General features: G+C 37.3%; 1 protein-coding gene across 1 annotated transcript; it reads right to left on the bottom strand.

Annotated features, from left to right (window-relative positions):
* Positions 1–553: 553 nt before the first annotated feature.
* Positions 554–38,443, bottom strand: CDX1 (caudal type homeobox 1). The gene is made up of 3 exons (XM_026685354.2): positions 38,017–38,443; positions 1,394–1,539; positions 554–971 (listed from the first exon to the last, which is right to left on the bottom strand). The coding sequence occupies exons 1-3, from the start codon at positions 38,441–38,443 to the stop codon at positions 768–770; spliced, it is 777 nt and encodes a 258-aa protein (XP_026541139.2). The 3' UTR covers positions 554–767.
* Between the last annotated feature and the right edge of the window lie 28,288 nt (positions 38,444–66,731).

Raw genomic sequence — 66,731 nt, forward strand, 5'->3', positions numbered from 1 at the left:
TGGGAGGAACTAAGAAAAACTTGAGTCTATAAGTGTCTGACACCAAGTCAGATGCCTTTGATGTGGAATATATGCATGAATAAAATTTCCAAGAAAACAATGTTGGACTTTTGGCATTCTAAGAGAATCTGTTTTGTGGAAGCCAATAACAGACTTCCTTCCCTCTCTTGAGGATTTTGGCTAGTTTTTCACCAACTTGACTGTCATGTTCCTTCCTACCTGTTTCTCTTGCCTACTTAGCCTTTAATATGACTTTAGTTCCTAATGGTATACATACTGTATAGTATGTAAAACTGGGGCTCAGTTTCTATCATCTGACCTAACCTATGATTTGGCTAGGACTGGGCTTGGAATAAGTCACTTGGCTCCTGACTTTTTGACCCACATAACAAGGCCTGAGTAATGATAAAACATAATTTAATAATTAATTAAACTTGTGAATCACCTGACTCTATAAATTCTGATCCAGATCAGATGAAGATTCAGATTTTTTTCCCCCCTAAGTACACCACTTCCTTGTTTCTTTCTTCCCAAACACCCATGCTTCCTCCCCTGTCTGAGACAACAGCAAGTCTTTCTCTAATAGCAACAGAGGCCTATTTGGTTTTTAACTCCTAGGAATGAGTTGATTACATTTGTCCACTAGAGTAGCATATAGAAAAAGCCACTAGCTTCCAGTGTTGAGAGTCTGACAACTAGTTTGACTCTCGGGGAAATCCGTATCATTCTGGGTACGTTAGTCTGGAGATATAATGGAAAGGCTGAGTTCAAGGCATAAATTCTTCCTTGATAGTCATTGGTGAGGTGGAAACTAGATTGGTGGTGCTGCTGCAGATGCCGCCTATAGGGCCGGGAGTGCCGACCGCTGGTGGGGTAGGTGTGGTTGTACTGGCCGGCTGCGTTTGCTGCTGCATCTTCTTCTTGTTCACTTTCCTCTCCTTTGCTCGCCGGTTCTGGAACCATATTTTCACCTGCAGAGACAAATGAAGGCCATAAAATTAAGAAAGGGCTTAGGGAAACAGTTCCTCCTAATCTATCATAGTTTACCATTAATATGAAGGATTGAGTGGTGAACTGTTACTTATTTTCACAAAGGAACAGAATGGATTTGTAGATAAATATTGCAGAGGAAATGCTTTGCAAATTTCAGAAAAGTGTGCATACTGAAATATGAGTGCATTTTTATTCATATAACGGTTCAGGGAGCAATTAAAATGAAACAAATTCTTCATGCTTATATAAAAGTCCATCCATTTATTTCCAAATGAATATTAATTTGTGTATATATAAATGATAGTAAATATCCGGAACATTGGCCACTCTGCTTAATTAGCCTGTGTAATTTAAAAACAGGGTGATGGTTTGCAACTGGAGGGATTTCTGAAGCACTCACCTGCCGCTCAGTGAGTCCAAGGGCTGCTGCCAGCTCTGCTTTCCGCCGGATGGTGATGTAGCGACTGTAGTGGAATTCCTTCTCCAATTCCAGCCGCTGGTGGTCTGTATATACAACGCGGTACTTGTCTTTTGTTCTGGTCTTGCCTAACAAAAACAAACAGTTGTACATGGTGTTAAATATCTAGATATAAAATATGTGAGGCAATTGATGGCCATAATAATAAGGAAGGATGCAAGATTGTGAAATAGGAGGAGGTGGGGGAAATCACTGAGAGGTGGAAGAGGTGATGGGAGAGGAGAGGAAATACTGCCACAATATGTTGTTTTGGTAGTGGATACTCACTTTCTGAAAATTAAGGGCCGTGCATTTTGTTTTCATATGTATATCCCTTTCAAACTATGATTCAGTTAAATCAAAATTAAGCAATTCTGTTTTATAAAAATTCTTATCAATGAGATTTAAAACTGTTGCATTGCTAAACCTTCATTATTAATAGTGAGGAATTTGAATTCATCCCAGGCTGGTCACTTGCCTGTGACATGTTTTATTTTGTTAGTCCTTTATTTGTATCCCACCTTTATTATTTTTATGAATAATTCAAGGCAATGAACATAAACAACACACCTCCTCCTCACTGGTGGGATTCAATTTTTTTTACTACTGGTTCTGTGGACATGGTTTGGTGGCTGTGGCTTGATGGGTGTGGCAGGAGAAAGATATTGTAAAATCCCCATTCCCTCCCCACTCCAGGTGGAAGGTTAGTGCAAAATCCCATTCACCCCACTAACCTGCTTTCCAGTTCTGTTCTCCTGTGCAGGGCAACAAAAGAACACCCAGCTGATCAGCTGGGACTTGGGAGGTAGAGAATAAATGGGGCATGGCCAGTCAGAGGTGGTATTTGCTGGTTCTCCGAACTACTCGAAATTTCTGCTACCGGTTCTCCAGAACTGATCAGAACCTGCTGAATACCACCTCTGCTCCTCCTCCTGTTTCCCCACTGTTACAACTCTAGGGGACCAGTTGGACTGAGAGACAATGACTGGTCTAAGACACCCAACTGGCTTTTATAGTTAAGAAGGGACTTGAACTCACAGTGTCCTGCTTTCTACTCTGGTGCCTTAACCACCAGACCAGCGTTCCCCAACCTTTCCAGGTCGGTGGTCCGGCCGAGGGGAGAAGAAGAGGGGATGTTTTGTGTGAGGGGCAGGCACACCCCACACAGCTAGTGCAAGTGGGGCTGTGAGCGCCAGCGCCTGAAGTTCACACATGCTCCCACACTGTTCATGCGGTCCAGTTCTGAATGTGGTAGTGGGCCACAGCCCAGGGGTTGGAGACTGTTGCACTACACCAAAGATTAAAAGAGGTTACTGTTTTTCTGTTACTATTACTTATTTTCTCTCTGAAAATTACATTTTTATACTAGAAAACAAAACAGATCTGAACATGATTAATCAATGTTTATTTAACTTTTTTTCTTCCCTTCCTCCTCCATTTAGATCTAATTTGACAGGATCCAAATATTTTCTGTAGCACCAATGCAGCAAACATTATATGAAGGTCTTCTATCCCTTTTGTCACAATGTTTTACAGTTTTAAAACAACCAGTACACAATCCAGCAATCTACTAGTAGACTAATTCAGTAAGATTTTTTCCTCTCATCTACAGAACCCTGCAGACTTTCAAAATCTGCTCTTAAAAGTTTGAATTTTCCTGAGCACATTTTGAGAATGCTGTAGGCTACAGGAGGAAATGTTTCCTCACAAATCAGTGAACTTCTTTCTACTGACCAAAAAAAATAAAAAATTAGTGGATTCTACCAAATCCACTACAAAAAAATCTGGGTGGATGAACTGCATGTCATATTCCACTCGCCTCGGTTTTTATTCTTTAAAAAAAAAAAGTTCAAATTCTTATTCAAGATGTGCAGGAAGTGTGTCCAAGGGACTGCTTGCATCTTGCCAGAATTTTTTTCTGTTCCACCTCCAAGTTTGGGGAATAGTTTTCTTAGAACTTGTATATTTCCACTCTCGTAGAATACAGATTGCTCTCATGATAGTGCAGATAATATAAAGAAATGTATATATAAAATGAAACTCTATGACTGGCTGCTACATAATGTGGTGAGTCTTTCTAGAAGTCATCCAGATGCTAATTCTCACGTGCTATTTTCCAATGCTATGATTCTGGCATTCTCTCTAGCTGCGCCTTATTAATTTTACTTCAATTTTTCTCAAATTAAAAACAAACAAACAAAAGTAATGGACTTTGAAGATGCAGATAAGATGACTATTGACACTTCCAATTTTGGGTTTGGAGAAGACTCCTGACCTTGTGGACAACTAAGGGAATAAACAAATGGACCATGATACAAATCAACTCAAAGCTCTCACTCAAGGTACAAATGACCAGACTCAATTCATCCAACTCTGGAGATAATATGTAAAGACTTAGCTCTCTGGACAAGGCTCTAATGCTGGGAAGGCTGGAAGGAAAGAGGAGCAATTTGGTTTCATTGTATATATAAAAATACAATTTGGTCAGGTGTAATTTATATGAAAAATTCTAGTGTAATTATTTATATCAGTAGCGAATATTGTATGTATGTATGTATGTATGTATGTATGTGTAATGTATGTAAGTAATGTATGTATGTATGTAATGTATGTATGTATGTATGTATGTATGTATGCATGCATGCATGCATGCATAATATGATTTAGAGGTGTGTGTTTTTCCTTTTAAAAAACCCCAGGAGCCTCTTGAAACTACTACTTTTCTTTTTTATTGTTAGAAATGCTGTTGCGGTTACATAACAACTGGCACATGGAGAACTGAGAATTTTCATTATTATTTATTATGCATACTGATAACAAAACAGAAGGCTTTCATCTCTTTAAATATTGTGTCCCAGAAGCTCTTTTGGATATGTTAGCATTTAAAACTACTTCAGATTAAATTTTTCACAAATGTACTGAACCACGTGGAATCCTATATTCCATTAATTCTCCAGTTTGAGTCTGTGAAGCCTTATTACAAGTAATGTGCAATAAAAATACTCTGTATATCCTCATGAAAGATAAGCATATAAAAGAAGCACAGTACAGGTAGTCTCAAATATCATGTCCGGGAAGAAGAGCTAACCGATTCGCCCCTTGGCCTCCCTATACAGTACAGAGGTCATGTGGCACCATGCCAAAGCAGGCACCATTTTAGAGCAGGTGTAATGAATTGTGGCTGCTCCCAAAATGGGCCCACTTCTGGGACATCATGCCACGCAGCCTACATGTAGGAAGGCCAGGACAGCTCCATGTAGCTTCCGTTTAGAAAGACTACTTAAGCAGACCAGCTGCTTGCCAAAGGAGATATATGAAAAAATAAGATGGACAGAATTGCAATGGGTGGGGGGTGGGGGGTAGGGAGGTGAGGGTGGGGAGGTGGGGATGGGACCCAGTGGGGTGGGAAGCAGGCCCAAAGCCTGGTATGCTGATCAACTGATAGAGAGATAATGGGTGACTGAGTGGCTTTACTAACATTGACAACTTCTTTATGTAGTTCCCATAACTTCAGGGGATGCAAGCATTTCATAAAGTGTCCTTGCATGCCATCATATTTCCCCAGTGTAATTTTCACAGCAAGGCAAATAACCTCACACAAAAGCTGTAAAATTTAAGTGAGACAGGAAAAGTAAAGTCATTGAAACAGATTTTGAGTAGGAAGGAGATTTCAAGCATGAGGAATAAAAGATGCCCAGAAAAGAAATGAAAAATATTAAATGCTTATAATGTCATTCAGCAATATTTCTACTAAAGCAGCTTGTAAATATATATATTTATATATAATCTTCACACATTCTAATTCAAGAATCAGTTATTTTTAAAACAATACATATTTTTTAAAGATTAAAATGTTCAGGAAAATTAAGAGATATTTGTCTGGCTATAAAAAGAAAATATCATTGGTCTTTGATGATCAATGAAGGAGAATTCTACAAATGGGTGCAACAATCATTAATGTTTTGCTTGTTTCCAAGGAGATGTTCCCACTATTGAAAGAGTTCCAATATGTTCAAAGCATTGGCTCCAATGAATCCTAGCTTCTAGAAATCTTAAAACTGCATTACTCCTTACTAATAAATGAAATGGTTATCCCTTTCCAAGACAGTCATAATTTCTACTGTAAGACAAGGTCAGAGAAGATGTTCCATATCACTGAGTGAACATGAATGTTTTTGCATGTACAGTATGTTAAAGCTAAATCTAAGAGCAAACCCAATCAAAAGCCTTATCCATCAAGATGAATTAAGCCCCTGTAGAAAAGCACTGAAGAGATGCCCCTGAACCACCTACTCAAAACAAAGAAAACTGATAAAATAGATAAATACACTCATCAATATACTTTGTAAATGAAAGTATATGTTATGATATTAATGTAGTTACTTACCAAGCACATCTAAATTATATTAAAGTAACCAAAATATCTTTACAATCCCCAAGGCATGTCACAAGTTTTGAGCACCCCTAATGTTTGGAAATTGAAAGTTGAAAAATTTGACACGCCCTAATGTAGTAGGTCTCAGAATCAATCATTAACATTTTTATCCAGAACCAACAGCCTGTGGGTAATGGGAAAGACGCTTGATTGGGACCATTGATTTAATATATTTTCCATTTAGTAAAGGGATACAAAAGTAGGACAGGATAATTTACTTTGCCCTAACAGGGAACCTGTGTACTGCCTTGAGCAGTGCTGTCTTGACAGCTTTAATATGGGACCAAGCAAAGAAAAGCCCGGTTGGTTGGTTGGCTGGTCGGCTGGCTGGCTGGACCAACAAATAGGTGCATATGCACATACACACATACAAACCATATATATATATATATATATATATGTAACTGTTGGATTTTCTGCCATTAGGAGAAGAATTCATTAATTGCTCTCCCTGTTATATGACTGGAAAGGAAACAAGTTTTGACTAATAGCTAGACCATGATAGCTAGACCATTTACTGGAACCTGATCCTTGGGGTGGATGGGGGTTTTCTGATTCTCCTGCTTCCCAACTGCCACTCATATTGTGGAATTAATACTGTAGCTAATTTTGAAGGAGTGTGTGAGTGAGGAAGGCTATCTGTTTACCCAAAGGCTGTTCTCATCTACTTTACTGGGAAGTCCTCACCTATCTTTTAGATTAGATCCCTCTCACATTCTTTTTATCCTTTTATGATCTCTCTTATGTCCAGTATATTTCTTTCTTTTTCCCTCTCATTAGTCTATCTCAGCCCCTTGTTCATTACCCCCCCTTTCTTTCTCCCAAGCTTTTTCTCTGCTTTCTCTTATGTCTTGTCCTCATTCATCATTCTGTTTTTCTCATAATTTTGCTCTGTTTCTCACTGTCTTTTTTGCCCTGTCCAAATCAACCATAAGGATAGTTGGCAGATGCTGGATTCCTGCTTCACACAGGAATGCTCTCAATTGAGTTATTATTATTTTTTCCATGTGCATCTTGCAATCCTGTATTAAAACTGACTTGAATAATAAGAACCCTGAATAATGCCTGACTAATGCTGTGAAAAATCATTGCCCAATGATTGATCAATCTTTCTCCCAAAAGAAAAGGGATACTTTGCAGAAGTCAAAAGTTGCAGGACAAATCCTAGCCCCTACCACACCATCACCATGGTCTCCAATAGAGCATTGTAACTACACACATTTAATAGCAATAGCACTTAGACTTATATACCACTTCACAGTGTTTTACAGCCCTGTCTAAGTAGTTTAGAGTTGGCATATTGCCCCCAACAATCTAGGTCCTCATTTTATTGATCTCAGAAAGATGAATTGCTGAGTCAACAGCAGTTGACTGGTGAGACTGGTGAGACTTGAACTGCCAAATTGCAGCCAGGCAGCAGGCAGCAGAACTAGCCTGCAGTACTGCATTCTAACCACTGCGCCATCACGGCTCTTAATAGTTGTGTTGGGAGGCAAATGGAAAATCCCTTTAACATTAGATCAGATAAATATGGAGTTAGAAAATTTCCTATGGGCGGGGGATGAGACAAAGGTTGTATCTTGATGGCAAACAGCATCTTTAAAGAATGGCTAGTAAATGATCTTCCAGCCAGTGTTAAGAGGACATAACAAGCCTAAAGACTTCACTAGTCACTGCAAGCAATCAGGGACTGGAATATTAAGCACTAGTGCTTTGGAGAAGAATGCAACATAGATAAGAAAGGCAAAAAAGGGACTTAAATGGCTGCTACTGTTCAGCCTAGTTTAACATCTGTTACGATATTAATATAGACTGGGAAAATTTAGCATTAGTTTATAACATGCCATTTCATTCAAGCTATTTTGTATTTATTTAGCATATAGCATGTCATACATGGATTTGCAATATATATATAAACATTTCCCCAAGATTAAAAACACAATAAAATATGAATGCTAAAAAGATCTATATTCTGATACCAATGACTAGGCAGTCTAACCATTTTTATGGGGGGGAAATCAGATACTGAATTAGTATGTACCCTCAGCTAACAGCTGGCCACGGTATGATCTACAGTTTGATCTGGGACCCCACTGGTGGACTGAGGGGAAGATACTATGCCTCACTTATAGACTGAGTCCGGGTAGACACCATGTGAGGTATGAATCCTATTGTCCTTTGCTGGCATGATAGTTCAAAGCCTGGCACCTTTTTCATGAGGTCATTTATATGTCCTCCTGTATCTGGACGTTCAGCAACCCATTTGGCTTTTCCTTGGGAATCGATGTTACAGTTGTTGAACAGATATTGTGCAAGTGCCAATGGGGGCTTCCTAGATTTGAACCTTCCAGATGATACATGAGGAAGGTCAGCATGCATGGGAAGTAGTGAGCTGTTCATAATTTTTCTACATTCTCTCACTTGCCTTTGTAAAATGGGGTGGGTGGTTGATATATGATTCAGAATAGGAAGCCAGAAATTCAAGAGTGGTTTTAATACATCGTCTTATAATCTTCATCTGTTGTTGAGTCTGGAGTTGAACTTACTTGTATGACAGATGTTAGGCCATACAGGGGCACAGGATTCTGCTGCTGAATAGACTAGCCCAGGGGTAGGGAAACTTGGCTTTTTTTATCACTTATGGACTTCAACTCCCAGAATTCCTGAGTGAGCCATAAAAGGTTCCCCATCCCTGGCCTACTGGTTTTTCAGTTGTGAGGGAAATCAATTTTTGACTTGAATGGGACTGTTTAATATACAAATGTAGGACATATTCTTTATATGTCCTACATTTGTATATTAAGCAGTCCCATTATTCTTTATATATCCTACATTTGTATGTTAAACAGTCCCATCGAGTCAAAAATTGTTTTCCCTCACAACTGAAAAACCAGTAGGCCAGGGATGGGGAACCTTTTATGGCTCACTCAGGAATTCTGGGAGTTGAAGTCCATAAGTGATAAAAAAAGCCAAGTTTCCCTACCCTTGGACTAGCCCTAATGCTGATGACCTGAGGGTGGCAGTTGAAGCTCCCTATTTAGTTCCTCATCATTTCTGCAGTATTTTGTGCAGTATATAAACAGAGCTATAGTGTCAAATAATCCACTTTTTATTATTAGATTCAGCTGCAAAAGTACTATGATATTGCAAAAAAAAATATCTGATGATGGATAAGTCCCCCCACCCCCCGCAGTGCATGAGAATTTGTCACCAAGTTAGATGATCAATGTTTTCATGAATGTGGCTCCATTAGTGATGTTTTTTAAAGACTCAAGTGTAAGTGCATGACAACCTGTACTGGGATGGGACATCTTGGCCAGTGGTGGGATCCAAATTTTTTTACTACCGGTTCTGTGGGCGTGGCTTGGTGGACATGGCAGGGGAAGGATACTATAAAATCTCCAATCAGAGGTGGTATTTGCCGGTTCTCTGAACTACTCAAAATTTCTGCTACCAGTTCTCCAGAACTGGTCAGAACCTGCTGAATACCATCTCTGTTCTTGGCCCACAGAGGAGAAAAGCCTAATATTTCAATACTACACGAACTTTCATGTAGTAGAAAAATTAAAATGAGATGATAGAAATGACCTATCTCTTTATTGTTACCGAATTGGCACAAGACATTTGAGAAACTGAAAGAATACTGTCAGAAGGAGAAATGGTGCCCAGTTACGTGATTTATGACCAATTAGCTATTAGTAATAAAATCGTAGCAGCAGGTGGCAAGTGATCAGCCCAGGGGAAATATGTTACTTTCTAGTCAAACAACCAAGCCCAAGCTAATCAGTTCCTTTTTTTTCCTCCTTGCATCAAAGAAACAATGTGCATTTATAGAATATGCATAAATACATGCTTTTATTTGTGTATTTATTTAAATTAGTAAATAAAAACATACACATAAAGCTGTGTAACTACTCAGTCAAATAGTGCGCACATTTAAAAGCAACAAATGTCAATCATGAAACATTATATGTGACAACCAACACCTTGCATTACACCTGGGAAGCCTCTGGCAACCAGTACAATTTATAAAGTAGCAGTGTTGCAGATGCATTTTGAAGGACTCTCATAATTACTTTGTAGCCATAACTATTTGCACCACTGTTTTCTGGAGCAACTGTAGTTTCTAGAAAGTCTTCAGGAGCATCCCAAGGCAGAGCACATTGCTGTCATCAAAATGCAGTGACCAAGGCATGAGTGACCATAAGTAGGGCCTCCCAATTGAGAAATTGGTGCATATGGTAGATTTGTGCAAAGGTCCTCCAAGTCACTGTTCCTTCTATTTTTCAAGTAGGAGCTGAGAAATGGCCCCCAAAATGTGAAACTGGTCTCCATGGGGCAACCCCATGCCCAACTAGAGGTGAACAATCTCCAAATCCAGATGGTCCCAAAATCCACTTGATCTTCTAAGGTTGAGCCTGTTTTTGATCTTCTAAGGTAGGGCCTGACTGAGCCTGCTTTTCTTCATCTCAAACCCAAAGGCATCTTATTCACATGGACTAGAACTGAGCCTGGGCCAATAAACTGAAACTGAATCTGAACTGGAGCCAGAGTGACATAGTTGTCCCTGTAGTTATTAAGCAGATACCCTTAGGATCAATGCAGTCATGTGAAACCTCCAACATGGGCTTTTTTCAATAGGTCAGTACTAGGCATTTTTCCTTATTGTACTAATATGATGGGAGTATCGTGTATGTATAGAAGATAAGACTCAGTAGCCCCTCATCAGTCTTGCATGTATTCACTGTCTTCAGGGCACTCTGTCCTATTTATATTTGAAAATATCAAGCTGCTGATGCCATATATGAACTTTTGCCAGGATCACAGAAAGAGGAAGGAGCTCCACTTAGCCAAGTCTTACAGTTAGCATAGATTGTGTCAAAGAGATGTGTAATTTGTGGATTCCCTTTTCATTTACCAGGATCACTATTGCTTTTCACTGGAAAAGGTTTAGGTGTCAATTGACACACAAAGGAAGATGTTCATGGGACACAAAATGTTACAACGGAAGCCAGAAGATTCTACTATTTGGGTTCCATTGCCAAAATCTCAAGATTCCAACTTTCAAAGGTAAACATTGAAGTAGAAATTGATAAAGGCTGAATAGTCAAGTGTTTCTGTAAGAGTTGCACCTTTTTATATAATGGAAGTGCAGAAGTAGAAACCATGAAAATTGTCAAATTTCTGTTGTCCTTGCAGTTTTTAATCTTACGACAAAAGTAATAGCAACCATGGAAAAAACCAAAAGGGCTAAACTGTTCCAATGAGAGCAGAAAAAAATGTCATTATACAGTGATATCTGTTTCTTTGAGAGAGGGGTTTGCCCTTTGTCTTGAATAAGGTTATGGTGTATCTGCTCCTCAAGAAGCCATTGCTGGATCCAAATAATCCTGGATAATTTCCATCCAGTCTCCGACCTTCCTTTTTTTAGAGAAAGTTGTTGAGGAGGTATTTGGGCTTTGATCGTGGAAGTGAATGGATTAGCTGGATCCATTTCAGTCAGGTTTCAGGCTAGATCGCAATTCAGACATAGCATTGGTTGCACTTGTTGATGACCTGTGCCAAGTCAGGATGGGAGTAACGTGTCTATCCTTGTGTTCCCTGATCTCTTAGCAGTTTTTGATACCATCAATCATGTTATCCTTCTTGACTGGCTCCAAGGTTTGGGGGCGGGAACTATTTTATAGAGATTCTCCTTTCTTAGTGGCCAGTTTCATTCAATATTAACAGGGAGAGGATTTGAGTCTCCCTGTTAATATTATTGTTAAATCCACAGCCTCTCACTTGTGGGATGCCAGTCTCCCAGAATTGTTGAAAGACAGGCAACCTTTAAATTGTGTAGCTAAATAAATATCAATTTGAAGTTGATGCATAATTACTTTTGCTGTTGCAACAAAGGCCACTGCAAAGAAGTTTCCCTGATATAAATTCCAACTTTATCAAGAGTTAGAGACATTACCAATCTTCATAGAGAAAATATACCAGGCTAGTGTTTCATCCAATCAATCTTCTTCTATCTTTTTCTCAAGACAGACAAACTAGATTGTAATAATTAATTTGTCTCCTGATTGCAAAGTAGGGTCATCTGGATCTATACAGTTCAAATACAGTTAGAATATGTGAGAAATGTGTTAGAGCTGTGAGATGCTCTTTAGTACATCCATATATTTTCTCCAAAATGAATACTAACATTGATTGCTATACTGACTGTTAAGTAGCAAAAGAAAGTAAGGGATCCTTATGTTCCTTGGCCATCATCTAGTGGTTATCCAGATTTGTGGAGTGGAGATGCAGCCAGTGAGTTGTTGAAGAGCTGGAGTTTAATACAGATTTAAGAATGTGGTGCTGCAGAATTTCTTCAGTAACAACCATTAGCAAAGCAAAATTTGACATATAAGAATGTTCTTCCTTCCTTTGACAGGCCATCTGACCAGCAATGACTCTGGGCAGCTTATAATTACAAAAACAAAAAATTACAAATGATCAAGATCATGAATGAAAACAATATACAACTGAACACACATTCCACACACACCCTCCAGTCAACCTTAATTCTGTTCCAGAAAACAGTCTTTAATAGAAGCCTGAAGGTCATTAAGGTGGGAACCATTTATGAAACAGAAGAACATGTAAAAATGTGGACATTATTTGCAATTTTGTGTGTGTGTTTCAAAATTTGTTTTATGTTCTTTGTCTCTATTTTATATGAATTTTGGGAAAGGAGATAATTTCCAAGAAATAATACAAATTTTAATAAATATAGGTTTCATTACTAACATCTTAGAAATTATGTAATCCTGGGGGGGAATTTGACTTGAACATTGACCAAACCCCAAGGTTCTATCTTATACCTTGTCAATCCCTTCATAAATGGTTTAGATAAGGGGATAGAAAGGGAACTCATCCAATTTGCTAACAATACCAAGCTGGGGAAAATAGCCAACACTTTAGAAGATAGGCTTGACAAACTTGAACACTGGCCCTATCCAACAAAATGCAATTCAGTGGTAAGAAGAAGTATGCCACTTAGGCAAGAACAACCAAATGCATAGAACTGGTTCAACAGCAGTAACTGTAAGAGAAGTCTAGGAGATCTAGTGGACAACTACTTGAATATGAACGAGCAGTGTGCTGCAGCTACCAAAAGGGATAACGCAATCCTAGTCTGAGTCAACAGAAGAATAGTATCAAGATCATGTGAAGTATTAGTACTCCAATATATAGTAGTAGTGTAAGACCATACTTGAAACATTATGTCCAGTTCTGGTCACCATGATAGAAAACAGATCTTAAGATTCTAGTACGAGCGCAGAGAAGAGCAACAAGGATGATTAGGGGTCTGGAGGCTAAAACATATGAATGAATGGTGGAAGGAACTGGATATGTCCAGTCTAGTAAAAAGAAGGACTAGGGGTGATATCAAGGGTGGGATCCTACAGGGTTAACTACCGGTTCAGTGATTTACGAGGTTCGATGATTTACTATGTGCTTCCCTGCACGCTGCGTGCTGCGTACATGCCTGTAAATCGTCATCAGCACACTGCGTGCAGAGAAGCAGCCTTTGAAAAAGCACTTTTTTCCTGCTTTTTCAACCGCAGCTGTGCCTCGTTCAGCAGCTGAAGTTGAAAAATCAGGAAATAAAGATCAGGTAAGAGCCCGGGTGGGCGGGCAGGTGGGCAAAAACATCAGCAGACATAGAACCGGTTCTATGTCTGCTGCTCTTCAGAGCTACTGAGGTGGACAGAACCGGTAGAAACCCACCCCGGGTGATATCAGTTTTCCAATGTTTAAGGGCTGTCCCAGAGAGAAAGGGTCAAGTATTCTCCGAAGTACTTGAGGAAAGGACCAGAAACAATGGATAGAAACTTATCAAGGAGAGATACAATCTAAAACTAAGAGGACATTTTCAGACAGAGAGAGCAATTAATTAATGGTAGGGCTTGCCTCCAGAAGTTGTGCATGCTCCATCACTGGAAGTTTTCAAGAAAAGATTGGACAGACATTTATCCAGAATAGTATAAGATTCCCTGCTTAAACAGGAGATTGGACTAGAAGTTCCCCAGGGTCCCTTCCGTTATTCTGTATTCTGTAAATTGATTGAAGATGGTGAGATTATAAAGACCGAAATTGTCTTTATATTCTACAAGAATTTGGGCTAAGAAATCATTGGTCCAGAATTAACCAAAGGAAATTTCATGATTCTCAATGTACTTGAATGTAATTTCTCCAAACCTAGTTCAGTTCCTTAATTACTGAACTAAGTTGGCTCTTTACAGAGGACAAGTTATACAGTAGTCCTCAATTTACCACAATTGAGCCCAGAATTTCTGTCGCTAAATGAGAAATTTGTTAAGTAGGTTTTGCCCCATTTTACATATTTTCTTGCCACATTTGTGAAGTGAATCACCAGAGTTGTTAAATTAGTAACACAGCTGCTAAGTGAATCTGGCTTCCCCATTGACTTTGCTTGTCAGAAGGTCTCACTGCATAAGGAATTTACTTATTCTTACAGCTAGAAGATCTCATGTGATAGGAATCCATGTATGAGAATACCTGACAAAATATTCTTTCACTTGAGCCTGCTAATTTAAGTAAGAACCCAGATATAGATACCCACAAACATAACTCCCTAACTTCAAAGACAGTCTCCTGTAATCTTTGCTTTCTAATTAACTCTTATTCTTTATCCATTAAACTAGTCCCCTGATAATTAGGTCTGGAGCTCAATTCTCTCTTTTTCCCCTCCCTGCCTCCCTCTCTCTCTAATATATGTATATTTTGAAAAGTTTCTTGCTGACACCCAACTATCTAAAGATAACTCAAGAACACTTATTTTGTCTTTTTTCAACCTTACTATAATTCTGAAAGGTAAATGACCCCCTTGATCAGCCCAGACAAATCCACTAATGAGACAAGAGGCAAGGAGTTCAAAATGGAGATCAAGGGGAGGCTAATGTCTCCATGCAAGTAAAGCTATTGTTACCTTTGTTAATGTGTAACTCTAATAATGCTCAATTTAGCTATCAATAGATAAAGAAGCTGCTTTAATATGCTCACATACCATAAAAGAATCACCTCCGAGTATATAGACAGGGGTAGAAAAATTGAAACCCATTCAGGCTCCCTTATCCCTAGCAATTCACCCTAGAGAAATGATTTTAGCCAAGATCAAGGGTACTGACTGCATTCTTTAGCGATTCTGGGATCAGAACAGCTCAGTTAATTACAAATTGATTGTAACCAGGTCTCTGGGTAAAGGGGTAGATCAAGAGGTAAAATAAGCCTGTGCTATGTGAAGCTTTTTCTCAATATATGTTTCATTTGAAAGATGCTGGAGATATGTATCTAAAATTCAAAATTCTTAATGAAGTTCCATTTTTTTCTATACAGGTAGTCCTCGACTTAAGACCACAATTGTGCCCAACATTTATGTTGCCAAGTGAGAAATTTGTTTAAGTGAGTTTTGCCCCATTTTACAACTTTTCCTGCCACATTTGTTAAGCGAATCGTTGCATTTATTCAGTTAGTAACACGGAATATTATGAGATATGAAATAAACTCTATCAATAGTTGGAACTGAGAGGAGAGACCCAGAATAAAAAAATAACCAGGATTTATAGAACGGAGATTTGAAGTTATGTATGTAATCACAACAGAATATAATTGGATAAGACAAAAGTTAAAAATCTATATAGATGAGATTATGATGTCTTTATAAATGTATATACTGGATAGACCAATTGGTACCGATTGTTTATTTTAGTATGCAAGGCAAAGATGATGCCAGTACAGTTACACTGTGTCCAATGTTTTAATGTGTAATTAATAAAATTTATTTTAAAAAAAAAAGTTAGTAAAACGATTAAGTGAATCTGGCTTCCCCATTGACTTTGCTTGCCAGATGTTTGCAAAAGATTACCACATGACTCTGGGATACTATAACTGTCATAAATACTAACCAGCTGCCAAGCATCCAAATGTAAATCACATGACCAGGGGAATGCTGCAATGATCACATAAGTGTGAAAAATGGTCATGTCACTTTTTTCAGTGCCATTGTAACTTTGGATGGTCACTAAAGGAACTGTTGTAAGTTGAGGACTACCCGTATAGCAATACATATCATTAGGCATTGAGGTTTTTCTCATGATGATAATAGGAAGATTTTATGTTCCCAAAAATGCTATAAAATAAATAAAATGAAAAAAATGAGGTACTTTCAAGCTACAAATCAGACATAAAGTGGGACACGGTTTTCCTACTCAATCATAATATTAAATTATAATCTCAGTTCCTGAATGGAACTTGAAAATCCAAAGAAAAGGATTAGCTGTGCTAATTCAAATACCTTTGTTTAGTGAAAAGCCTTATTAATTCTTTAAAATCATTTATGGTTGCATGATTTCCTTTTGCAAACACTTTTTGATCCCTGCCCAGTCTCAAACAAATGTAACATATTAAATAAAAAAGTTTTTGACCCATTTCTTTGAATCCCAAAACTAGTCAGATACAGAATTACTGGTACATATTACGGAAAAGTTAGAAATGTCCTGAAGCTCTTATCATCATGTCATTGCTCATAGTTCATTATTTAAAGCATCCCTTAGCTAGAAATGTCTGAATCTTTCAATGTATATCCAACAGAAAGCAAATACTCTGCCAATGAAATATATCTTCATCTGTATGAACATTTCACAGAAATTTTAGTTGTATGTATACTCCAATTACCATCTAGGCATACATATTCACATCTATATTACAGTAACCTGGGATGCAATACTAAAACCCATGCATATAGTATTGATGGGCAGTGGTACTTCCAAAGCATTTCTTTTGCAGCATAAAATAATGTGAAACCAAGGTAATCCTAAATTCATTATAAAGAACTCTCTGGTTGAATATATCTCTTGGTGATTACCTGGACCTAACCATATAGCCCAGGGTCTGCAACCTGCAGCTCTGGAGCCACATGCAGCTCCCTGTCAGCTGATCCCACCACTGGCTGGTCCCTCCACTCCTCTCCCCGTCACTCCTCTCCTGGCCTGTGAAGGTAAGGGGGATGGAGGGGGATGGAGATTCACTCCATATTCCAGAGCAGGGTGGGAGTGAGTGACATTGAGTTGGCCACACCCTCCCAGTCACACTGGTTGTTAAATTATTGGCTCCTGGTGCTTTCTTTTCTGTGGGAAACCAGTCCAAGTGGCTCTTTAAGTGTTTAAAGTCGCTGACCCCTGCCATAGCCTTCTTGGTAGCAATGCAGAAGTTGCTTGTCATTGCCTTCTTCCCAACCTGCTCTAGATTTTTTTGATGCTTTGCCATCAAAACTTATTAACCGTCTTTGGCTTTTCAAGATCAGACAAAGCCAGTTAGCTGCTGCCACCTACTATATGACATAAATTCAAATGAAACAAACAAAATGTTAAAAAGTTATGATGTATATATAATTATTTATCAAGCATGCCTAAATTTATATTAAAGTAACCAAAATATCTTACAATCCCCAAGGCATGTCACAACTTTTGAATACCCCTAATATTTGGAAATGGAAAGTTGATTATGTGACATGTCCTAAATTGGCACAAGTTCATTATATAGCATAATGTCCCCAAAGGACAAAAACATCTCAAAAGTGGCAAATAACTAATTATTTTAAAATATTTTTTTCATCAATGGGGGATCATTTTAAAGTAGCCCACATGCGATCTCTGGTACTAAAGATGGACTGTCACGTTTCTGTCAAGTGGTATAGAGAAAACCCTACAAAATCCCATAATCTGAATTTGAACCAAAAGCTGTAAACAAATTCATGTTTCTCATAGATCTTTGGAATAAGATCCATTGAACATGGAAGGGTTACCTTCTGCATAGATAAATTACACTGTCAGAGAAAATACATAATTACCATATTTTTCACACTATAAGATGCACCTGACCATAAGACGCATCTAGGTTTAGAGGAGGAAAACAAGAAAAAAAATATTCTGAACCACAGAGAGGTAGCCTCTCATGTGCCAGCTCTGCCTATTGACTCCTACACTGTGGAAAAGAGACAGAAGAGGTGTTAGGTATAACATTGATACCAAATATGGTTTGGGTGAATAAATATATAAAACTTAGATATCATGGTTTAAGTGCTTATCACTTTAAGCACAATGCAGCAGGCAATTAGCCGATTAAGGGTGCGGTTAGAAGTTACAATATAAGGAAGCATTAGAAGCAGGAAAACTGTGAGTTGACTGACTGCTACTGACTGTTACTGTCTGGCTGTGACTGTTACTGTGTGCTGCTGCGACTAACTGTGATTACTGACTGTGAGTGCCTGTGACTGAACTGTTATTGTTTGCTACTGTTTGCTGAATATCCAGCGTTTGTTTCTCTGGAGAGTGAAACCGGAGGAGGAGAAGATATCTTTATCGGCTGATAAAGATATTGCAAGGACTCTTAACTTGGACTATACTAGTGAGTCTTACTGGATGGAAATACTGTGAATGACTTAATGGACTGAATGACAATGCTTAAACTCTAACTGGATTAAAAACTATTTAAACTACAAACAGTGTTTGTGTTCAGTGTGTGTATACTCTGGGGCCCTTCCGCTCTCCTTTGGCTGCCTGGCTTGACTACTGCTGCAATACTCTTCTAGGGGTTAATCTCCAAAACCCTAACATTGGTTATGGGCCCAGCAGCATAGTCTAACTAACCAGGATATAGCAGAGAGAGTTGGTGTGAGTTGCACATTACTGTAAAAACAAACTGTTTTAATTAGTTTAAAATAGTCAAAATATCTGAAGAGTAATGGCACAAGTAAATTTGTCACAACTGTCCATGATATCCAGGCTGGATGGAACAAACTATGTTTCATGGTCAATGAAATGTAGTTTACTTCTCACGCAGAGAAGGTTTGTGGGACATTATAGCAAACCCACCAGATGTGAGTAGATGGGATCCTGCTGATGATGATGATAACGAAAAGTTACAAGACTTTAAACTGAAGAATGAGCAGGCTTTATGCATCATAGGACTGACTCTCTGTGATCAGCAGCTTGTCCATATTCGTGGAGAAGAAAATGCTGCAAACTGCTGGGAGAACCTCAGGAAGATTTATGTTCGGGACAGTGTAGGAGCACATATAAATCTTACACGGAAGCTTTTTCGAACGCATCTTCAGAGGAATGGAGATATGTTAGTTCATTTAAACTGTATGAAGAGCATTTTTCAAGATTTGCAAGAAAAAGAGCTTATATTTAATGAACTGCAACAAGTCTACATAATATTATCTTCATTAGATCAAAGCTATGATGACTATGTGACTTCGTTGGAAGTATTGCCAAAAGAAAGCCTCTCATTAACCGAGATTACAGGCAGGCTACTAGAAGAAGCCAGAAGAAGGCGTGGCGTGACGAGCTGAGAGAAGATAAGAAAGAAGAGAAATTATCTTCAAAGCTTGAAAGAAACCAGCAAAGCAAAGTAAAGCACCTGGAAGAAGAGAATTTATCTTCGACGGCATACACAATTAAAAAGTGTTTTAATTGTGGAGGCAGAGGACATTTGGCAAGATTCTGCAAAAGAGAAAAAGCCAGAATGTAAAAAAGCCAAAGAAAGCATTTGAACTAGCCACGTTTAGCAACTCTGATGTGAAGAATAATTTATGGGTGGTTGACAGTGGCGCATCCCACTGCATCACAAGAGATAAGACAAAATTTATAAAAATGTCTACAAGTTCTCAACATATATCTCTTGCCAGCGGCTGGAACCTGAAAGCGAAAGGTCAAGGTTTTGCACGTTGTCCGTACATAAACCAGGATATAAAAATGTTGTATGTACCGCAACTAAAGTTTAATTTGCTTTCAGTAAGGGTATTAGATAAATTAGGTTATGTAATTACTTTTAAAGATAATAATTGCATAATTGAAAAAGATAACAAAAGGGTAACTGCAGCTTTAAATGGAACATTATATGTCTTAGATAATACTAAGAAAGGGGAGGCTCAAACTGTATTTAATAATATAAAGCCTCATGATGAATGTATCCATTTATTGCATAGGCGTTTGGGGCATGTAAATTTTAAAATGCTAAAACGTACAGTTGAGTTATCTGAAGGAATAAGGTTAAAACATTGTGATAAATATTTGCGTTGTAATGTTTGCTGTGAAGATAAGAGCAAAGTATTGCCTGCAAATAGGCTAAATGGTTTCAAAACAAAAGAACCTTTAGAAGTGGTATTTGCAGACATAATAGGTCCAAAGAAACCCAGTATGGGAGGTGCTAGATATATACTGAGCATTATGGACCATTATTCTAGATATGGGTTTTGCTATTTAATGAAAAGCAAAACTGAAACATATCAACATTTTTTCAATTGGCTTAGGTTTGCTGAAAGAAAGTCTAAACGTCAACTGATAACCCTGGTGACAGATAATGGCACGGAATTTGTTAATAACAAATTCCAGAACAGACTTAAGGTAGCTGGAATAGAGCATAAGAAGTCTGCTCCATACAGGCCAGAACATAATGCTTTTATTGAAAGAAGAGGCCAAACACTACAGGCAATGGTTAGAACAATGTTAAATGATTCTGGGTTACCTGATTCTTTGTGGGGGAGGCTACAATGTGTGCTAATAACATATTGAACAACGTTGTTAATACAACGACAGGTGAAATTCCATTCACCAGATGGCATGGCAGGAAACCTGACCTAAGTTACCTGCACACATTTGGTGCACCAGCATGGGTGCATATTCCTGCACAAATCAGAAAAAAAGGGCAACATAGAGCTAAAAGATTTTTCTTCGTTGGTTATCAGGCAAACCATAGGGCATATAGATTTTGGGAGAAAGGCACATCTAAAGTGTTATGTAGTGCTAGTGCCCAATTTCTAGAACATGAAGGATGGGAGAAATTAGAACAGGATGCCAATAAAGATGTAATTATTGAATCCTATAGAAATCCCATTAGTTATCCCTGTAACTTTAAAAATAAAGTAAAGAGACAAATACAGGATGAAATAGTGCCCATAAAGGAAGAAACAGATTCAATAGCTGAACAGGATGAGGAAGATGAACAGGTAGTAGTTCAACAAAGTCCTCCTGTAAGCCCAGTAATTCCCAGAAGAACTACACGTGTATCTAGACCGCCTGATAGGTACCAGGCTAAACACAGTGTGCCAGATTAATCAAGTTCCTAATTCTGTAGAAGAAATTAAAAAGTATACTAATAAGGAAAAAGAAAAATGGTATGCAGCAATGAATAAGGAACTGAATTCATTAAGAGATATGAAGGTGTATGAAAATGCCAAATTACCTGCAGGAAAGAAATCCATTGGCTGCAAATGGATATTTAAGGTAAAAACAGATAAGGATGGTAATTTAATCCATAAGGCAAGGTTAGTAGCCCAAGGTTTTAGGCAGAATGCTAATGACTATGATGAGGTGTTTGCACCTAGTCTTAAGGCAGCAACCTTGAGAGCAGCTTTAGTGTGGGCAGCTAGTAAAAACTATATAGTTAACCATCTAGATGTGGAAACTGCTTACTTGCACGCCCCATTAAAACATATTATTTATATGAAAAAACCTGTTGGTATTAAAAGTGAAAATAAGGATAATAATGATTGTTGGTTGTTAAAGAAAAGTCTCTATGGTCTTAAACAATCAGGCTATGAATGGAACCAGTATATTGTAAAGGAACTAGACAATATACGATTTAAAGCTGGTTTAGCCGATCCATGTTTGTTTAAGAGGGAGACAAATGGGAAAGTATCATTATTATTACTATTCACAGATGATATTGCATTGATAACTGAAACTAATGATGAAGCAAATAAAATAATAGCATCATTAGGAAAGAGAATAAAGATCAAGCAATTAGGGAGATAAAGAAGTATCTCGGTTTGAATATAAAGAAAACACGGAAAGGTTTTAAGATATCTCAGGAAGATAAGATAAGCAAATTGCTAAAAGATTACAAGATGGAGCTTTGTAAGCCAGCTAAGACTCCAATGAGTCAGGAGTTTAGCAACACTGATGAACAAAGCCCTGAGTTTGATAAGGTGATTTATCAATCTTTAATTGGTAGTTTGAGTTATATTAGTAATTGGTCTAGACCAGATATATCGTACTGCGTGAATCAGTTGGCTAGATTCAATTCTGCACCATGTGAAAGACACTGGAATGCAGCTAAGAGGATATTAAGATATCTTAAAAAGACAATGAATTATTCATTGTATTTAGAACCAAAGGGTGATTTAATTTTGAGTGCTTATGCAGATGCTAGCTTTGCATCAGAAAGAGACACTAGAAAGTCGACTTCAGGAACAGCCATAATGCTGGGTAATACATTAATAGGCTGGAAGTCAATAAGACAACAGCATATAAGTTTGTCTACTATGGAGGCAGAATTCTCCTGTTTATCATTGTTATGTACAGAGTTAATAATGTATAAACAAATGTTAATTGATATAGGTATAACAGTAGATTATCCTATAATTATACATGAAGATAATCAGGCAGCAATTCAAATGGCCACAAATATTGGAGTAAAAACAAGGAGCAAGCATACAGATCTAAGATTCCTAAACGTGAGACAATCTTTAAGAAGTAAGATGATTCAGCTAGAGTACTGTATGTCGGAGGACAATTTAGCTGATAATTTTACTAAAGCCCAAGGTGCCAGTAAGCACCAGGAGAGTTGTGAAAAATATGGGATAAGATTGTAAGGTATTATATATTTATTTCACCCAAAAGGGGAGTATGTTAGGTATAACATTGATACCAAATATGGTTTGGGTGAATAAATATATAAAACTTAGATATCATGGTTTAAGTGCTTATCACTTTAAGCACAATGCAGCAGGCAATTAGCCGATTAAGGGTGCGGTTAGAAGTTACAATATAAGGAAGCATTAGAAGCAGGAAAACTGTGAGTTGACTGACTGCTACTGACTGTTACTGTCTGGCTGTGACTGTTACTGTGTGCTGCTGCGACTAACTGTGATTACTGACTGTGAGTGCCTGTGACTGAACTGTTATTGTTTGCTACTGTTTGCTGAATATCCAGCGTTTGTTTCTCTGGAGAGTGAAACCGGAGGAGGAGGAAGATATCTTTATCGGCTGATAAAGATATTGCAAGGACTCTTAACTTGGACTATACTAGTGAGTCTTACTGGATGGAAATACTGTGAATGACTTAATGGACTGAATGACAATGCTTAAACTCTAACTGGATTAAAAACTATTTAAACTACAAACAGTGTTTGTGTTCAGTGTGTGTATACTCTGGGGCCCTTCCGCTCTCCTTTGGCTGCCTGGCTTGACTACTGCTGCAATACTCTTCTAGGGGTTAATCTCCAAAACCCTAACAAGAGGCGTGTTCAGCACTGTAAAAGGACCCCACTGCCATGGCCTAGCTGCTATTCAGCAAAGGACCAGCACCTGTCCACCATTGGGGACCCCTGAGGTAATACACTTCATGGTCTGTGATGCAATATTCGCTCCATAAGATGCAAAGATATTTCCACCCACTTTTGGCAGAAGGGGAAAGTGTGTCTTATTGTTGTGGTTAGCCGGCAGCAGGTGCAGACTGCTGAGGAGAGCAAGGACTCAGATGAGGGGCCAGGAACATTAGGGTATGGACTGCTGCATTCAGAGATTATGGGGGCTGGCAGCAGTGATGAGGAGGTTCCCGAGGAGCCTGTGCCAAGCGCGCGTGTGCAGGATTGCTCATAGGAAAGAGCAGTTAGAACAGCATGGGCAACTCGGGAGTAAGGCTGCAACGTAATGGCCCCTCCTTCAAGAAGATAAAAGTCAGCTGTGAAAGGAATATACTTTGCAGAAGGCAAAGACATTTTGAAACTCCAGCCTCATGGACATTCCAGTATCCTGAGTTTGTATTTGAAAATTCTTGTATTACAAATTATTTCTTATCTGTTATCTTTTGGCAAGTCCCACACAGTTTGGCAAGGCTTGTGCTTATCACAGCTAATTATTTTGAAAAAGCATTAGAAGGTTTCTGTTCCTTTTGGATTGTGTTTGATTTGTTGGAAAAGGGCATGGGTCAGAACACTTATGGAGCAAAAAATACGGTACATTTTTTTCTTCTTAGTGATAGTTATTACAAAAAAGATATGAAAAAAATGAATTTCTTTGTATACTAGAAAGAAAGAATAATTACTCTACTAAGTTCGATATGTGATTCGATGCAATGGCTACTTTGCACTGAAATGACCTTTGCTGGGAACATGACATGTGTTTCAGCTTGGAAGAAATTCTTCCACTTGTGACAACAGTACAGAACCACTATACTTTCAGTTGTGAAATCTAAAACTCTAGTAACACTGCCTAGCATATATAGCTCAATCTATATGATACTGCAAAAGAACTAGGCCAAAAGGCCTAGACAATCTCAACATTTTTTTAGTTTTGCTTATCCAGAGGTAGAAAATGAAGTTCAGGATCAAATATTCTCAAACTATGATTTGTTTGATTCCTGATGATCTATGAACTTAGAAGGAATAGTCACTAGCTACACAGGCATTGTTTTTTTTGTCAACGATAAAGGATTCTTTCGGTCAGAATCAAATTATCTATGTAAAGTGTCCCTGCTATATGGGCTCTAAGTTATTTTAACATTGCTAATGTATTCTATTCTTTTACTTTAAAAACTATAACTTTTTAAGAGTTCCATCCCTTTAAGTGAAAAATTAACTTTGTATGAGCTTCAATTTATACAACAAAAGGAAACATTTATTAAATATTCTAAGTCCCCCAATAATTTTCAAATGGTCTGTTAAAAAAGATTAAATTATTGATGTAGGTAACTAAACACTAAGGATGAAGAGTTTTATTTGAGAACAATATATATTTTATAAGACAAAAGTAAAAATATTTTTGAAACATTATGTATTAGAAATGTTACTAACAAACTATAGTATATAGTAGAAACTTCTGAAAACCCTAACTTTAGGTTCAACTAACATGGCAACATAACAAATCCATTTTCCAAAATATTTCAGATAATTGGAAAGGGATGCTCAATATACTCTTAGTAATTAGATCATGGATGGAATAGGAGTGGAAAATGATCCTTGCATTATGGATTTTCCCGATCAAAACATGCCTCTTCAAAATTGTTGTCTATTTTGTTTTGTTTACATTTTTGCCTAATGGCGAGAAAGGAGTCATGGGAAAGATTTAGCTCCCTCCACCATTCTCAGATTCTGAACCCACAACATTTAAGATTAAAATATAAATGAAAAACATATCCTGTTTTATTACTTCATTACAGTTTTCCTTTCTCCATCTAAAGCAAGGCTGTCAGACTCACAGCCTGCAGGCTGGATGCGTCAAGCGCTGGCCAGGCCCACCCCATTTTAGTGAAGGAGGAAAAAGTTGTGATACATCACATGATGATGTTTCATTATGAGTTTGACACCCCTGATCGAAAGCAAGAGTGGGAAAACTGGGCTTTGTGATCACTTTGTTTTTACTACAACCCCCAGTTCTATTCAGTGAGAATCAGGTGTGAAAGAGGTAAGAATTAGGTGTAAAAGAACTGTGCAAATCTGAATAGGTCTGAACCCCTCCTGGAAGCTTCACAAATGCTGGAATCTTTGTTCCGTGTATCCAAAACCCCAGAAAAGATTAAGAGTCTTTTCATGTCTTTAGATTTAGATTAGTAGATTTACATTTTATTATTTACTTATTTATTTAAATGTATTGACTGCCCAATTCCAGTGTCACTGGGCAGCCTGTTATAATTTATGTAAATGTATTGGCCACCCCAAATATCTCATCTGGGCCTTTCAATCTAGCTAAATCAGTAATCATTCCACAGTTATGATTCGTCAGTTTAATATGAAATTAATTCCCAAATATTTTACCATAAACCCAGACCTAATTATGAGCCAACTACATGGACTTTTCGCACTTAGGAAATAAATGAATTGCAAGCTTTAACCTTGCTGGTATATCTTTTTCCAAGCTGATGAAGAACAAAAATAAAATTAAAATAAAATGAGGTCAGAACTAAATCTGGAAAGATCTCACACACTGAGTTTGGTCCATAACTTTATTTCCATTTAAAAAAAAAACATATTGTTATTCTTATCAATGAGTTCAGACATGCGAATGAACTTCTCTAACTGTATTAGTTCACTTAAGGAGAGGTTAGAAACCAAGGAGAGATTTTTGCCTGATAAGAGCTTTGTTGATTGCAGTGGAGAGTGCAATGCTTATCCTTCAGTAACACTGCCTTTTAAATCAACAGGACTTAAATTTAATGTTGGTAACACTGTATGTGTCCACTTTCATAAAAGTAGGAGCAGTGATCTGATCTAAAGGAAAAGGTAAAGGTAAGGTTTTCCCTTCACAGTTGTGTCCAACTATATGGGGAAGTGTCCATCGCCATTTCTTAGCCAAGGGAGCCAGCATTGTCTAAAGACTTTTCCATGGCCTTATGGCCAGTATGACTATATGCCGAGATGCATGGAACGCTGTTACCTTCCCACTAAATCTACCTACTATTTACCTGCCCATATCTGCATGTTTTTCAACTTCTAGGTAAACAGGAGCTGGGGCAAGTAAAGAATGCACACCCTGTTGTGCGGCACTTGGGTCTTGAACCCAGTGTCAGTGTCTTTCACCACTGAGCCATCACGTCCTCAGACCTAATATACAGTACTGCATTCAAAACTTTGCTCTACTTTTACCTAGGGTGCATGGTTTATATCCTATAATTCTCTGTATAATCTTCTTTGTCAACTCAGAAGAAAATCATATTTGAACTCAATGGGTCTTTGTGCTAAAAACAGAATACAGGATTGCAGCCTTAATAACTTTCTCAAACTCAAAATTCACTATTATTACCAATCATAGCCAATTTTAATCTTTTAAACTTACATTTCAATTTGCTTGCCTTTTCTCTGTTTTTTTCTGCTCTTTCATTATTTATGTTTTTCACCTATGTGTTCCTGTTATAAAATAACAATAAAAATGAGAAAAAATAGTGGCATTAGTTAATTTTAGATTGCTGCAGGAAAGAGTGTGCATTAGGTTGCCACCCTGCTTTTTTAGGTCAAATGTTGCTGTAGGTTTAAACAATATTAACCACTCTGCCATATTTATTACAGTATTTCCAATGGAGTTGCAAAATTATTTTTTATAGAAGCTGTTTAGATATGCATGAAATATGATATAGAAATGAATTAAAATAAAAGCATCTGCAATGTATAGATTTATGGGGCATATTACAATTAAAATAGAACAATAAATTGAAGAATCACTTAAATCACTTTTGAAAAAATAATTATGAGAATATTATAGTGCAAATCTTTTTAAGACAAATGTGTCCACTCACACACATATTTCAAACTGAAGGAATGTTGTGTTTTTTGTATCATTATGGAAAGGAAACTTTAAAATATTTTAAAAGGCTACTGGTTACTCAAAACATCTCAAGTCATCTCAGTAGCATGCTGTGGTTAATAATTCAAGAAAGAGTTCTTTGTGTACGTGCATAGTTGTGTGTATATCTATATGCTTCTGTGTGTATCTCTATATACATTGCAATCAGGGCTTTGATGGTATATGTTCCATACTGAAAAATTGAAAAAATCCAGAATTAATGAATTAATGTAAGAATGAAATATAAGGTCAACAGTTCAGTTGAGCTAGAGTTGATTAACTTATAGGGTGCCCTAAACCAATCGTGTAAAACTAAAACATGTTTATATGTAGGATTTGAATATATTTGGGTTTTTATTCTTAGCAGAATTGATACTAACCAAGCAAATATTTCTAAGGGTTTTCATTTCAATTGTAATCAATTATTTTGTGCAGTATTAAAATGCAGGTTGCTCATGGCATTCATATATTCTTTCATTACCTTTACCGCCACCTCCATCAACAGAGTTAACAAGAACCAAACTATAATATTATCTATGATAAAATAGAGTACTGTTGTGAGATAATTACCCCAACTAAAGCATAGAAATTGCACTACAATGTTGATACCACAATTGAAAGAAGGGAAAAGTTCAAAGCTCAAACATAAAAGCATGTACTGGTTATTTATAAATATTGAGAGCAATAAGATCATAAAATTGGTGAATGTTTGCAATTTAAAATTGCAAGATTTCCACAAGTATTTTGTGAATATTCACAGTACAGATTAAGAGCCAGAATGTAAATCTGCACAAAAGGTTTTTGCCTTTCCTTACCACTATTTCCTTACCCCTTTTTAATCCAGAAACATTAATATAATCACAATCTAGGAAAGTTAATTATATTTCCTACTTTATATTTTAAGCCACCCAGTTATATTTTAAACCACCTATATTAGTGAGTGGGCAGCACAGATAAGAGGGGGGGAGAGACGAGGGAGGGGAGAGAGAGAGAGAGAGAGAGAGAGAGAGAGAGAGAGAGAGGCTGGAATATGTTTTATTCCCTAACTATAGTCGCTTAAAAATAAGAACTTTACTGTGTTTTGAATTGCTGGTTTTCTTTCTAGTAAGTCATATATATTTTATTAGTTACTATGAGGGAGAAGTTTCTGAAAAAAATTATCTGCATTTTGAAGTCTTTGTAAAGCATGCTGCCTTAACTTGAAAGATTGTAAATGAGTATCACAATGAAGAGTGAAGTAGTTTTTGATAGCATTTTTATAGTAATGATGTAAATTATAAACCTAACCATGAATTGTATTTGGAACCAAAGTTTAAAGCAGAGATAACACAAAAGTTGACTAGATATAATTGGACAATCTGGCTAAGACTGATAGTTGAGTTCAATGACATTTGGGAGAGCTACACTTCATAGTTCACACACACACCATAAACTAATTCAATAAAAGTGTGGAATGCTAACTTTTTTTCTACATTGCTGCTTATAGCGTCTCCAGCAAATGACAATGATAGCAAAATTACGATAGCAAAATTACAATCTCATAATTTTGGTGACATTATTTTGCCATTATCATAGTTTGCCGTCATGGACTGGGAATTGCAAAGAGAGAGAGGTTTATTTTCTCTTTCTGAATTTCTGTAATTTCACCTGACTTCATGTCTCTGGCTTTTCTATCCTTTAGGAAACTGGCATTACAAAAATGTAGGACAGATTCAGTGTGGGATTCAAATAATTTAACAACCAGTTCTCTGCCCTAATGATTTCTTCCAACCAGTTTACCAAACTGCTCAGAAACTTAACAACTGGTTCTCCCGAAGTGGTGCAAACTGGCTGAATCCCACCACTGTAGATTTAATAAAATACTTCCACATATTGCTCTTTGCTTCACATGACAAGGAGTCTGGACTTGGATGGGATAATTTCAGCAGAGAAAATAGTAGGAAAAGGGGCTTCAGCATCATAGTACAAAAATGAATATCCAGTCTATGATGGGTATTTATTTTCTATGATCTACCACACAGGGGTCCCCAACCCGGTCCGCGGACCGGTACCGTCCGCAGAACAACTCCTACCGGGCTTCGCGGTTGCTAGCGCCGCCATCTTTTTTTCATGAAAAAGTGCTTCCGGTGAGCTTTTCCGGTAGAAAGCTCATGGAAGCACGCTTTCATCAAAAAAGATGGCGGTGCGCCCGGTGATTTTTCTGGCAGAAAGCCATTTCTACCCGGAAAGCTCACCGAAAGGCGATGCCGCCATCTTTTTGATGAAAGCGTGCTTCCGGTGAGGTCACCGAGCTAGCCTTTTTCATCAAAAGATGGCGGCGCCCAGCTGATGCGGCACCGGGCATGGCGCCCAGCTGATGCGGTACCCGGCCGTGGCGTCAAAAAGATTGGGATCACTGAAGTCTACCATATCACCTAATGCAGGGGTCTTCAAACTTGACACTTTAACACTTGCAGACTTCAACTCCCAAAATTCCTCCTCTCGTCATGTGAGCTCAGGAATTCTGGGAGTTGAAGTCCACAAGTCTTAAACTTGCCAAGTTTGAAGACCCTTGACCAAATGCAACCATAAGGTGAAATGTTCCTTTTCAACAAAGGATTTTTACTGACTTTATTTTTAAAACAAGTTATGTGACAGATGCTGCTTAATGTGCTCTAAAAGTTTTAATTAAATGCCATTAATTGGTATCAACTCTTAGTGACCACATCTTTTTATCCATCACAACGGAGGAAACTGGGCCATTCAAGTGTTCTAACAGTGCATTCATCACCACTGTAACGGAGGCCGTCCACCTTGCTGCTAGTTGTCCTCTTCGTTCCTTCCACCTTCCCCAGAAAATGAGGTCTTGGCTTAACATATCCAAAGTAGGATAATTTAAGTCTCGTCATATGTGTCATGAGAATTATGGTTTGATATGTTTGACAATCCATTTGTTTGTTTTCTTGGAGGTCTACGATATTCTTAGATGCCTTCTCCAATATCTCTAAAAGTTACTGCAGGTACAATTAATTTGATAATAGTATCCCTCTCTGTATTTCTACCCAAAGTAGAAATACTGTGAGGATTTCCTGTTTCTATGTCTTAGACGTAAAACTTTGAAGAAATGCCTGAGGTCGGACTGCTTTTCAGCAATACAGAATTCTGCTGGTATAGAATCCCTCTGCTTCCATGGAAAATTGTCAGTCTAACAAGATCTGGAGCAGACTAGAAAAATAACCAATGCTGTGTAAGTGAGGACTACTCTTACTGTAACAGCTATAGTGCAAAATCATGCAAGTATGAATATGCTTGCCTGCTACCTCACTTATGTGATCTAGAAATGGTCTTACCCGGAACATTCTTTAAATTAGTTTCTTGGCCCAAGTTCAAGTATCTCCCCTTATTTAACTGTTGCCTTGATAGCAACCTTTTCTCCTTTCCTTTAAAGTCCATTCCCTATGCTGTCTACAAGTTCCACCTACAGAATCCTCATTTAATGACCACTTCTTCAGCAACCATTCTAAATAACAACGATGAATGAGGAAATTTGAACCATTCCTCATAGTTGTTGCTGTCACTGCTTCCGCATGATCATGTGATTGCAACTTGGACACTATCACAATTATGGTAGTTGCAGTCATGTGATGGCAATTTGCAACCTTCACTGCCATCTCCCAAAAGTGAAGTCAATGGAGAAGGTAGCAGGAAGTCGCAAATTGCAATTACGTGACATCAGCCTAGCATCCATGCTTCCTGGATTCTGGGGTGCTGAAAACAATAAATCAGGTCCTTGTTTTCCCTCTAGCTATTTTATTGGGGCTACCCTTGAAGACAACTTGGAAGTTGCAACATAGAATGTTGCTTGTTGAAGAGTGCTAACCAGTTCAATAGCAATTTTCCAAGCAGGATGCTGATAATTACCAATAAAGCTTTATTTAACTTGGCTCTTTGTTAACTCCTTTAAGTAGAATCTTCCTGATTTACCAAATCTAGCTGGGAGAAGATTTTTTTGGATATCCATCCTATGGAAAATCTGTGAACCTGCATCCTACAAAAAGACCTTCTCAGTGGCAGTCTCCTCTCTGTGATACAACATGACCTTTGAAGTCAGGTTGGTCCCCACCTTGCTATCTTTTCAAAAACTTTTCCAAGCGGGTAAGATTTTTCAGTGTGATATATTACACAAACTTTAAAATGGAAGTTTAAAATTTAAAATTACTTAATATCCTACCTGTAACACTGATGCATAATCTACATGATGCATAATCTATATATATTTGTTGTATTATTCCAGATATTCAAGCTAGATTAAACCAATGGCTCTTGAGCTAGCAGCCTGTATTTTACATGTTTATGTTTACCAGTAACTTTAACTGATTTCAAACCCTAACCTAAATGCAAATAAATTGTACTACAACAAATTACAATAAATTGTATTAAATTTAATACAATTATTAAAGGATGTATCTTTTAATATTATCTGGCTATCAAAATAATACTAAAAAGTAATTCCTTAAAGGTCCTCCCTCCTGGTTAAAAATTACAATACCAACCCATTATTTTTCTAGTAGTATCTAACATGTTATTTTTCCATAACATTACTAAGTTATTTATACTCGGGGCTGAGCAAAAAATTGTATTATGATTTACTATTTACATAATTAGGATGTTCATATTTGTAGGACAAATGATAATTTCTTACTATAGTAGCAGCAAGAAAACAACTATTGACCCATTTAGGCTGATAATGTGGTTGCAGCAATTCATAATTTTCATTTATCTTTTATCTTGTGTCCTTAAGATTTTTATTTAAAAAGTTGTAATAAATTGTCCCTTTGATTATATACCTGTACCAGTCATTCATGTAAAGGACATGCTTTATCTGTACTGTATGAACTGAAATCAAAGTAATTTTTATCAATATTTTTAGCTTAGCTGGGTTTACTTGAGTAATGCAGCATCTGCAAGAAAACAATTAAGCTCAGAGAACAATGACCCTAAATTAATTTGTATCAGCAATTATTTCAATTTGGCACTACTTCAAATTAGAATTAACATTTTCAGTCACTGACATAGACGTATATATAACTTACATAATATGAACTTTCCACATATTTAAAGACATCTTCTCTTCAAGCTATTATTCCCTAATTACAAAACAATTCCACCCTTTTTTTTTCAAAGTACAAAATACAGGTAGTCCTTGACTTGTAACTATTTGTTTAGCGATGTGTTTAAAATGGTGTTTATTTATTGTGTATTGAAATAAATTTCATATACATTTTTAAAAATCAAATGTAGCAATTTTATAATAAAAGATATTTTTAGAACTTTAAAAAAATTCACAAAGTTATCTTAGGAGCTGCTAGATGTGTTTAAAATGATATTTATTTATTGTGTATTGAAATAAATTTCATGTGTAATTAGTATTATGTACTAAATGTCTGTATTGCTCTATATATTAAAAGATTTTCTTCTTTAGTTTGTTTTGTAATATGGTATATTACTTTACAGGATATTTAAGAAATAAAATGATCAGTCGCATTAAAGAAAATCAATTTCCTTGGTTGTAATCTAGAAGATAGAAAACAAAACTCAAGATATGTTTTATAATCAAATTAGATTTAATTTAGTTAGAGGTAATTCAGTCAGTTTTTCTATTATGTTTTTATTTTATGGAAAATCTGAAATAGTTTTTTCTTTGTTACCATTACAAAATAAAGCAAACCCTCCAAATCATTTGACCTAGTTTTGATATATTTAAGATGGTATCAAGCCTTTGATTTTAAAATCCTTTCCAGGTTAAAAAAAAAAAAAAGACTCTGAAGTTAACCATTCAGATAACAAAAGTGTGAGCCTCCCATTAATTATTAGTCTTGCAGGCTCTTAGTAAACAATCAAAGAAGTTGAAAGAGCAATGCCCAAAATGTGTTACCATGGATTAATATATCCAGTCTGAACTTGGATAACTAAATCATATAAAGATGTGAAAGATTTTATGTAATGATTCCATTACATAAATTAATAGACTCTGCATTTTTGTTGTATTAGACATGTGATCATCCGCATGTTAAATGGTACAAAAGAGGTAACCACTTCCATGCAGTTTCCTTATCAACCCACATTGAAACAGCCTGTAAATTTGGGGATTCCCAGAACAACACAGCAGCATTGCAGAGGGAAGGTAAGATCTCTTCCACAAGGTCCTTCCAGTGTGTAACACTGCATGTCAGCCAGAGCCTGTAAGATGAAGAAAGTATCCTACCCAGATCACTAATCATTCAACACCTATTTTGATTCACGCTAACTTGCAATATGATCGCAGACCACAAAGAAGGTTGAAGACAGTAAATTATCCTGGGGTTGTTTTATCACCACTTCTAGAGTATCAGGGAGCAAATAACAGGGAAGCAATCATTTTGGCTGTGGAGGTATTCATTAAACCTTGTGCAAGGCAGTCACTATATACTTTATGAAAGTAGATACATTTTTGTGACAGATGAATACTTACAAAAACAAAACAAACAAACCTCCTGGCCTCCACTCCAGGCTGCAATGGAGAATATACAATATATTTTCCAGAATGTAAACTTCATTGAGCTGAAGGGGCAGCTACTTCTGAAGACAGGTATTCTGCTGAAGTCCTCTTGCCTTCAGTGGGAAATGACATGTCTAAACTTCATTCTCTGAAACCAAGGGACCTTGAAAATTTAGACTTTTGGGGCTCATTTACAACACCAGCCATCTGCCCAGCGAAACCTTCCAGCGCAGTTCACAATTACATGTTTCAAGTGTCCTTTTTTCGATCCCGCTCCAACTGAAGTCGTCACTGCCATCATTTATTAAATGTATATGGCGCCTCACTCCCAAGGGATGATACTTGTTACGCGGACCGGTACCGGTCCGCGGACCGGTGGTTGGGGACCCCTGGTTTAGAGTACTGCACGCTTAGGCTTACATTTTCAGGATGGTGCGTTATTCCATCTTGTCCTTGTTTCTCTTCACAAACCAACCTCACCCGAATACATATAAGCAATGCTTGCCTAGGGTCCGCAGTATTGTCTGGGACACTACCATCCTCTTCAATACCTGTTTTCCTTGCTACCTTCTGGGAGAACATCCAGATTCAGTCAATTTTGTTCCATATAGTATCAACCTTTATGAGATATATATTTGTTTTCTTAAGTTTTCGTGGGTATCTATATGTATGGTATTCAGCTTTGTTCGGGTATTTTCCCACGTCATTATAGTTGTGCTTTTAAAGTTGTAGTCGGCAGAATCTCATCTGCCATCATCAGGCTTCTGGTTGTGTCCATCTGGACACACACACACACACACATAACTATCCATTTTGAATATATAGTACTACACACAACACACACACACATATATATACACTTGCTATATGCATATTACATACATATATATATATATATATATATATATATATATATATATATATATATATACACACACATACATACACACACAATACACACACAATACACACACCTGCTCTGTTTGTGTGTGTGTGTGTGTGTGTGAGCAAAATTTCATTTTAATGTGTGCCAGTGTGCCCACAGTAAAAATAAAGGTTATCTATTCTCTATTCTGCCCAGGCCAGGAAGCCCGAAAGCGCGAGGACGATGGTGGCCTCGTATGGGCAGCCCAGCCTGGAGCTCTGCAGGTAAATGAAAGTGCCCCCACTTCAAAGGCCGCTTAGCCGCCCATCTCAAAGCTGAGAACAAGGAGGCTCGCTGGGCGCCCCGCCGCAACGCACCCTCTCTGCCTATCAGCATAACAAAGCAGCACGCTTGCAAATTTGCCCCGAGTTTGACTGAGGCGTTCGCAGGGCCTTTTCAAGAAGCAGGTCGCCGGCCTGCCGCCTTTGAACTGGGCACCGGTTGCGGGGTCTTTTGTCACCCCAGAATGTTCATTTGCGTTCGCCTGGAGAGAGACTTCCACTTTCCCACCGCGTCACCCTGGGGTTCCCCTTAAAACTCCTTTCTCGCCGCGAGTTCAAGAGTTCAGCGCGGCCGCAAAATTAGAGGCTGGTTTTCGGCGCTGGAAAGATCCAATGATCCTGAGAAATAAGTTGGTGAAGAGAAGGAGACGAAAGGAGAGGGGGGGGAGCAATGAGGCTCACCGGGCTTGGCGGCAAAGTAGCTTCGCGCCTTTTTCTGCTCAGAGACCCGAGGAACGTGTCGCCTAAATGCAGGGGCGCTCATTTACAACCAGTCGATTTGGCCATTTTAAAATCTCGAATCCCGTTTGAAAAAAACAAAAATATGCAATAAACAGCAAGTCGGTTCTACGACATTGAGAACTAATTTTAGTTTACATTGATCAGCAAACTCTAACATTTACTGCAGTGGCATTGAGAGAAGCAAACTGTTTTGAATGCAGGCTTGTCTTAAAGACAATGATAAATAAAACGACACACACAAAAGTTTTCTCCTTGCAGTTATAAATCCCAGCTTTATAACCCAAATTTACAAAAAAATAAAAATAAAAAGCAAGCCAAAAGCTATGTGAGGTATCTATTAGCATGCATACAGATATCTTAGCAAAGAATCCTATTTTATATACATGGGGTGATTTTTTAAAAACCAAGGTAGGAAATAAGTTCATATGAGAAAGAAAAATTTTCACCTCTTTATTAAAAAAAATAACTGAGCTGAGATCAATGAAGCTTGTTCTCACAAATAAGGGTCATTAAATCACACACACACACACATACACTTGCTGTTACCTCTGTCCCATAAAAACTTAAGGTGCCATACATTCATTAGATGAACCTATTTACTGTGCCATTAACTTTCACTTCTTAAGGGGTGTGGGAATCGTACTGATAAGCAACTTATATATTCACCAAAAAATGGTCAACACTTTCTTATACGGTAGTACAGGAACATCACTATCTCATACACATTTTAACTGAAACAAAGATGTCATTATTTTATATTCACAGTAGTTTTTTTTAGTTTAGAGAACAACCACCAGTTATAAAGTGAAATGTGGGAATATAACCATCTGAGAAGGCTAGAGAAAGTAAGAATGTAACTAATAGGCAGTAAGTGTTGTGCAGATGCTTAGGCATGAGCAAACACAAAAGAACTTTTCCACAGAAATGTTAATCAGAGAACAGAAGTTACTGCATTTTCAAATACTGAGTTCTACCTGGATTTTTAATAAACGCAAGAATTGGTAGATTACTTATTTTCATATTGTGTACCTTTTTACTTGTGATTGTTGTACAGGAATCCACTTCATACTGAATGATGGGGGGGGGGATTTTTGAGAAAACTAACATTTGCCCAAAGGGCGTCCTTGAGTTTGCTAAACGTTTCAGAGACTGTACAGAAAGAGGAATAATCTACCAATAGAATAATATTGCTGAACACTAATGTTAAAGAATAAAGCTAGTATTGACACATATATCAATATACACCTTATCCAAGATATGGTAGTATCTCCATCATACTGAAAGGGGTGCAACAAACAAAACTGCAAGAATGAAATTCATTGAAAACAGTAGAATTTGATAACAGTAGCCATACAGAATAAAAACATCAAGTGTGCAGTGCCATCAAACGTGGAAACCAATGAGAGATAGCTGTACTTTGATAAACACAAAAATGAAGCATACAGTTATGTTGTCAGATGTTTCCATGCCTTAACAAAAAGATAACTTATTTTTATTGTAATCTCTTCCTGGCTGATTTGCTAAATCACACCTACATGCAGACAATTCCCAAAACTTTCTTTACCAGAGCCTTCACAATCAATATTTGATATTTTCCCTGTGTCAATTATCATTCTCAGTAGAGGAGGTTTCAGTAAACTAGACTGAGAAAAAATGCAGTTTACTACAGCTTTACTTGAGAGAAAAATTAACTTGTGACTCAGTGTCAGAATCTGGGTGACGTGTTTGACAATGATACTGGGAAAGACTTAAGTAAAAGGTAGTTCTTGGAAAGTTCTAGTCATTCCTTTCAATGTAGATTAGGCAAATATACAGATACATACATACACAAACAAACAGAAGCCCATGTACCTATTAGATTTATTTTTGTATATTACTCTCATCCTATTTCCTTGAAATTCCCCTTTGAATGTAGTTCTGAACAATTGTGAAAACTTACATTATATACTGACTATAAGGTTAATTTGTTCCAAATTCTATCTTGATGTGATCATCAACTGGGGAGGCCTAGCCAATCATAATATGGGAAGATATCTGGTCCATTGTTGCTCAGTCAAGCTGACTAGAATAGGACTATCTATTCCTAAGGATGAGCCAGCATTCTGGCCAGCAACCAGCTTTCCTGTGGTTCCTATCAATTTAGCCATGGACTGAACCAGGAACTCTTTGCTTGAGAAACAGAAGACCCTTTCCAAGTCATGTATAACTCCAGGAGTAACATGTGACAAATTGTTTATAACTAGCAAACATTGCACAAGTGGAATTTCCTTCTGTGTAAGGAAGCCACCTCCGAACCTCCTGGATCTGTAGCCAATTCTTGCAAGTATCCCTCCCTTTTCGTGTTAAAATGTAGTTTGACCACAAATTCTTGTGTCTACAAGTTGATGGGGAAAGATAATGAAGAGTAAACGTTATAAAGTGGCCAGCTCAACCCTGCAGAAACGCGAAGGAAATAGTCGTCGGACCGTAGAGACTGCTCGTCCTACCGGCCTGAAAAAGACCCCTTTCCCGGAGCCAGAGACGGAGGAGAGAAAGAGAGACAAATCCTTACCACTGTTGCTGCTAGTGGGAACGTGGCGCCTCATCCACTCATAAGGCGTGCGCCTTTGCGCGTTTGGGGAGAGCTGGGGGACTGGGGCGCTCATGGGCGGAGGCAGCAGTCCAGAGCCGGGTGGCGGAATTGGATTGAAATCCGAGGGGCTGTATCCTAGCTGCGCCGGGCTGGCGACAGAAGGGGGTCCTGCGCCGTAGGTGTGCCAGTCCTCTTTAGTAGGCGGGTACGGAGGGCCCCAGGTCCCCGCGGGCTGCCCCTGGTGAGGATCGCTGTTAATTCCGGGCATGTGGTGGTAGCTGGCAAAATCCGAGTACTGAGGGGGCACGGGCACATAATTTGGGGGGCTGAGGTTCAGGCCCGGGTGCCTGACCGGGTTGGGGTACATGTTGGTGTCCTTATCCAACAGATAACCCACATACATCATCCCCAAGTAGCTCAGCGTGCATAATGTGCCCGGCGCCTCAGCAGCGTCTTCCGTGGCTTGCCTTTGCAGAGAACTCCCAGCCTCTTCCTGATTAACAGTTCACCTGAACTACTTGCTCAGGTTTTTTTTTCCTTCCCTTCCCAACTTTGCAAAGGCACCTCCCTGAGGAAAAGCCTTTTTTTATTATTGGGCCAACCTCTCGGAGCATTTGCATTGAAAGGCAGGGTTGCATTTCAAAGTCCCGGAATCAAAGTGGAAGCCACTGAGGCGAATTCAAATGGCACTAAGCAGATAGAAAGGACGGGGGTGGGGGCTGAAGGTCCTTATAAGGACTGTGCTTAGAGGGCAAGGAAAACCTGAGAAATTTCCCAGAGGTTACAAAGAATTCCAGGTACAAAAGGATTCATTAGGGAAATGACCCAGGGAGAAAAGAATGTCGGTTGATGTTTCAGTTTTCCCAGATTCCGGACAGGCATCAAGACTAACACACAGTTACAGGAGAACCCTCTGCTAACAATTTCAACAATCTGATTTTAAAAATTCAACAACTGATTTTGAAAGAGGGAGGGCCCCTTAATTTGGTCATTATATTCTCTTGCATTAGCATTTCAAGGTCATTCTGCCTGCAAAACTAATATTTAAGCCCTCTTGCTTGATATGCCTAATGGGGTACATGTTAAGGTGGGTTAGAGGTGGCCTATTTATTTCATTTATTTCATTTCCACAATGCTTTAACCTGGTGCCCTAAATTTGTCTCAAAACAATTTCTTCCAGCACAACCAGCCAATATCTGTAGTAGTTAGAAATGTTAGAAGTTATCAGCTGGATGTCTCCGGACTGCAACACCTTGAGGAATAACGTCAGCCTTGATCAAGCACCCCAGAAAGATTGGGCAAAATATGTGGAACTTCCCAAATCTAAATATTAACATAAATAATCGCAATCTATTTATCCTAAGAATATCTTTTTTATACTTCTTTATTTAAAGAGTGTAAGAGCCATAAACCATTTTTCCACTTTGAGCAAAACTAGATCTTTTTTTTTTTTAATCAGTGGATTTTGACTCAAGCAAGTCTGAAATAATTGATTTGTAATGTTTTAATGGAAGAAAAGTGTTGTTTTTCTTTGCAAAAGAAAAAAAGCCATATAACACAGGGAAATGGATATTAGCCTGGTATTCTACACATACCTCCCCCACAAAAAATCCCTTGAATATACTTCAGTGTGTATTAAGAAAGGTTTTATGCCAAAAAAAAAAAAAGTTAAGTTATAAAAATCCCAGACCTTGACTGGGATCGATAGAGGGAATTTTCTCAACTGAAGTTTCAGAAGCTGAGAAAAATTCACTTGTAAAGAAAATGAAGTTTCTTTCATAACAAACTGGGAGTGATTTCATTTATACCGTTTGGCAAAAACCCTAACAACGGGTATAGATAGAAAAGGATGCCTGGCCAGGTTGTTTTTCCTGCCCCGGCTTCAGAATCTGAAGGTGCCTCCAGTTATGTGCTTAGTTAATTTAGGAGATCCAGCCTGGAATAGCTAATTAAACCATAGAAATACAACATCAAATAAAGCTTTGCATCACTTTATTTTTTAATGTTTTAAATTATTAAAAACTGCCCTAGAAATGAGAAATACAGATCCATCTTGGCGGAAGGCCCACGAAATGTGATGCTAGGTGCGTGGTCCAAGTAATTGCATTTAGGTACAGGACAATCCTTCAAAGAGAGCCTGTGTGAGTGATATACATCAGGACTTGAAGGATCCCTTCGCCCCCAAGCCTACGAAATTCATGGGGCTTGCGCGCGTATACGGTGCGAAGGTAGGGGTGCAAGATCTTGAGGCACCTGTTGTTGCTGTTGTTTTTAAAAAGCCGGTCCAGGAAGAAGTGGGGTTCCCAGGACTCACTTTTTTTCCCCAGCCCACAGCCAAACGCGGCCAGCCCTCCCTTTTATCCTTTTGATGCCAGCTCACACCTCTCCGTTGTGCAAAGCGGGTGGTCCTAGGGCGAGGGAAAACCCTTTTCCGCAAGAAGGGGAATTCTGACAATCTGCAGCTTGCAGGTTAAATGAAGAAAAGAAAGGGGGGAAAAAACCAAGCGGAAAGTGGCAAAACTTCCACTCCAGCTATTGCAACCTTACACTGCGAATAATAAGCAGGAAGAAGTTAGCACTACTTCGGACTAGGTTAGCGCTGTTTCTACTGACTCTCTTCGAAAACCATGCGGCTTATACAGACAGAACCTAATAGGTTAGAGAACCGTGCGTCTGTGGTCGAACGACATTTCCAAGCGTTTGTCCAACCTGTAGTTGCTCTTATCATATCGAGAACCCAATCCGCAAGGTTCTGCGCGCTGCCTCTTTAAAGAAACCTCAAGCCACGATTTGTCGTATCCCTCAATTCACGGAATGATTAATCAACGGACCTCGGTTCTTCCCGCCCCGTTCCCCTCCACCCCAAGAACATTACTCATTTGAAGGCTACTGCTTAGAATACGGCAGGATGACAGAACTCATGGTTAACGACAGAACATGGTTAGCGATGGCAAGGAATACGTCTGACAGTGTACCATTTGCAGTGTATTATGCCACCACCTCTATCCCATTTAGCCATATTCTGGGAAAGATACTCTGAGAATGTTTCAGGGTTGTAGCTTCAATTACATGTCTCCACATTTTAAAACTCTCTTTCCATTAAAAGTGTGTGGGGGAGGTGTCCTGTGCTTAGAAAGAAATAGGGATAGGATTAAACAGGGGAAGGAATAATCATTGTAGTAGCAAGTTACAATGTGAGGCATAAAAATAATTTTAATAACACTTTTCATTCAATGACCTGGGCTCCTTTGAGAGAGAGAGGCAAATAGTCCTCTTTTGGAACAAGCAAATGTTGCAAGAAAACATCAAGAGAATGACCACAATGTTTCAACTGCTAAATTATGGAAATAAGACTCTTATAAATTTTGGAAAATAATACTCTTATAAATGTCATTATCAGAAAGGAAATGAAAACAAACCCCAAATATTCATGTATTTCTAAATGAAAATTTAAAAAATATTTTAATTACTAGACCCTGGTTGTTGATTGTTTTTTTTTTTAAAAAAAAAACTTTTATCTTCTATAGTAGAATATTATTTATTAAAGTAAGCAAGATATTAAAAGTATTAGGTTTATAGCTGTTATTATTTGATGCAACTCTACTACAGCTAAACATACATTATCAAATTTATAGGCCACCTGATGCCATTGTGATTTTGGGCACCATACAATATTAAACAATTTATTGTTAAACAAAGTAAAACAAAACTAAAATTCAGAGAATATTAATGCAGTCTTAACAAATCAATTTTCAGACAATGTATTCAAAATAAAGGGAACTATGAATGTTTACATGGAATTTTTTAAAAATATGACATTTAAATTAGTATGTTTATTATGGCATCATTTAGAATCTCCATGTGCAGATATGATATTGGGAAAGAATGCTCTGATTTAAGTAGCAATGAGGACCTGTATATTAGCAGATGGAAAACAAGCAATGCAAGAAATATTTTGAACAGAATGTCTTTGCTATGAATCTGAGCTCCTTTATTATCTAGGAATTCAAAATGTATCACAAATATGCTGACCATTTTGGTGAATTTTGATAAGGAAATGCTTAATCCTTCTCCTTTTTATGTGCTACTATATAACATTGAATTTAAAAACCAAAAGCAAGACTCACATTTTTCTACTAATACTTTGGGTAGAAAGTCATTGATAACATTAAGAGGAAATCATTCATAACTGAGAGACCCAATACAATGCACCAAAAACCTCCAACAGTAAATCATAAAACATTACAGTAACAGATCACAAAATACGGCAATGGAACCTGAAATCTGTACCTTGTAGCATGTGAAACAGGTAGTGCTCAACTTACAACCTCAACTGAGCCCAAAATTTGCCTTGCTAAGCAAGGCCGTTGTTAATTGAATTTTTTTGCCTCATTTTACAACCTTTTTGCCAGAGAGTTGTTAAGTGAATCACTGCAGCTGTTAAATGAATAATACCTTTGTTAAGCAAATCTGGCTTTCCTCCATAGCCATTGCTTGTGAGAAGCCAGCTGGGAAGGTTATCCATGGTGATGACATAACTCTGGAACATCACAACTGTGATAAACATTTTTGCCAAGGGTTTCCAAGGGCCTGAATTTTGATCATACGGTCATGGGGATACTGCAAAGTTGTAAGTGTAAAACATGTTGTAAATTGCTTTTTTCAAAGCAGTTATAACTTCAGTCCCTAAACAAATGGTTATAAGTCGAGAACTACCTGTATCAGAAATAGCTTATAACAAAAAAGTTCTCAGAGATAAAGAAGATCAGACGCTGAATTAGAAAAGCTGGCAAAATCTAATAAATTCTCTCTAATAACATATAATTTCCCATTTTTGCATGTCATTTATTATTTTGATGGATTAACAAGGACAAGAGATTATGAAGCTTCTAATAACTTAGTTTAAAATCATACGGTTTTACAGTCCTCTTTTCCTTAATAACCTTCCACATCTTCCCAAATATCTCTGTAAATCGGGACCTCCCCTGAATAATCTTAGATGTTATACAGCAGATGCCATATTGAAGAAGAGAACAGAATACTCAGATTTGATTTTAAACACTAATTTCCATTATGGGAGTATATATAACGAGCAAGGAAAAGCACATTTAAAATGTCAGCTTGGTGTACTGCAGTCATCAGCCACAACAAAAGGAAATTCACCGCTGTTAAGTTGGGAATCATATTAATTCATAAGAGGCATATACGGAATTTAGTGTAATATGTAGTCTTGGCTTTTAGTTTTAATTAGCTTTAGAAATATTGTTACAATTATTGGTCAAAGACTGGTGTAAAATTGTAACAGTTCCTTAAGACAATCAAATAGGATCTGCTACATTGCCTATCAATTCTAGTAATATTCAATAGTTGAATATTACTAGAATTACTAGTTCCCCACTCCTGCAATAATTAAAAAAAACAGCACAGAACTATTAATTCACTTGAAATACACATTCACCTTGATTCTTTCACAACAATGTCGCTTTGCAATATACTTAAGATCACCTATCTAATCACGAGAAATCAGAATATAGATATAAAAACTGGTAAGCTTCTAGGACTAGCAAAGACATAGCATTTGCTTAGATTAAAAAGGATCTGTGTTAGAAGGTTATGATTAGGGCCCAATTTTTTTTTTACAATCTCTATTAAAAAGTCTTCTGTTTTTGTTATTGATTGTAATAGTTGTACTGAGGTTACAGCCAATATGTTTGATATTAAAATACAATAGTTAACTTGCATCCAATCAATAAGCATTTCACCAATCAATGAAATCACAGCATTCTACCCCATGGCTGGTTGTATTGGGAACAAAATACTATCAGAGCCATGTTCAAGTTGTCATTACAAATTGCATGGCTATCCTAACTTAACATTGCCCCTATCTTCCCGCTTAACTACTCCATGCATAACATCCACAATGCTTAATACCCACAATTCACTTACTGTCTTACAGTCCTACTACTATTTACATCATCAATAAATCCTATTAAACAGATATAAAATATCAGCTTGTGATTAATATTATAACACTTATTAATATTATTAATGTTAATAATATTGTAATTAAGTCTGTTTTAATATTGTAATTTAATTATTACCAGTATTTTTCTGTAAGTTATCTAGAGTCACTTTAGTGTAAGATGGGCAGTTATATAAATATGTATGTATGTATGTATATATGTATGTATGTATGTATATATGTATGTATGTATGTATTGGCAATAGAATGAACCTGGAACCTAGTAGATTAATTACTGGAGGCTGTTGTTTAGAGCACCATGACTTGTTCTTGCCTAGATGCTGGTTCATGCTTTTTTGTGTATGTTTTTTATTGTTGCTATAATCTACCCAGGATTATGATACATAAAATAAATGGCCATGTAAATCTTTTAAATAAATAAACACACAAAACTCCTATTCCCAGAATAGAAACAAATAGTCTGGTCTTAGTTAGTGTAATTGTGCTAAGTTTTAATTTATTAAGTACCAAAAAGAATTATTATCCTGATGCTACATTTTTTTAAAATTCATAAACAAAGTCAGAAAATAACTAATAGTCAACTAATAGTCAAATAACTAATAGTCAATAGCCAGATCCAGAAAACCATACCTCCTGTTAAAATAAATGTCCCCATTCACAATCCAGTGGAAAAATTTAGAGAAGCTGAGGTATCAGCAAAATTTCAGATCTTTTCTGTGTTTGTGAAATAACCCATTCTGTTCTTGGGATTGTGAAAGCAAAAATACAGTAGTAGCTAATTTTCAGTAAGCATGAAAATAGTATACAAAGCTATGAATGGTCTATTGTTACTCTGATAGCAAAAAAAAAAAAAATGATATGCAAAAAGTAATGTAAAGTCTAAAAACATTTCTATGTTTATAAAGGAAAAAAGCACAATAAAATTCTGGACACCAGGCCTCAAATAATTCTAAACTAATCTCATCAATATGGATAATTATAATGATTCAATTGCATTTATTTCCTTACCTTCTGCATCCAGGATACTATCCTATCATTTTTCAAAGATCAGTTGGGACTATTATGACTCCATCTTCTAAATGTACACCTGCCATTCCCTTTAGTATGTCAAGTAAAGTCACTTTTATTCTACTAGCCTTTATTAATCTACATTATGATTTTAATCTTTCATCTTCTTGTATGATGTGAGTCAGCCTCTGGCAAAGTTGTAAATAAATACAAACACAAGCCAAACATTATATTACATATGTAGCAGCTTGGTATCATTCATACCAGAATGTAGCTCTAGACAGCGAGTTTCGGAAACAGCAGAATTTTGGGAAAGGACTATCATTATTTGAGGTAGCCACTGATAATAGTCCTGTACGGTCTATTCACAAAGAGGCAAGATTTTCTTGTCAGAATGTCCTTAACCTTAGATGGATTGGGATAAGCGCTGTTCAACACATGAACAGTTGCTAAACTGTAAGAAGGACAAACTTCTTACGTAAAATATGTGATACTAAGCCCCAGAATCTTATGACATTTTGGTTCTTGTATTCCAAAGAAGAAATGAAACAGTTAAAATCTGGAATTTCTTACACAATTATCAGACATATACTTATGGACTGCCCTTCTAAATCTATGTGAGCTTTCTTTCTGATGAAAGTTTACTTTGGTCTAAAGGATTAGATGGGATAAGAAAAATCAACTGAATTGACAATAGAATAATAAAGATCCACTGATAAGCTTTCCTTTTGGTCTCTTTTACAACTTAAGAATTATATTTGGAAGAGTGAATTCATGAAAAAGACATCTACCTTTCTGGTTCTACCAAAAATATTTGCACGCTTACAAAGAAAACACCACTCAATTAACACTGATGATTTTATAACTTTCTGTTCACTGCTGGATGATGCAAGCCCAATAAAAGTAGCCCTACATCAAATTTTGCTTTCTTATTGTAGGAAAAAGCTAATAAATGTCATGCATGTATTGCCTGAAAATAAAAGAGGGTGTTATATTAGGGAATATAATTAGAGGTCCTTTGTTTCTTTCCAAAGAGCTCTTTCTTGCCCTTTGTAACTTTTCGTGCCATAGCGATATATAAACCTAAATCGGGCTAGAACCACAAAAATGCTATGGCAGAGCAGGGTGCAATGGTTAAAACCAGGAAATCTGAATTCCAGGAAGGCCTTTGGGCCAGTCACTCTCTCTCAGCACAACCTACCTCACAAGGTTATCACTGTGGAGAAAACAAGAGGTGGAAGATGTGTTGCATAGGTTCACCACCTTGAGTTTTTGTAAAAATAATGGTGGAATACAAATGAAATTGCAAATAAGTATTATAAATAACTAAACTAACTACTGTTACTAAGTAAACAAATCGATTGTGAGAATCGCTGGTTTGGTATATGTATTTATGTATCAAGGACGTTCTGCTACACAGAGGAAATAATAAAATACAACAAACAATAATAATACCTTTCTCCAGTTAGATGTATATTCTAGCCAACATGAAATTGCTAAATTTGAAAAATGCATATTCAGGAAATGCTTTCAGAAAGTCATGTGTGATTTCATGGGAAAGGGTCAATGAGAGAAGAGGCCTATGGTTAAGTATTTGAAATTACACTATCACAGGATTCACTGACAGGAAAGTGTGTGCATGGGTGAAATTACTATTTTGCTTCTGGGGTATCTGAAAGGTTTTTAAAAGCTCTACAAAGCCCCCAGGTATTAGCCATAGATCTCCTTTTTGTATTCAGGTATTTTGCACAAACTCACCCAGAAATTTAATGTAGTGTCCCATTCTGTAAATTCAAAATTTTTCTATTTCTCCACACATCATTTTTTTTCTGACCCCATTCACTCTCTCTGTGTGTGTATGTGTTGCCATTGCTTCAAGTTGTGCATCAGGAAGAAAGCATGAAATCAATTGTTTTAATGCTAGCTCTATTATCAAGCAATCCCCTTGGTAAACTTAAGCCCCAGATGTAATTAACAGAAGCCACTGTTAACATTTTGCTGCTGCTCCTGGGATCTTTTAAAAGTCCCAACACTCTGAAAAGTTGGACCTTCTCTCATGCCCTGATCTCTTCACAGTGTTCATGTTATCAACAGTGGGGAAATTATTGTTTCAGAACGAGTTTCACTTTCCCAAATATGAGAATGCTACGATTATTTTAAAAAAATGTTTTAACATTGTCCCATCCAGTTGGAAAAGTACAGGCAAGATTAAACGTGTAAGCTCCCCAAATATTCAGTTTTCTCTAAGCATGTCTTTATTTTGATAGTCTTCTGAATGCTAGAATCCACTAGAACCGCCGAGACTTTGCTTTTCCATAATTTGCCTAGAATGACTTTATTTATCTTTGTGATTATGCAGTGTACTATAGTTCTGAATTCTCCGTTACTATCTCATAAAGTATATTGCCACAACAGTGGTAAAAAGAGGCAGAACAAAACTGCCTGACCTATAGCAATTTCAATAAAAAGTTTGAATAGTTGTCTGCCTTTTGGTTTAATTCATACACTTGCAAATAAATAAACAAGAGAAAAACAAAATACCCACACCCACACCAAATTGTTAAAGAAAATAAATGAACATGATGAAAAGGGGTCAATTTTCAGACAATGCAAGAGAGGATAAATTATGTAATTTTGCATAAATAAAGTGCAAGTTAGGAATTGTGTTTTGTCTTCTTGAACAAAAGTACAAAAGAAAAACCCCAACATATATTAATACAAATTATCCCACCAAAAGATAAGAAGCTTGAGACATCATGTTTGTATATCCATAAAGTTTTCCAGTATTTCTCTCTGCCTGTTTGGAACTTTCAGTCATCCTCTGCAGGCAATCAATAGCCTTGCTGAGTTTTGCCTGCTTCCTTATGCAGTGATGCAGGGTTTTGATGCAAATAGGAACTGAATTGGTCACTCTGAAGTGGTCATGTATGCACACTCCATTCAAATCTTTATTGAGGCAAAGACCTATATAGAGCATTAATAGGATAGGGCAATCTGTGAACCATGTTTTATAGTAGAATGCCTGACCATTGATAACATTTAGCATTGTTTTGGGAGGGGCACCCTCGTGTCCAGAGCCCCCAATCTTTTTTCTACCCAACCTCTCAAAACAAACAAAACCTCCAAAGAAATTACCCTGCCCCTTCCAGTGACACTGAAATAATCAACAATCTATCACAGCTGGTTAAGATGATCAATTGAAACCCACACCCCTTAAATCTTGCTAATTGCTGTAAAGCCTACAATTAATCTAATTCATAATTAATTTTAAAAGCTGGCTGGTCAGGACTTTTTTTAATGGCTACTTTCTAGTTTTGATGATACTTTCTAGTATCATAAAAATCCCATAAGTGGTACTACCAAATATCACTCTTCTGTGGTACTTTTACAAAAGTTCCTACCCCAATTACTGCTTTAATTGGCAGGACTACTCTGGCTGTTTCACAAAGGTTCAGACAACCATTTGACAGTAACATAATTTCTTTTTTTATATATATATATATATATACCTCTTTGCTGCCATCTAGCGGATATCCAAATATATGCAGCTCAGACCACAGATCAATCCAAAACTTTTACTTTTAAGTAGGACCATCACACACAACATTAGAAATTCTCAAAAGAGATGAAACCAATGCCAATTTTGTAAAATGTTTACTTTTTGGTGAGTGAGTAGCAATAATGGAAAAGTGTCTTGCATCTGTAATAAGTTTCTATCTCCTCTAGCAATGTTCACGTTCTCCCTGATTTTTTCCTACCTGACCTTCTGGATTCTCCTCTGATTCTTGGATTAAATTAACTTAAAATGTGCTTGAGATTGAGGGCCAAAGGTCTCTTCTTCCAAATGCAAAGACAGGGAAAAGAATGTAATGAATGTAATATAGGTATCACTCCCATATCTGGGCCATGTACAACCATATGGTCACTAGATTGTAGAAAAGAATGAGTTTTCTGTGTCTCTTTGCTGTCACCTAGTGAGGAACTAGGTTTTTGCAACTCAGATCTAATAGTCCCAGATAAAACATTTTGAACTGGAGAATGGATATCGGTCAGCGATCCCTATATATTCTCTGCTAGGAGATACGTTTTTTAGACCAGCAATTCCCACTCTGATGTTGTACTACAAGTTCCAAAAATGTATATCAGCTGGAATCTATGGAAGTTGCAGTTGAGCAAATTTGGAGAACATTGTTTTAAACACTGCTGTTCAGGAGGAGGAAATTTGGATCCTTTTTCAAACAGAAATGTGGACCACACTAGCTATAAAAAAGGAACACATGATGCATGGATTTACTTTTTTAACATGCCTCCTTCCTTCATGAGCTTCTGGGCTGTGCATTGCATAAGCATTCCCAAGGTAGAGTGCAGGGAGATGGCTCAGCAAGTAGGAATGGATATTGCTGCTCTATCTCATCTTACAAATCTTTCTCAAAGCAACTGCTTAAATACTGAGAGACTGAATTTCGAACCAGATATTCACCCCACCTAGCAAAGAACGGGAGAATGTTTAGTTCAAGAAAGGAAAACCTTGTGATAGTTATGCTACAATTTCCTAGCAATATCTGAAGGGTTGCAAGTTCTTCAGCCCTGTCCTAGCGCTTAGATAGAACAATTTATCATTATTTGTCAACAATACTGTACAGAGAACAACCCCAGCTTCCAAAAATATGGAACAACTAATTTTTCTCCAATTTATCTTTGGATTAAGCTGTTCTTTGATCCACAGGAGGACATACTGTCACCAGAGCAATGTGAAACAGCTAACAAACTGAGCTCTGGTGGGGTGGCCTAACGTTTTCTGACATAAAGCAGTAAAGCACACCCACCCACATGCATACAAACAGGGTTGGGAGAGTATACTGTAAGAAAGACTGGCCTTAGCCTTTCTACTCCCTTAGCCTTGCTTCTGACTGAACCAGCTCTAAACTATGTGCATATTTGTATTGAGGGAGACCAGAGTTCTTTGCGACATTCCACTAAATTGCAAATGGATTTTTTTTCCTCAGTATTTTTCCAGTGATGCATTCATGGCCGCTTTGCTGGAAGGCCTTCTCAGTCCTTCTACAAACTTCTCAGGGCAAACCCTACTGCAAACATTGTCTGCTTTGGAATATCCTCCAGAAGTCCTTGAGCAACTGAGCCATGCCACCCCCACCCTCCTTACCTGATTACAACTAACTGAATCAAAAGGTAGTAACAAACTAAGCAGTTTATTGTTTTAAAGTCAGATGCATCAGTTCTTTCTTTAATCTTTTACAGCCAGTCAAGGGCAGATTAAAGAAGAGATTTAGAGGCTCTGAGCTCTGTAATTCCTTGCAACCTAGATACAGGAACATGGATCAATGAAGGCAGAGATCAAAGCAAAGCATAACGGAAGCAAAAGTAATGATTAATTGTTTGTATGTGTGTTTTTAAAAACAGAGGTGTTTCCTATAAGAGGAGAGTAAATAAGCAAAAACAGATTCAAAGCATTTAAAAAGATCAAAACTAATACGAAACAAATTGCATAATTAAGACCATTGTTGAAAAAAAGAAAAGAAAAATTGTTTTCAGTACCTACAGGAAAACAATGGTGCCACCACTAAGATGATTCCCTCCTCCTGATATGCAGCAGTTAGATGTTCAATAAATATATGCCACAAAGGTCCTTTAAGGACCAGAAGCAAATAAGCAACAATATTAACAGACAGCTGTTTGATGTATTATCCTGTTTGTACCCTCTAGCATTTTGAATTGTCTTAAATTACTCAGAGCTTCCAGATTATTGCAGATAGATCCAGTAAAAGATAATTATAACACTTTTCCCTAAGAATAACAGCAACATGGACAACTGAGATCATAACACCACAACCCCTGGGTAGAGTTGCAGATTTGAGAGCCAGGAGAAGGCAATATTTGTAGCTCAGGGTTGAACTGTGGGATCCCTGGTGCTCTCTGAGCTTGGTTGTTTCTTTGCAGACATTTCATTACCTGACTAAGTAACATCATCAGTGTTAACACTGATGTTGCCTAGCTGGGTTATGAAATGTCTGCAAGGACACAACGAAAGCTCAGAGAGCACCAAAGTCCCCACATATTTCAAAGCAATGGAAACTGATTAAAAGTGCTTATAAATGGATCCAGAACAATGTCAGATCTAAAACATTTTGATACTTAGGTCAGAGCATTCCCTGGTTGAGTCTTATATTCAGAGAATGCTGTTTTTGCTAAGACTTGATCTTATATATGTAGCTTACCTGAATTTTAGAATCACAATCTTATACTTCTATTTTTCGTAAGGGGTCTCTTGTTTTGTTTTGTTTGTTTTCAAAATTAATTCCAGAATTATTTTGTTGAATTCATTACAAGGGGACAATTGGGAACCTAGAAAGTGAAGTAATAAAAGAGAATCCAAGCTTTTGAACTGTAGGCAAAGCTGTGAATAGAGTAAAATAGGAGAATCTTGGGGTAATAAAGAATGGAAAGGAAGTAACTGGAAAGTTGTTGTTTTTTTTAAATCCTGGGTGGTGACAATGGCAAGTCACTTCAATTTATATTACCAATAAATTGAAATTGAGATAGCCAGCGCCTCCTTGTTACAAGGAACTGAGTTTGATATTATGATACCTTTTTGTCCAATAAAACATATCACATTGTGATATTTGTATGTCTTTCTGCTTTAGCCAGGATGGGTTTTTTTATTCTTCCAGAATGACAGCGCCACCTCATGGAAATTAGAATAAGGCTCAATCCAGAATGTTAAGGTCCAATCCTCATTATAAAGTTACTTGTAAAAGTTCTTTTGCAAACTTGCAAGAATTCTCTTGGAATTGTTTTCCTTATCCATGATACATTTACTTCCAAAAAGTACACAAAAAATTGTAAAATGTTTTTCAAATAATCTTTTTTAAAATGCTGTTCGTTTGAATTTTTTCAGAAAGAAGTAGTGCTGACTTACACGTAGAACTTTCCAGTCACTTGAAAACGTAACAATATTAAAATATTACATAAATACTAAAAGGAACATTTATTGGAAAACAAGTACCATATACTGCAAATATAGTCTTCAAAGAAATACTATGTGTTCAGAATTTCCAGTTACAACTTTTTACCAGGAGTAAATTTTCTTTAGTTACCTCCTGTGAACAGTAGATGGTGCAGGAAGAAGGGAACTGACACCTATTTCTTACAAGGGACAGAGTAGAGAACTTTCTTCCTGTTGCATAGACAAGTTAAGAAAACTTGTACACCTGGAATCTATAATCAGTGACTTGGAAAACAACCTGAATTGTCTGATTCAAAAGATTCCTAATTTGTCTTGGGCTTCAAATTGAAATGAATCTATGGAGCTACCCACATTTTGATTCTGTAGTATAAGATTGGGTTTTTTGTTTTTGTTTTTGTAAATTTTATTTGAGTTTTCACAAAGAGAAAAAAAAACACAAATAAAACATCCTTTTTGAAAGTAGTGTAATCCCGGGTTACATTTCTTTGTACAGACACAAATTCAGGTTCATGCTCATTTTTATATTCTATTCCATATCTTATTACTATTTTACATTTTCTGCATAGCTTCTCCCCTTTTTAAATTTTCTCAATTTTATTTTAATTATCTCATCTCAATTCAAATCATTGTATTTATATTTTTTTGTCTGTCCTGTTTCAATTATCTATTATCTTTTTTCATTAAACAAAATTTCTCCTGTAGTTACTGATTGGAGTATGATGCCTTTATATCTTTTAAGTTTATCCATTTAACTCTTATTTAGGCTTCAATATATACCCTAAAGTTATAACATTCAATATAATACATAACTTCGGATTCTGCTTGGGACATTCTTAAAATACACACTATATTCTTAAAAAAAGAAAAAAATTATAAATGTATGTAATTAAAACAACACATTCCATTCCAATTCAATTCTATCATTAATATTAATATTCATTAAAGTCTTAACTTCTTTAACATTACTTTTCAATTAAATATCATACTTCTATGGGAACAATTATAAGCTTTCCATAATTAATTCCCCCCCTTCACTTATATTTTATAAAACATTAACTAATTAAAATGTTCCCGTTCCTTCCTAATTCAATTTTCTCATTTATTTTATTTCACTTATTTTATTAACAAACATTTCACTAAATTACACTAACTATTTTATCCCTCATTTTAATCATACATTGTTTCCAATTTTCTAAAGTTATTTCTATTACTAATATAACAATACAATCTTATGTGCCTTTACAGAATCCCTTTTTCGGTTATCTCTAAATAGGTCCTGTTTCTCTATATCTTGCTCTGGTCCTTTGTAACTTCTTTTCCTTTCCTTCTTCCCTCTCTTCTTCTCTCTCCCCCTTTTACCCCCTTGTCTCTCTACCTCTATTTCTCTCTTCTGTATTTCCCTTTTCTGTTGCTTTCCAGTATTATACTTATTTTTTGAATTATTTTTCTTTTCTTTGGTTGTTTTTTTAAATCTTAAATTCTCCATTCTCTTTCCCCCTTTCCTTTTTCTTCTCCACATAAAATTACTTGTTCATTAAAGATGGCTTCTTCTTTGTCCCAGTCTTCTTGTTTTGCAGACGTTTCTTGTTGTTTCTCATAATTCCAAATCTCTATTTCTAAGAATTGAAAAACGAAGCCAAAAGAACCTCTCCTTCTTGTGCATCTTCTTTGTACTTTTTAAGTTCCATTTTCAATTCATCCAGAAGTGGTGCCATTGTATAAATTTTTAAACAACCACCCGATTAATTTTAGTCATTCAAATGTAATAACCAAGAATCCAAAGATCATCAAATAATCCAAATACACGCAAGCTGTTTCTTTTTGCTCTTTTTTTTCACTTTCTCTTCCTGGGGTTACTGTTTAGTTGCAAAATTTCAGTTAAAATGTATCTTTTAGAAGTCTTGTTGAAGTTTTAGTGTAGATTGTTTTTAATTCCAGGCAGTCTCCTCCCTCTTCCAGATCCTGCCCTTATTCTTTTTCTCTCCCTTCCTGCTTATGAAAAAAAAAATTTTAGTGTCCAGAAATCTTTATTATCCCTTTGGCATTTTGTTTTATTTGCAGCTTAATTGCCTATTGATGTCAAAGCGGATTTTTCCGATTTCTTATTTAAGTCTCTTAGTTGTCAGTATAGGGAAGGAGAGAGAAGAAGAAAAAAGCCAAACCTTTCCCTTTTCACTTTCCTTCGCTGCTTCCAACTCTTCTTTGGGAGCGATGTTATTTTTTTGTAAGTTTAAATTCCAGGGTACCTTAGTTGTTGCTTTTACAATTTAACCTGGTCAGCCAAAACTTTCCCTTCTTATCTTCCTCCTGCACATTCTTTTCCGGTCGAGTTCTTCTTTGTGGTGGCCATTTCTGACCACCGCTGCAACCGCCTTTGGGAAAGGGAGTAATGGCCAGCTGAGGAGGAGAGATGCGGCTCTCCTCAACCCTACTGGCAGTCTCCCCCCTCTTCACCACCTCTACGGGGTGGCTTAGCCTTGAAACCAGCTGGCTCGGGGCGCTCCAGCGGCGAGCCCAGAGCAAAACTGTGCACAATCGCGGATTTCTGTCTGTCTCCGAAGAGACTTCAAACCGGAAGCCTTCAGGATTGGGTTTTGAGGTTTGTACGTGAATATAGTTTGGATGTGTGTTAATCATTACTTTTATCAATGAAAATGATATAAAGTATAAATATGACTCTAGGTTAAAAAATGTGCAACATTTCCAACTAATAGGTACAATAATATTTACAAGAAGGGACCTTTGTAGGAGAAAATGATTGAATATTTGCATGGCATATATCATGTGAGCGTCTCTAACCTCTTAAAGTAGAACTGTAGAGTGATGAATATAGAAGCAAGAAGATTATGCTGAATGAATGAAAACCAGTACTTAATTGGTGCCAAAGCTACAGGAAGTACTGCAAGACAGAGGTCAATGATGGATATGTAGCAAACAGTTACATATATAATATACAGTAACACAATGCTGTCAAACTCTCGGCCTACGGGCCGGATGCGTCACGCACTGGCCACGCCCACGCCCGGTTTAGTGAAGGGGAAAAAGTCCCGATACGTCACATGACGACATGAATTTAACACTCCTGTACTAACAGGATCTGAGCATTTAGCATTTTCCCTGGAAGCATTAAACTGACAGTTGTACTAGAAACCTAGGTTATTCAAGATACATCCAAGTGAAAGCTAAAAAAAAAGATAATTCAATATATAAGCAATGATCCCAGTACAAAGAAAAATACCAACTGCAAGAAGAAATTAAATTTGGAGTTGTAAAGGAATTTAAAGCTGACCTCGTGAAGGTATGAAACAGCTGCTGAGGTCAGAGGAAGGAATGAACTATTAAGGAGAGACTTGGAGAAGTGATTACATAGTCCAGAGATTGAAGCAACCTTGACAGAGTAATTTAAAATAACTGTACCTTGATTTTTATTTTTATTTTAGTATAACAGGGAACAGAGAAAAACTGATAGACTTTCAAGATTATATTATTATATCCTCTAACAATAAAATATTCCCGTTTCTTCATCTGATCCAGAATAAAGGACTGAAGAGTGGGAGAAAAAAAGCAGACATTTAAAAATGTGATCCAGAATGATAAGGGCGCTAAATGTACGCACACAAGGCTCAGGCAGGGAATATTTCAGCAACTAAATCTGCATTATATGTCACAATCTTATTAAAAAGCCTAGCAATGAATTAGATACTCTTTAAGAAAAAACAAATACTTTTCTGAAGTCACAGAATTATCTTCCAAAAATATCTATGCAGTAGGATGTTCAGAACCACGTGCTCGATTCTCAACAAAGCCCATGAAATAGTAAAATTGGGCAAGAGGAAGTGTGGGTGTGCCAAGTATGTTCCATAGTATATGCCAATATTCAAAAGTATATCAGCTTATAATAGAATATAGCTGAGCAAGGAGTGGGCTGTACAAGTAAAACAGCTGTGTAGCAACTTTGGCATAAGCATGAATCCTATGCTGAATCTGCTTTACAATATCTCAAAATATTTTCCCAGTTAAAGAACTGGTCCATAGACTGGTAGAGCTGTAAAGATCCACCTAGACAAGATAGATATTGGTGTAATAACAGATTTTGTCATGTATGTAGAGGGGTAAAAAATTGTTGTAACACTTGATGTTCACCTGAACACCCATATACTTATTTGGGATTTTTTTTTTAATCTCTCCATTTATACCTTCTTATTTGCTTAATACATTTCCTAGGACTGGAAATTAAGAAAGATAATGTGAGGTGCATTTATAGATACAATTTAAGTAATTCTTTACCATTAATAAATTTAGAAAGATGGAAAGATGAAAACTAGCAGAGCTGGAAGGAGGGAGGACACCAATCAATATTTTAAAGATGTAGGGAGGAAGGACCCTGCCTGAAGGCCCAAAGGCAACCCACATTTCTAGCTCTGTCCAAATAATTTCAGTCATTTGCAATACTGCCTTTATTACTGCAATGAGGAGAGATTGGTGCCTTCTGTTCCTCTGTTAGAACGCCACGCCCTCACCCCAGAATAAGCCATTAAAAATTATAGAAAAAGCCTTATTTGCTTGTTGTAAGAATGTAACAAAGCTCTTATGACCTTTTTTTTCACCATCTCAAGCAGTTTCAAAAGGCAATGTGTTGAAAGAGTTAAATTGCTAGAAACTGGGGGTGCTTGCCAATGTTGGTTGCTTATCTCCTCCAAATTCCTACATATAGACCTGAAAACCTGGAAGGGGAATGAGGGAATGGCAAGCAACACAATTGGGTATGACAAAAATGTGTAAACATTTGTTTTTATAACTGGTGCATTACTCCTTAGGCATCAATAACTGTAACCAAACATTTCCAATAACTGTTAATCAAATCAGTTCTACCCATCAGCTTGGAAGAATTTTAGCCCATTCCTCCTTACAGAAGAGTTCAACTCAGGCAAAGATACTGGACTAAAATCCACACGTGGTTGGGAAAAATGCCAAAAAAACATATAGACTTTAAACCAGAAATATTTTTATTGGGCATTTTACCGGAAATATACAGTAGAGAATTGAAATACTTGATTGTAAATGTATTAACAGCGGCTAGAATTGTATTTGCTAAAAATTGGAAAAGGGAGAAAATACCAATGCAGGAGGAAGTTATCAAGAAAATAATGGAATGTGCTGAAATGAGTAAATTGAAGTTTGAAATTAGACAGCAAGAATACAAAACAATATTACAAGATATGGGATTTATTTTATCAATGGTTAGATAAAAAAATATGGAAATGAAATATTTTAGAGAACATTACAATATAAAGATAATAGAATTATAGAGAATATAACATAAGGATATATTATTATTGGATGGATTTATGATGATGTAATGAATGTTATAATATAAATTAATTTAAAATGTTGAATATCTCACATAAAATGATGGAATAATAGTTATAGTCAAATAAATGATTAACAATGATAATAATATACATATATATACTAGACGAATAATATGAGAATTTATACAAATTATAAGTGAGGACTATGAAGATGAAACACAAAAGACTTGTAACCAACCGACACACTGTATGTAACTGGAAGATGGTTTTCTGTTTTCTGTTTTGTTTGTGTGTGTTTGTCTAAAATAAAAAGAGTTCAACTCAGGGATATTGATGAACTTCCTTACACGAATGCTATTGTTTCAAGTCCTTCCACAACATGTCTATAGGATTAAGGTCAAGACTTTGATTTGGCCATTCAAAAACACTTACTTTCTTTTGCTTTAACTGCTGTTTGGTTGATTTGCTTATATTTTGTGGGTTGTTGTCTTGAAGCATGGCTTTCTCACTCATGAGCTTCATTTCAGGGAAGATACCCTGACATTTTCCTGAAGAATTTGGTGATACAATTTAGAATTCATAGTTCCATCAATGATGGTGGCAAACAATCTTGGTTTGATTAACCTGTGGAGATTGACAAGGGTATTGAATTGCCTCCATTTGTACACAATCTGCCCAACAGTGGACAAATACAGTCCAGACTGTTTGGAATAATTTGTGTAGCCATTTTCAAACTGGTGAGCATCATCGGTTGTTTTGTTTGTCAGAAATCTCCTTTGTTTGAGGCCCATTAACAAACTTCCACACAGCGCTGGGATTCTACTGGTTCGGACCAGTTCGGGTGAACCCCTTGCTCTGAAGATCAGCTGGCAGCAAACCGATTTGCTGCAACGAGCACATGGTCCCGCCCGCCCCTGCTCTGTCCTGTGCTTTATTTCCTTTTGTTAGACCATAGCTGATTCGCGCAGCAGAGCGGTTTGCCGCAGCTCCGCTGTTTTATTCACAGGGACTGCAGCAGAAGGTAAGTATTAGAGCTTTTCTAAATGCGGAGCGTGCGAGCAGAGCATGCGATCACCAAACTGGTTGTTATACTGGTGGAATCCCACCCCTGCTTCCACCTACCTATGTTGTAGAATAAAATAGAAACTTTATTGGTTTAGTTGTTTGACCGTATCAAAAGTATAAAACTAAAGCAAATATACAAGGGGAAGATCAGCCTTTCACAATGAAGACTCTTTAAATAAGGCAGGACCACCCACACTTGCATCTGATTGTCATTCCATTGATTGAAACACCTGGCTCTGATTTCCCCTCCCAATGAAATGATAATCCTAGAGATTCACATATTTTTGCCACACCCCGTATATAGCTACAGGTTACTTTCCTCAATAAATTAATGAACAAGAATAATGGTCTTGACTCATTTGTTTAATGGGATTCTTTTTATCAGTTTTTAGGACTTGTGTGGAGAACATATCACATTTTAGATCATGTTTATAAAGAAATATCCAAAGGGTTCACAAACTTTTTAGCATCACTGTACAGCTAAACTCCAGGTTTCTTTCTGTCAATGGGTGGTGAAGCTCCAAAATGAGCAAAGAGAAACAGACTACTAAGACCAATAGGTGTAGTGAACTGCCCCTCGCCTATCTTGGCTTGTATAAATCTTCAATATCTCAGTTAGCAAATGGTTAATCCTTTCAGCAAGTAAGTGCCTCCAGATGTGCTCAAATGACTGGGCAACCGGAAGACACTGCTATTATTACTCACATTGGAGCAGGGCTGCTGCCTCTGAGACTATTCTCCCACCAAGTTAGATATGCAAAGCACTTAAGTGTGGGGTGGGGGGACTTCTGGGAACAGCCGGATCTACAGACAAAAGGTCAGTGCCATATGGCATTTGGAGGCTGTGCACTGTCCTATTGCGATGCAACTGAAGGAACTGATGCTACCAGAGAGGGAGCATAGCGCACTGCATAGGGCTTCTGATTCCTCAACAGGAAAGTTTCATTCTCCGTAACTGGATCCACACAATCAACACAAGTAGGAAGAAGCCTCCTGCTTGCCTGTTACTTTTGGAAACAGACATGCATCAAACACTGGAACAGACAGTGAAGGAAAACATGACTTTTTCAGCAATGAGGCATCAGCAGTTCGCACATCTGAGGTCTCAGGGTTTTTCATTTAACTACAAACAAACAAATTCCATGTTTGTCTAAGTGAACTTGGGACCAGACTGCCTTTTTCAGTTATTATTTAGAAGCTCCTTGGTTATTTCATGGGTGATGTATAAATCCCCTTAGTTAGCATGACTGCCCTTCTCCTGCTGCAGATTACAAGCTCAGGGCTGAGCAGGAATAAGGCAGGATTTTTTAAAAAGTTCTTCTCTGCAAAATGTAACAAGAGGCATTTTGTACTCTCTTGTGAAAAGATAAAAATCTCTTTTCCACAGGCATATAATGTTGAGGGGAAGAAGGAGTACAACCCATTTCCAATACTAAGACCTCCCCTACCATTAAGTCCAGGAAAGCATTAGTGAACAGAGTTTATGGGCCACGTAACTGCATTCCTGAGCCAGCTTGCTGTTCCTGGGGGCAGTAAAAGACACTGTCCGATCCCCAGTGCTGAAATAGGATTCAGCTGCCATGCTAAACTGCTCTCATATATGGTTTAAATGGGGCTGTCTTGCTCTTCTGGCAACAAGCACATTTACTCTTAGTTAGGTTCTTGCAACTCCATGTAATAATGGGTATTTTTCACTGGCTGCGACAACCCCAAATAAGGTTTTGCATATGCTGTTAAATGAAAATGTGCACCTACATGTGTTAGGGTTTGAGGATTAACCCCTAGCAGAGTATTGCAGCAGTAGTCAAGCCAGGCAGCCAAAGGAGAGCGGAAGGGCCCCAGAGTATACACACACTGAACACAAACACTGTTTGTAGTTTAAATAGTTTTTAATCCAGTTAGAGTTTAAGCTCTAACATATGCCCTATGGTTTGCCTGATAACCAACGAAGAAAAATCTTTTAGCTCTATGTTGCCCTTTTTTTCTGAGTTGTGCAGGAATATGCACCCATGCTGGTGCACCAAATGTGTGCAGGTAACTGCTGGTTTCGGTTTGTCGGCTTCGCGAGCGGTAGGGATTCGCGAAAGCTGCGCGATCCTGCCGCTAGCCGTTTTGGGGCTCCGACCCGGACGGAGTGCGGAGGCAGGCTGCCCTGCAGGGGTAGCTGAAGGTAAGGGGGATCCGGAGGAAGGGTTTGGGGGGGTGTTGCAGACCCCCTCCTGGCCGGCAGAACCCCCTGTTACCAGGATTTGTGCAGCGGCGGTCCGTAATGGCCGCCACAAAGAAGTTGACAGCCGGGCAAGTATGCGCAGGAGGAAGAAGAGAAAGTTATTGAAAGTAAAAGTTCTTCTTGGTCGACCCAGGGCTTTGAGATTTATCTAATTTAATTCCTGGAAAAGATGGTTTTCTGATGATTTCTTCCACAAAGAGAAAAAAAAGCGGCTATTTTGAGGTGCTGAAGGGAAAGTTTACTCTCCCTCCCGACGGAATTAAGCCGGAAGGAGAGGATAAAGAAAATATATAAATTTGGATCTTGTTGGAGGAGATGCCTTGAAGACTTGAGGACAGAAATACAATCTTAATAAGGCTTTAAAATATAGACTTGGATTCTTTTTTTTATTTGTTTGATACCACCCCTGGAAGAGGAAGGGAATTTTGGCTTGCTTGGATTTATTGAGGATTGTGGATTTTGGGATTGTTTTGCCTTTCTCTCGGAATATTTGGTTGGTGTAAGAAGAAAGAGGAATAAAGAAAAGAAAAGATTTATTTATAATGGCTTTCCTTTTGAAGACCTGAGGGATGAATATGAGCAAACAAAAGCAACCTGCAAAGATGGCATGGAAAAAGCTTTTCTATTTCTAGAAATGGCGCTGGTCAATTACCAACAGACAATGGAACAGATGGAAACGGAAGAAGAACAACAAGGAAGAGAGGAAGACGCCATCTTCATTGAATCCCAAAACTTATCTAAGGAAGAAGGAAGGAAGAGAGCAAGGAAAATGAAGGACTTAAGATCTAAAAAAACATTTGAGAAAGAGAAAAATATGATGCAAAGTAAATATAATGATAACAAACAAGAGAAAAGGGAACACAACAGAGAAGGGATCCCAGCAAGGTAGAGGTTAGAAGAAGAAGGGGGGTAGGAAGATTTGGTGGGGGAAGAAAGAAAGGGGAAAGGGCGGAGAAAAGCCTCAAAGCTTTAAAATTGGATGGGAGAGAGGATTTTTTTAGAGACAAAGGATGAAATATAATTTTCTGTAAGAAAGATTCTGCTAAGGTACAGAAGATGGTATTGTAACATTTATATTTGAAATAGTAAATTAGAATGGTTTAAGATTTAATAAGAAATTAAAATGTTGAAGTTTTTAATAATGATTGATTTTTAAAATGTAATAAAATATCGAAGGAAAGGAGGATACAATGTATTTAAACATTTTTGGTGGATAGAATGTACCAAGCAGAACCAAATTGGGTATTTGTTATGCTGAATGTTAATTTTACTAACTTAGGGGGGAGGATAGAAAGGCATCATACTCTGATTAGTGATTTCAGGAGAAATTTTTTTATTATAAGAAGAGATAGAGAGATAAATGAATGGGCAAAAGATACAAATTTAATGATTTAATTAAGATGGATTAAATAAGATAGAAATGTGAAGAGTGATATGTGCTATTATTTTAGCCCATGCAAAGAGAGGTAACTGGGGCCAAGGTACTTTACTAAAAGATTTTTTTATGTTTGTTTGTGTTTGTTTGTGTTTTATGAGAATATTGGGGAAATTATTGTAGAAAGACAGGGAAAGATTTAATATGTAATGATTTGTTTGTTGTTGAAACTTTTAATAAAACTTGTTTTAAAAATAAAAAAAAAAAAAACAAATGTGTGCAGGTAACTTAGGTCAGGTTTCCTGCCATGCCATCTGGTGAATGGTATTTCACCTGTTGTTGTATTAACAACGTTGTTCAATATGTTATTAGCACACATTGTAGCCTCCCCCACAAAGAATCAGGTAACCCAGAATCATTTAACATTGTTCTAACCATTGCCTGTAGTGTTTGGCCTCTTCTTTCAATAAAAGCGTTATGTTCTGGCCTGTATGGAGCAGACTTCTTATGCTCTATTCCAGCTACCTTAAGTCTGTTCTGGAATTTGTTATTAATAAATTCCGTGCCATTATCTGTCACCAGGGTTATCAGTTGTCGTTTAGACTTTCTTTCAGCAAACCTAAGCCAATTGAAAAAATGTTGATATGTTTCAGTTTTGCTTTTCATTAAATAGCAAAACCCATATCTAGAATAATGGTCCATAATGCTCAGTATATATCTAGCACCCCATACTGGGTTTCTTTGGACCTATGATGTCTGCAAATACTACTTCTAAAGGTTCTTTTGTTTTGAAACCATTTAGCCTATTTGCAGGCAATACCTTGCTCTTATCTTCACAGCAAACATTACAACGCAAATATTTATCACAAGGTTTTAACCTTATTCCTTCAGATAACTCAACTGTACGTTTTAGCATTTTAAAATTTACATGCCCCAAACGCCTATGCAATAAATGGATACATTCTTCATGAGGCTTTATATTATTAAATACAGTTTGTGCCTCCCCTTTCTTACTATTATCTAAGACATATAATGTTCCATTTAAAGCTGCAGTTACCCTTTTGTTATCTTTTTCAATTATGCAATTATTATCCTTAAAAGTAATTACATAACCTAATTTATCTAATACCCTTACTGAAAGCAAATTAAACTTTAGTTACTTGTACATACAACATTTTTATATCCTGGTTTATGTACGGGCAACGTGCAAAACCTTGACCTTTCGCTTTCAGGTTCCAGCCGTTAGCAAGAGATATATGTTGAGAACTTGTAGACATTTTTATAAATTTTGTCTTATCTCTTGTGATGCAGTGGGATGCGCCACTGTCAACCACCCATAAATTATTCTTCACATCAGAGTTGCCAAAGCGTGGCTAGTTCAAATGCTTTCTTTGGCTTTTTTACATTCTGGCTTTTCTCTTTTGCAGAACCTTGCCAATGTCTCTGCCTCCACAATTAAAACACTTTTTAATTGTGTATGCCGTTGAAGATAAATTCTCTTCTTCCAGGTGCTGTACTTTGCTTTGCTGGTTTCTTTCAAGCTTTGAAGGTAATTTCTCTTCTTTCTTATCTTCTCTCAGCTCGTCACGCTCACGCCTTCTTCTGGCTTCTTCTAGTAGCCTGCCTGTAATCTCGGTTAATGAGAGGCTTTCTTTGGCAATACTTCCAACGAAGTCACATAGTCATCATAGCTTTGATCTAATGAAGATAATATTATGTAGACTTGTTGCAGTTCATTAAATATAAGCTCTTTTTCTTGCAAATCTTGAAAAATGAACATGCATATCTGAATTCCAGTCTGGCTTACCCTACTGCTTTTAAAATGGTATGCCAATTCCCAATCTGCCTGATATAGTGCTGTGTTGATCGCAAAATTTTGCTTACTACCCTACAAAAACTATTGAGGTAGTTTTACAACATTGGTAATGCTGGCCTCATAACAGGGATGTATTTTCTCTTTCCCATTATTCAGCATGAACAAAACGGGTAGGCTGATGATGGCAGATGAGATTCTGCCGAAACGTTGCTACAACTTTAAAAGCACAACTACAATGACGTGGGAAAATACCCGAACAAAGCAGCATACAACAATGGAATAAAACAACCTTGGGCTGGTTTTGCTGGAAACATATGGATGAGTGAGGGAGAGAGAGGAAGATGGAAGGAGAGAGAGATGGAGAGAGAGAGAGAGGGAGGGAAGGAAGGAAGGAGAGAGAAGCCCTAAAGTCATGACTGTTCTTCCAGGTATTGAGTTGGTCTCAAGTTGAGGGCCCCTATCAGATTTTTTGGGGGTGTGGATGCTGCTAGCCACCTGTGACATTAATTTCTCTCTAAGATCAATACATCAATATCTAACCACCAATTGCTGACGTTGGACATTTGGGAGACTTCAAGAGCATAGAGGTCCAAAGCACTATCCCTAAAATTGTGCCATGGTTTTAAATCAATTTTTGCAAAATTCCTTAAAAACACAGCACTGTTATTCTTATATTCTCTAGAGCATTCAAAAAGCCAGAAGAAACAGAAAACATTCTAATTTTGAATGGACTCAATGTTCCAATAAATATTCCTTGCCCAAATTACTCATAAGGAAGGAGTACAACATTCCTAGCAGAACTCAAACTCAATTAGCCACACTTACTGGAGTCATATTTTCAGAATGAAGCATGAATTCAAGAGTGTCCCTTTAAAATGAAGATATTTTGAAGCACAGTTGAATATCCTAGTCTTATCACTAATTCTTGTCTCAGCCTTCTAAGGAATGAGAGGAGCAAGATAAAAGACATGACTTACACACTGTAGAATTCACATCCAAGAAACTATTTATCCTTAATGGAAAAATGTGTGCAGCCTAGTCATTTATCTTGGCCTGCTATACTCAAATCTATACAGAACATAAACAATACAGGAATTCCCTCTCAAAAGGAAAAAATATACTGTTTAACATCACACAAATTAATGCAACCTTCTTCAACTTGGCACCACTTTAGTTTTCCATCAATCCAGCAAGTATTTCTAAAGCTAGAAAAGATGCAGTCTAATACATCTGTAGGTGCTATCTGGGGAAATCTATTATGAGAAATAATGACAAAAGAAAGATTTCAAAGAATCATGTGCTATTCGTTTTACGATGCAAAGTCTGCAGGTTTTCAATTATTAAAAGGGGAAACATTCAGATGGGAATCCAGTGGTATCAGGAGAGAGCTATGTAGCATGGTTATCCAGGGCTGGGATATGTGATATCTCCAGACATCACTACAGAACTTCCTGCTTCACTCTGGGCTCCATTTCAGAACATGTTGCCATTATTGCAGATAAAATAAACCATTTGCTCTTTCATCTCCGGACCCATATTGCACCAATTTCCAGACTGATAAAATAGTGCAAGATGATCTAGTTTCAGTGCTCCAAAAGGAGCATATGGAGCCTACAGAAAAGCTTTCTCTCTTCTGCAGCTATTGTTATTTCCCTGTTGTGACTATTTGAGATGGCATCTAAGCTCAGGAATTAATTCAGCATATGGACTCCAACTATCATTGCATCATTGTAATGCTACAATCTTTTCTTCCTTTCAACCTGTGACTAAATAATTGCAGTTCATCGCAGGTACACCTTACGTGCTGATAAAAGAAACCCTCCAAACTTTGATAAAGATGTTGGATGTTTACAATTTCTACTTGTGCTTTAAGTTCTCAGGAATTTGCAACATGAAAATGTCATCTGCACAAAACACAGGAGGTAATCCTTATTTAAGAACCACTTATTTAGTGGCTGTTTGAAGTTGCAATGGCCTTGATACTCGCAACCAATCTTCCAAAGTTCCAGTTGTTGCAGTACCCTGTGAATAGATAATTGTGATCTGGCCACTTGGCAACTAGCTAGCATTTATGATCTAGTTGTAGCTAGTTGTAGCATTCGATGCTCACATAATTGTCATTTGCGACTGCCATTGTGACTGCCAATTGCAATTGCCATTTCTGGGAAAATGGCAGAGAAGGCTGCAAATTGCACCTGTAAGTTGCTCTTGCTGCTATTTCTCTTGAGGAGCCTATTATGAGATTCCAGAGAATACCGCTCCCCTTGGCACTCCATAATGCAGGGCTGTCAAACTCTTCAGCCCACGGTCTGGATGCGTTGCGCACTCGTCACGCTCTCACCTAGTTTAGCGAACAGAAAAAAACTCCCAATATGTCATCTGGCCATGAAGACAGGAGTTGACACCCCTGCCATAGTGCCTGTAGAAGCTTATTTATTACTGTTAAGTTACTACACATTCCACCAAGAGAAGAATAAACAAGCAAGTGAATTTACAAACAGCTTGGCTCTAGGGGTATGGTCTGCAGAAGTTGACCTTACAAGAAGTCTAAGCTTTGTGCTTTTTGGGAAAAAAATGTCAAAAAAACCACCCTAATAAAAACAATTGGAACATGCTCAAAAGCCCTTCCGGGGTAAAAGAAATCAGCCAAGAAATCAGAAGATGAGTCTTTTTAGAGACTAACAAACTCAGCTGGCAGAGACTGAAGTTGTTTGTTTTGAACTCCATGTATCTTTCAACTGCTAAATAGAGAACCAGAAGAAAGAAGTGGAGTGTCATGAACAAATTGTTACTGTACGTTGCACTCAGCCACACTCATGCAGCAACATCACACCTCATTTGGCCACACTCCATACCACTCACCTGTCTGTTGGCCTGCTTGAAAACGGTGCAGAACTTACAACTCCCTGAGGGTTTCCCC

Source organism: Notechis scutatus, chromosome 2, assembly GCF_049901735.1.
Source record: "Notechis scutatus isolate UNSWTSFEM ecotype Mainland chromosome 2, rNotScu1.2, whole genome shotgun sequence".
NCBI classification, from domain to species: domain Eukaryota; kingdom Metazoa; phylum Chordata; class Lepidosauria; order Squamata; family Elapidae; genus Notechis; species Notechis scutatus.

Excerpts from the sequence above, each read along its gene's own strand:
- CDX1 (XM_026685354.2), bottom strand. The coding sequence starts at position 38,443 with ATGATGTATGTGGGTTATCTGTTGGATAAGGACACCAACATGTACCCC. Across the intron at positions 1,540-38,016 it reads TCCCACTAGCAGCAACAGTG|GCAAGACCAGAACAAAAGAC; the intron begins GTAAGGATTTGT and ends TGTTTTTGTTAG. Across the intron at positions 972-1,393 it reads TTGGACTCACTGAGCGGCAG|GTGAAAATATGGTTCCAGAA; the intron begins GTGAGTGCTTCA and ends TTGTCTCTGCAG.